Source organism: Schistocerca serialis, chromosome 11 (assembly GCF_023864345.2).
Source record: "Schistocerca serialis cubense isolate TAMUIC-IGC-003099 chromosome 11, iqSchSeri2.2, whole genome shotgun sequence".
NCBI lineage: Eukaryota > Metazoa > Arthropoda > Insecta > Orthoptera > Acrididae > Schistocerca > Schistocerca serialis.
The window spans coordinates 127,436,437-127,508,525 of record NC_064648.1 but is presented as its reverse complement, the minus strand read 5'-3'; the positions used below and the strand labels follow the sequence as shown (position 1 = coordinate 127,508,525).

The 72,089-nt window shown below is 45.1% G+C and overlaps 1 protein-coding gene across 1 annotated transcript; it reads left to right on the top strand.

Moving 5' to 3' along the window:
- The first annotated feature begins 39,302 nt into the window (after positions 1-39,302).
- Positions 39,303-68,895, top strand: LOC126427006 (poly [ADP-ribose] polymerase tankyrase-1-like). The gene is made up of 4 exons (XM_050089156.1): positions 39,303-39,393; positions 57,968-58,544; positions 63,854-64,093; positions 68,336-68,895. The coding sequence occupies exons 2-4, from the start codon at positions 57,979-57,981 to the stop codon at positions 68,820-68,822; spliced, it is 1,293 nt and encodes a 430-aa protein (XP_049945113.1). The 5' UTR covers positions 39,303-39,393; positions 57,968-57,978; the 3' UTR covers positions 68,823-68,895.
- The last annotated feature ends 3,194 nt before the right edge of the window (positions 68,896-72,089 follow it).

Here is a 72,089-nt window from a genome sequence, read left to right as displayed (position 1 = left end):
GCAGGATTTCCCGATTCACCAATTACGTCCTTTCATCGGAACAGTCTGTAGTTAGTGGAATAACAAGGCTAAAATGACTCCGAGCACTGGTCATCTGTCCCCTAGAACCTAGTGTGGTTTCACCGCCAGACACCACACTTGCTAGGTGGCAGCCTCTAAATCGACCGCGGTCCGTCAATATACGTCGGACCCGCGTGTCGCCACTGTCAGTGATTGCAGACCGAGCGCCGCCACACGGCAGGTCTAGTCTAGAGAGACTCCCTAGCACTCGACCCAGTCGTACAGCCGACTTTGCTAGCGATGGTTCACTGTCTGCATACGCTCTCATTTGCCGAGACGACAGTTTAACATAGCCTTCAGCTATGTCCTTTGCTACAACCTAGCAAGGCGCCGTATTCACTTACTATATGTCTTCTGAACAGATAATATTGTGAATCATGTACCGTCGAGAGCGACGTTCATCATTAATGGATTAAAGTTAAGTATCAAACTAATTACGTCCGCTTTCTGAATTCTAATTCCTTATCATGTTCCAGACCTCACGTCAGTATAGCCCTTCCCTCCTCACGCCAGCCTGCGTGAACTAAAACGCGTGCCTTTCGGCCTCCTCTAGTAACACGGTGTTGGCTCTTCTGCCAACACAACACCTAGAACTACTTAAACCTAACTTAACCTAAGGACATCACACGCAGCCATGCCCGAGGTAGAATTCGAACCTGCGAAAGCAGTAGCACGGTTCCAGACTGAAACTTTTAGAACTGCTCGGCCACGAATAATAAGGTAGATAAAGAAGTATTGCATAATAACCATACAGCAAAATACTGTTTCTGTGCTATCACTCGCCAAAATCTCGTTCCGATATCTCAAACCGTTTATGATACACGTGGAATGTTGTGGACATTTCACATTGGCTTTATCGCTGGCACAGGGCGGTCGTAAACCAATTTTCTCGACATGGGTGAGAGATTCAGACTTCCACCCAAGTCTAAAGAAAAAATCAATATGTTAGCTAAATTTCAGCAACATATTATATAATATGCACCAAACGCAAAATCATAGCGACCCCTGTTTATCGTAGCAAACTTTAGAAATCCGAGCAGTGTCTTACTTGTACGCAAATATCACAATAACTATGATCGTCAACGAAACGATGGGCACATCATAATGAACCTGACGTACAAAGATACAAGTGAAGCAAACATGAATTCTATTTACTGAATAGATTCGGTAAAATCGTTCGAGAAAGATTGCAGGGCACGCGCGTCGATTCTGTCATCGTTGACTGAACAATGAATGAACTCCCCCAGCGTTTTGGACAAAACCTGGACACTGCGCATCGGCCACCGTGCCCTGGCCGACCCGTACAGCGGTGCTGTGCTGTGGTCCCTCTCTCTTTACAGAGCTGCCAACTATAGACTTGACTGACAAGGGGAAGGCCTCAGGCACGGCCAACCGATTCGGCTCAAATTTGGTAGGTCGCTTGTGTACAATACAAAACGAAGGACTCTAAGATACACTACTGGCCATTAAAATTGCTACACCAAGAATAAACACAGATGATAAACGGGTATTCATTGGAGAAATATATTATACTAGAACTGACATGTGATTACATTTTCACGCAATTTGGGTGCATACATCCTGAGAAATCACTACCCAGAACAACCACGTCTGGCCGTAATAACGGCCTTGATACGCCTGGGTATTGAGTCAAACAGAGCTTGGATGGCGTGTACAGGTACAGCTGCCCACGCAGGTTCAACACGATACCACAGTTCATCAAGAGTAGTGACTGGCGTATTGTGACGAGCCAGTTGCTCGGCCACCATTGACCAGACGTTTTCAGTTAGTGAGAGATCTGGAGAATTTTCTGGCCAGGACAGCAGTCGAGTCGGCCGAAGTGGCCGAGCGGTTCTAGGCGCTACAGTCTGGAACCGCGCGACCGCTACGGTCACAGGTTCGAATCCTGCCTCGGGCATGGATGTGTGTGATCTCCTTAAGTAAGTTAGGTTTAAGTGGTTCTAAGTTCTAGGAGACTGATGACCTCAGCAAGTCCCATAGTACTCAGAGCCATTTGAACCATTAGCAGTCGGACATTTTCTGTATCCAGAAAGGCCCGTACAGGACCTGCAACATGCGATCGTGCATTATCCTGCTGAAATGTAGGGGTTTCGCAGGGATCGAATGAAGGGTAGAGCCACGGGTCGTAACACATCTGAAATGTAACGTCCGCTGTTCAAAGTGCCGTCAATACGAACAAGAGGTGACCGAGACGTGTAACCAATGGCACCCCATACCATCACGCCAGGTGATACGCCAGTATGGCGATGACGAATGCACTCTTCCAATGTGCGGTCACCGCGATGTCGCCAAACACGGATGCGACCATGGTGATGCTGTAAACAAAACCTGGATTCATCCGAAAAAATGACGTTTTGCCATTCGTGCACCCAGGTTCGTCGTCGAGTACACCATTGCAGGCGCTCCTGTCTGTGATGCAGCGTCAAGGGTAACCGCAGCCACGGTCTCCGAGCTGATAGTCTATGCTGCTGCAGACGTCGTCGATCTGTTCGTGCAGATGGTGGTTGTCTTGCAAACGTCCCCATCTGTTGACTCAGGGATCGAGACGTGGTTGCACGATCCGTTACAGCCGTGCGGATAAGATGCCTGTCATCTCGACTGCTAGTGATACAAGGCCACTGGGATCCAGCACGGCGTTCCGTATTACCGTCCCCAACCCACCGCTTCCATATTCTGCTAACAGTCGTTGGATCTCGACCAACGCGAGCAGCAATGTCGCGATACGATAAACCGCAATCGTGATAGGTTACAATCCGATCTTTATCAAAGTCTGAAACGTGACGGTACGCATTTTTTCTCCTTACACGAGGCATCACAACAACGTTTCACCAGGCAACGCCGGTCAACTGCTGTTTGTGTATGAGAAATCGGTTGGAAACTTTCCCCATGTCAGCACGTTGTAGGTGTCGCCACCGGCGCCAACTTTGTGTGAAAGCTCTGAAAAGCTTATCATTTACATATCACAGCATCTTCTTCCTGTCGGTTAAATTCCGCGTCTGTAGCACGTCATGTTCGGGGTGTAGCAATTTTAATGGCCAGTAGTGTAGGTGGTCATTCTTTATGCGGGCTATACGAGATTGGAATAATAGAGAATTGTGAAGGTGGTTCGATGAACTTCTCTTCCGATCTTTCTCGGAATTGCCAGGGTAGTGCACCTCACTAGTTACATCTACATCTACATCCATACTCCGCAAGCCATCTGACGGTGTGTTGCGGAGGGTACTTTGAGTACCTCTATCGGTTCTCCCTTCTATTCCAGTCTCGTATTCTTCGTGGAAAGAAAGGTTGTCGGTATGCCTCTGTGTGGTCTCTATTCTCTCTGATTTTATCGTCGTGGTCTCTTCGCGAGATATACGTAGGAGGGAGCAATATACTGCTTGACTCCTCGGTGAAGGAATGTTCTCGAAACTTCGACAAAAGCCCGTGCCGAGCTACTGGGCGTCTCTCCTGCAGAGTCTTCCACTGGAGTTTATCTACCATCTCCGTAACGCTTTCGCGATTACTAAATGATCCTGTAACGAAGCGCGCTGCTCTCCGTTTGATATCCTCTACCTCTTCTATCAACCCTATCTGGTACGGATCCCACACTTCTGAGCAGTATTCAAGCAGTGGGAGAACAAGTGTACTGTAACCTACTTTCTTTGTTTTCGGATTGCATTTCCTTAGGATTCTTCCAATGAATCTCAGTCTGGCATCTGCTTTACTGACGATCAACTTTATATGATCATTCCATTTTAAATCTCTCCTAATGCCTACTCTCAGATAGTTTATGGAATTAAGTGCTTCCAGTTGCTGACTTGCTATATTGTAGTTAAATGATAAAGGATCTTTCTTTCTGTGTATTCGCAGCACATTACACTTGTCTACATTGAGATTCAATTGCCATTCCCTGCACCATGCGTCAATTCGTTGCAGATCCTCCTGCATTTCAGTACAATTTTCCATTGTTACAACCTCTCGATATACTACAGCATCATCCGCAAAAAAGCCTCAGTGAACATCCGACGTTATCCACAAGGTCATTTATATATATTGTGAACAGCAACGGTCCTACGACACTCCCCTGCGGCACACCTGAAATCACTCTTACTTCGGAAGACTTCTCTCCATTGAGAATGACATTCTGTTATCTAGGAACTCTTCAATCCAATCACACAATTGGTCTGATAGTCCATATGCTATTACTTTGTTCATTAAACGACTGTGGGAACTGTATCGAACGCCTTGCGGAAGTCAAGAAACACGGCATCTACCTGGGAACCCGTGTCTATGGCCCTCTGAGTCTCGTGGACGAATAGCGCGAGCTGGGTTTCAGACGATCGTCTTTTTCGATACCCATGCTGGTTCCTACAGAGTAGATTTCTAGTATCCAGAAAAGTCATTATACTCGATCATACTACGTGTTCCAAAATTCTACAACTGATCGACGTTAGAGATATAAGTCTACAGCCCTGCACATCTGTTCGACTTCCTTTCTTGAAAACGGGGATGACCTGTGCCCTTTTCCAGTCCTCTGGAACGCTACGCTCTTCTAGAGACCTACGGTACTCCGCTGCATGAAGGGGGACAAGTTACTTCGCGTACTCTGTGTAAAATCGAACTGGTATCCCATCAGGTCCAGCGGCCTTTCCTCTTTTGAGCGATTTTAATTGTTTCTCTATCCCTCTATCGTCTATTTCGATATCTACCATTTTGTCATCTGTGCGACAATCTAGAGAAGGAACTACAGTGCACTCTTCCTTTGTGAAACAGCTTTGGAAAAAGACATTTAGTATTTCGGCCTTTAGTCTGTCATCCTCTGTTTCAGTACCATTTTGGTCACAGAGTGTCTGGACATTTCGTTTTGGTCCCCCTACCGCTTTGACGTAAGACCAAAATTTCTTAGGATTTTCTACCAAGTCAGTACATAGAACTTTATTTTCGAATTCACTATATGCCTATCGCATAGCCCTCCTCACACTGCATTTCGCTTCGCTTGATTTTTGTTTGTCTGCATGGCTTTGGCTATGTTTATGTTTACTGTGAAGTTGCCTTTGCTTCCGCAGCAGTTTCGTAACTCGGTTGCTGTACCACGGTGGCTCTTTTCCATCTCTCACGATCTTGCTTGACACATACTCATGTAATGCATATTATACGATGGTTTTGAACTTTGTCCACTGATCCTCAACACTATCTGTACTTGAGACCAAACTTTTGTGTTGAGCCGTCAGGTACTCTGCAATCTGCCTCTTGTCATGTCACTCATGCCAAACAGAAAAATCTTCCTACCTTTTTTTTAATATTTCTATTTACGGCTGAAATCATCGATGCAGTAACCGCTTTATGATCGCTGATTCCCCGTTCTACGTTTCAAATAGTGCGGGTCTGTTTGTCACGAGAAGGTCTAATATGTTATCGCCACGAGTCGGTTCTCTGTTTAACTGCTCAAGGTAGTTTTCATACAATGCTCTTAAAAAAAAAATTCACTGGATTCTTTGTCCCTGCCACTCGTTATAAACGTTTGAGTCTCCCAGGCTATATCCGGTACATTATGTTGTTTTTGCTAAAGGTGTACAAAATTTGAGCTAACCAGCATCACGCCGCTATTCCAGACACCGACGATTTTTTGATGAAGGCACGTCTTGAAAGCAGCGCCACAGCACAAATTGACTGTTTTAGAAAGAAGGAAAACATAGTGCCAGTTACCGATAAATCGAGTGAGAAGGCTCGGAGAATGAAAAAGCCGCAAAAAACTGCGTACTTTCCCGTAACTCGGGCCCCTTGTCAGATAACGGCGTCTGTACGTGTCAGTACCGTTATCTGGCCATCCATCGCGTATGTGGAGTATCAGAAGAGTGGAATTTCATCACCCGGTAACTTTTCTCACGTTACGAAGAAAGGATATACCAGGAGCAGTTAACTGAACTTTGAACAACCTGTAAACTCATCGTCCTGCGTTCTTGTGTTCACTTAATGAGACTGTATAAGCAAAATGAGGCGCAATTTTAAAAGAATGAAAATCAAACGGACAAATCTAATCGTTAGTGCCATGAAATGGCACGTTTTTGGAATTGAGAACATTACAGAAAAACGCAGAGAATTTAATAGTGAAGCCTTTGTGGCCATTATCGACCTTGAGAAGGTTTTTGACCGTGTGAGCTTTGACAGCGTACGGAAGGTTATATCTGAATGTGGATATCGTTAGCACAAACTAGTGCTACTGAAAAGTCTTTGCAAAACGACACGTTTTGTAATAAACACAGGTAGAAATCGCTTAGAAGAAATAGCTGTTAATCCACTGACTTCATTCTTCGCAAAACGAAATCTGAAGTAAATAAAGGAATTAAGATAACGAATGAGGAATACCTGAAGGTACCTTCGTTTACATACACTCCTGGAAATTGAAATAAGAACACCGTGAATTCATTGTCCCAGGAAGGGGAAACTTTATTGACACATTCCTGGGGTCAGATACATCACATGATCACACTGACAGAACCACAGGCACATAGACACAGGCAACAGATCATGCACAATGTCGGCACTAGTACAGTGTATATCCACCTTTCGCAGCAATGCAGGCTGCTACTCTCCCATGGAGACGATCGTAGAGATGCTGGATGTAGTCCTGTGGAACGGCTCGCCATGCCATTTCCACCTGGCGCCTCAGTTGGACCAGCGTTCGTGCTGGACGTGCAGACCGCGTGAGACGACGCTTCATCCAGTCCCAAACATGCTCAATGGGGGACAGATCCGGAGATCTTGCTGGCCAGGGTAGTTGACTTACACCTTCTAGAGCACGTTGGGTGGCACGGGATACATGCGGACGTGCATTGTCCTGTTGGAACAGCAAGTTCTCTTGCCGGTCTAGGAATGGTAGAACGATGGGTTCGATGACGGTTTGGATGTACCGTGCACTATTCAGTGTCCCCTCGACGATCACCAGTGGTGTACGGCCAGTGTAGGAGATCGCTCCCCACACCATGATGCCGGGTTTTGGCCCTGTGTGCCTCGGTCGTATGCAGTCCTGATTGTGGCGCTCACCTGCACGGCGCCAAACACGCATACGACCATCATTGGTATCAAGGCAGAAGCGACTCTCATCGCTGAAGACGACACGTCTCCATTCGTCCCTCCATTCACGCCTGTCGCGACACCACTGGAGGCGGGCTGCACGATGTTGGGGCGTGAGCGGAAGACGGCCTAACGGTGTGCGGGACCGTAGCCCAGCTTCATGGAGACGGTTGCGAATGGTCCTCGCCGATACCCCAGGAGCAACAGTGTCCCTAATTTGCTGGGAAGTGGCGGTGCGGTCCCCTACGGTACTGCGTAGGATCCTACGGTCTTGGCGTGCATCCGTGCGTCGCTGCGGTCCGGTCCCAGGTCGACGGGCACGTGCACCTTCCGCCGACCACTGGCGACAACATCGATGTACTGTGGAGACCTCACGCCCCACGTGTTGAGCAATTCGGCGGTACGTCCACCCGGCCTCCCGCATGCCCACTATACGCCCTCGCTCAAAGTCCGTCAACTGCACATACGGTTCACGTCCACGCTGTCGCGGCATGCTACCAGTGTTAAAGACTGCGATGGAGCTCCGTATGCCACGGCAAACTGGCTGACACTGACGGCGGCGGTGCACAAATGCTGCGCAGCTAGCGCCATTCGACGGCCAACACCGCGGTTCCTGGTGTGTCCGCTGTGCCGTGCGTGTGATCATTGCTTGTACAGCCCTCTCGCAGTGTCCGGAGCAAGTATGGTGGGTCTGACACACCGGTGTCAATGTGTTCTTTTTTACATTTCCAGGAGTGTATGACATCGTTACAATTAAAAAGAATGAAGATGACCTCCAAAGATCAGTATACCAGCTGAATGAAATATGAACAAATGCAACTTTAAAATTTCTGGTAATAAAACGAAAATAATGATATTCCGAGGAAAACATCCAGTCTGATCAAAAATTGTTATGCATACAGGATAATTCAGTTTCACAACAAGTCTCTCAAATCTCTTATTTAGGCTGTGCTATCAGTTTTTATTTTGTCTCTGACATTGAAAATAAAATACACAAATTCCAAGCTGCCTTTGGTGCCATTAGCATAGCATTGGGCCATAAACTACAGAAAGAGCCCACAGTGAAAATATATAAGGTGATGACAATTCCTGCGTTACACTACGAGAACTAAAGATGGGTTACCCAGCAAAAAAATAGCAAAATAAAATAAAATAAAAAATAAAATTTAATAAAAAATAAAATAAAAATTAAATTTAATAACAAACAAAATAAAATAAAATAAAAATAAAAATAAAATGCAAACAGCGAAGATAAGGATCCTAAGGAAGATGAAGGACTGCACAAAAAAGTATATGATTAGAGATGAAGATGAGAATTAAACGTTTCCAGCAGGAATGAAGAAATTCACAAGTGTTGTGAAAATTGGAGACAACGACTCATGGGGATGCCAGGCCACAGAATTCTCCAGAAAATGCTGGACTACAAGCCGAATGGGAAGAGAGACGTTGGAAGGCCTCGAAAAAGATGGGAATGATTTTGTTTGTGAGTCCGGAACATGCAACAGCCTAATTCTTGAAAGGAAGATGATGTCATGATGAGAAAATGAGTTAAGTGGTAGAACGGTCAGTATTAGTCCTCTGAAGTTAATATGTCTCCTACAAGTAACTAGAACAAAACAAACGCCGTCCGTGCAAGTCTTGAAGGCCGAACGTCACCGACCGGCCGCCGCGTCATCATCAGACCTTAGGCGTCATCGGTTGTATGGTCAGCACACCGCTCTCCCGGCCGTTGTCAGTTTTCGTGAGCGGCACATGGAACTAAAAGAAACGAGAAAAAGTATAACAAGGGAGGAAGTGACACAGTAGGGTTCACAATGGGTGTAAATCTATGAAAGGCGATTGTACAGGGTGATTCAAAAAGAATACCACAACTTTAGGAATTTAAAACTCTGCAACGACAAAAGGCAGAGCTAAGCACTATCTGTCGGCGAATTAAGGGAGCTATAAAGTTTCATTTAGTTGTACATTTGTTCGCTTGAGGCGCTGTTGACTAGGCGTCAGCGTCAGTTGATGCTAAGATGGCGACCGCTCAACAGAAAGGTTTTTGTGTTATTGAGTACGGCAGAAGTGAATCGACGACAGTTGTTCAGCGTGCATTTCGAACGAAGTATGGTGTTAAACCTCCTGATAGGTGGTGTATTAAACGTTGGTATAAACAGTTTACAGAGAATGGGTGTTTGTGCAAAGGGAAAAGTTCTGGACGGCCGAGAACGAGTGATGAAAATGTAGCACGCATCCAGCAAGCATTTGTTCACAGCCCAGGAAAATCGACTCGCACAGCTAGCAGAGAGCTGCAAATTCCACAATCAACTGTATGGAGAGTGCCACCACATTGGACTTATCTGTCCGTAACTACCTGAATGTCAACTACCCGAGGCGATGGATTGGCCGCCAGGCAGCCCGTGACAGAGCACTTCATCGCTGGCCTCCAAGAAGCCCTGATCTTACCCCCTGCGGTTTTTTCTTATGGGGTATGATAAGGATATGGTGTTTTGGCCACCTCTCCCAGCCACCATTGATGATTTGAAACGAGAAATAACAGCAGCTATCCAAACTGTTACGCCTAATATGCTACAGAGAGTGTGGAACGAGTTGGAGTATCGGGTTGATATTGCTCGTGTGTCTGGAGGGGGCCATATTGAACATCTTTGAACTTGTTTTTGAGTGAAAAAAACCTTTTTAAATACTCTTTGTAATGATGTATAACAGAAGGTTATGTTATATTTCTTTCATTAAATACACATTTTTAAAGTTGTGGTATTCTTTTTGAATCACCCTGTATTTCACCAACGCCATCCAGTTATCACTTTTAATGCCAGCAGCCAGCAAAACATTAAAACGATGTGACGGAGGTGGTTTTGTCGGAATCAGAGTCGGAAAATGTTTTGGAAATTTATTGTAGGTATCTGTGGGAACAAACTGTTGAGGTCATCGGTCCCTAGGATTACGCACTACCTATTCTAACTTAAACTAACGCTAAGAACAACACACACACCCATGCCCGAGGGAGGACTGGAACTTGCAACAGGAGGAACCGCGCGAACCGTGGCAAGGCACCCGAGACCGCGCGGCTGCCCAGCGCCGCAATCAGAGTCAGAGTTGGAGGCTGCTCACTAGTTTCCCTGGAATGAGACTTACGCAGTTATCATTTCTAATTAACAATGCAGTATATGAAATGTTCCGGTTACTTATTTAAACAAGAAATTTTAGTGTTATTGTAAACTATTTGTGTAATTAATGATTACAAGATGTACTGGTAAATAAAAATGGATGGCTTCCTGTAAACTGATGGTACGGTGTCATCAATTGTATTAAACGATGCAAGCACACATCTCTCACAAAATGAAGAGCAGCCATCATACAGGGTGTTTCAAAAATGACCGGTATATTTGAAACGGCAATAAAAACTAAACGAGCAGCGATAGAAATACACCGTTTGTTGCAATATGCTTGGGACAACAGTACATTTTCAGGCGGACAAACTTTCGAAATTACAGTAGTTACAATTTTCAACAACAGATGGCGCTGCAAGTGATGTGAAAGATATAGAAGACAACGGAGTCTGTGGGTGCGCCATTCTGTACGTCGTCTTTCTGCTGTAAGCGTGTGCTGTTCACACCGTGCAAGTGTGCTGTAGACAACATGGTTTATTCCTTAGAACAGAGGATTTTTCTGGTGTTGGAATTCCACCGCCTAGAACACAGTGTTGTTGCAACAAGACGAAGTTTTCAACGGAGGTTTAGTGTAACCAAAGGACCGAAAAGCGATACAATAAAGGATCTGTTTGAAAAATTTCAACGGACTGGGAACGTGATGGATGAACGTGCTGGAAAGGTAGGGCGACCGCGTACGGCAACCACAGAGGGCAACGCGCAGCTACTGCAGCAGGTGATCCGACAGCGGCCTCGGGTTTCCGTTCGCCGTGTTGCAGCTGCGGTCCAAATGACGCCAACGTCCACGTATCGTCTCATGCGCCAGAGTTTACACCTCTATCCATACAAAATTCAAACGCGGCAACCCCTCAGCGCCGCTACCATTGCTGCACGAGAGACATTCGCTAACGATATAGTGCACAGGACTGATGACGGCGATATGCATGTGGGCAGCATTTGGTTTACTGACGAAGCTTATTTTTACCTGGACGGCTTCGTCAATAAACAGAACTGGCGCATATGGGGAACCGAAAAGCCCCATGTTGCAGTCCCATCGTCCCTGCATCCTCAAAAAGTACTGGTCTGGGCCGCCATTTCTTCCAAAGGAATCATTGGCCCATTTTTCAGATCCGAAACGATTACTGCATCACGCTATCTGGACATTCTTCGTGAATTTGTGGCGGTACAAACTGCCTTAGACGACACTGCGAACACCTCGTGGTTTATGCAAGATGGTGCCCGGCCACATCGCACGGCCGACATCTTTAATTTCCTGAATGAATATTTCGATGATCATGTGAATGCTTTGGGCTATCCGAAACATACAGAAGGCGGCGTGGATTGGCCTCCCTATTCGCCAGACATGAACCCCTGTGACTTCTTTCTGTGGGGACACTTGAAAGACCAGGTGTACCGCCAGAATCCAGAAACAATTGAACAGCTGAAGCAGTACATCTCATCTGCATGTGAAGCCATTCCGCCAGACACGTTGTCAAAGGTTTCGGGTAATTTCATTCAGAGACTACGCCATATTATTGCTACGCATGGGGGATACGTGGAAAATATCGTACTATAGAGTTTCCCAGACCGCAGCGCCATCTGTTGTTGAAAATTGTAACTACTGTAATTTCGAAAGTTTGTCTGCCTGAAAATGTACTGTTGTCCCAAGCATATTGCAACAAAGGGTGTATTTCTATCGCTGCTCGTTTAGTTTTTATTGCCGTTTCAAATATACCGGTCATTTTTGAAACACCCTGTACATTGAACAGCCAAAGAAACCGTTACACCTGCCTAAAATCGTGTAGGGCCCCTGTGAGCACGCAGAAGTGCCGCATCACGCCGTGGCATGGACTTGACTGATGTCTGAAGTAGTGCTGAACTGACACCTTGAATCCTACCGGGCTGTCCATAAATCCGTAAGAGGGGGTGGAGATCTCTTCTGAACAGCACGTTGCAAGGCATCTCAGATTTGGTCAACAATGTCGGTGTTGACAGGCCCAGGCGAGGCATAAAGCTATGTGTCACGCAGTCATCAAGGGCCCACGAGTGGACCTTCGGCTCCGAAAGCCCGTATCGATGATGTTTCGTTGTATGGTTCGCATGCTGACGCTTGTTGATGGCCCAGCATCGAAATCTGCAGCAGTTTGGGTAAGGATTGCACTTCCGTCACGTTGAACAGTTCTCTTCAGTAGTCTTTGGTCTTGCTCTTGGCGGATCTTTTTCCGGCCGCAGTGATGTCAAATGGTTCAAATGGCTCTGAGCACTATGGGACTCAACTGCTGTGGTCATAAGTCCCCCAGAACTTAGAACTACTTAAACCTAACTAACCGAAGGACATCACACACATCCATGCCCGAGGCAGGATTCGAACCTGCGACCGGAGCAGCAGCGCGGCTCCGGACTGGAGCACCTAGAACCGCACGGTCACCGCCGCCGGCGCAGCGATGTCGCAGATTGGATGTTTTACCGGATTCTTGATATTCGCGGTACACTCGTAAAGTGGTTGAATGCTCAATAATGTTCGTGTCTGGGTAGTTTGGTGGACAGCGGAAGTGTTTGAACTCTGAATAGTGTTCCTGGAGCCATTCTGTAGCAATTCTGGACGTGTGGGGTGTCGCATTCCCCTGCTGGAATTGCCTAAGTCCGTCGCAAAGGGCAATGGACATGAATGGATGCTGGTGATCAGACAGGATGCTTACGCCCGTGTCACCTGTCAGACTCGTATCTAGACTTATCAGGGGTCCCATATCACTCCAACTGCACACGCTGCCCACCATTACAGTGGTGTCAGATGAGTCTATCAGTAGATTGGGTTTCAGTAGGCATGGCCTACACCTCAATAGGTATGAGAAGGGGAGGCTGGCAAAGCTTGTAGGCGACAGTGTAGTGGAGGGTGCTGGGATCACTCATGGAAAAATACCTGTAGTAGTTTGTGTTAGAGCCACACCTTGTTTTGATTGAAGTCAGCTGATAGGTATACCAGCTTAAAAGGAGTACCTCTAACTAAGGTGACGTCATGTTTCTAAGTAGAGAAGGAATTAGCATATTTCATCAAACCATAAGAGGTATTAGAGATAAAGTTAGTGAACTGCTTATAGATGTTGATTCTGAAATTATTGGAATATCAGTGCACCACTTAAATAATTTGACAATTCAGAGGCTTCGTTTACCAGGATACAGATTAGCTGGCTGTTTTCCAAGGTGTTGCTTGCAGGGTGGGGAAGTGCCCATGTACATAAAAAACAGTATTCCATTTGAGTCCATAGACATATCACGGTACTGCTCTGAACAAATATTTGAACGTTTTGCAGGGCCAGTTGAATTTGATGAAACTAGACTTCTAATTTTTGTTGTTTATAGGTCCCTTAACTCTGACTTCAGAGCATTTCTGCTCAAGCTAGAGAGGATTCTTGATTCACTTTTTAGCGAGCACCAGAAATTAGTGTTGACTTCAATATTAATTTTGTATATGGTTATGCAAGAAAAAAGATGTTGGTAGATCTCCTAAATTCTTATGATCTGATGCACACTGTGTTTTTTCCGACTAGTGTGCAGGGAAACAGTAGCACAGCCATAGACAATATTTTCATTCATTCTTCTTTACTAGATGGGCATTCTGTTAGTAAAAGAGTGAATGGCCTTTCACACCATGATGCACAAATTTTAACACTAAAAGGCTTTTGCATTCAAACAAATGTCACATATAATTACAAACTATCCAGGAAAGTTAATCCAATGGCAATAGACAGGTTTTTAAACCTTGTTAAAGAACAAGAGTGGCAGGATTTTTATAGTGCCGATAACATAGATGACAAATATAATGCTTTCCTTAACACATTTCACATGATCTTTGAGAGATGCTTTCCACTAGAACGTTGTAAGCGATGTACTAGCAGTAAAAGGCACTTTGGGTGGTTGACTAATGAAATAAGGATATCATTTAGAACAAAGCGGAAATTATGTCAAAATGTTAGAAGTAGTCACAATCATGCTAGAGCTGTCCATTACAAATAGTATTGTAAGGTGCTTAAAATGTTATTAAGAAGGCAAAGAGTATGTGGTGTGCAAATAGAATGCCTAATTCTCAGGATAAAATTAAAACCATATGGTCAGTTGTGAAGGAAGTGTCTGCTGATGACACTAGCTAGATAGTAGAGAATGTGTGCAACATTGGCTCAGGACAGTTAGTCTTATCTGGTATGGGTCCTTCACAGTTGAGCACTATTCTAGAACCAGTCCCACGAATAATTTTGCAAGCAAATCTCTTTTGTAGACTGGTTACACTTTCACAGTACTCTATCAATAAACAGAAGTCAACCACCTGCTTTATCTGCCACTGAACCTATGTAATCATTCCATTTCATATTCCTACAAAGCGTTAGACTCAAGTATTTTTATGTGTTGGCCGATTCCAAGAGTGAATCACTGATATTATAGTCATAGGGGACTAGGTTTTTCTGTTTCGTGAAGTGCAGAATTTTACATTTCTGAACATTTAGAGAAAATTGCAAATCTCTGCACCACGTTGAAAAGTTATCAAGACCTGACTGAATATTTATGCAGCTTCTCTCAGATAGTACTTCATTATAGATAACTGTATCACCTGCAAAAAGCCAAATTTTATTGCTAATATTATCTGCAAAATCAATAATATACAACATGAACAGTGAGGGTCCGAAAACATTTCCCTGGGGCACACCTGAAGTTACTTCTACATCTCACAATTTCTCTCCCTCAAAATAACATTCTGTGTCCTCCCTACCACAAAGTCCTCAAATCAAGTCACAGATTTCACTGCTCCCTATTGATCGCAGTTTTGACAATAAGCGTTAGTGTGGTACTGAGGCAGATGCTTTCTGTAAATCAAGAAACACTGTACCTACTAGAGATGGGTCGAACTCGTTCATTCCCGTGAACTACTTCATTCATTTCACTCTTTGCCGTGAAGCGTTCAAATGAAGTAGTTCATTCATGAAGTACGGAAGGCTGGCGAAGTTGCCCAGTTCACCGTTCAGCCACTCGCTTCGCCTCGCTCGTACAATAAAGCTTCGTAATACTTCATAATTTTACCAACAGATGGCCGAACTATGCAGTAACGTGCACGCAACGTTTTACGCTCTTACAGCATCTGAGTTAGCTTAAATAGAGCATGGTCGAAGGCGACAAAGGAAATATAAACAGAGAAGCCTGTCACATGCAAAGAAGGTAATACATTTAATCTTGCTCGACATTGTCTCATGAAGAGCCCAAAAAAGTCTTTATCTGCCAAATGAAACATTATTTGTTGTATTCATGGACTGAAAACTAGGGCTACCAACGAAATACAGTCCAATTTTATGTTCCTTTTAAAATTTAATCCAAAATAGAATGAGTATGTCTACCACTGTCACAAAGTCTATATACCTACGTTAAGTAATTATTCAGAAGTTTTCCTGTAGATTTTATTTTTGTTGAGAATAATAACCCTCCAGATTCAAAACGTAAACTGTCACCTGTAGTCATTGGTACGATTTCAGGTAAAGTCCCTCTTTCAGTGTTATTAACAAACCTTTTATTGTCATGTTGGCTGTGCGTGCTCACACAGCCAGCCTCTTCGTTTGTATCTTTAATATTCATTTGTCTGCAAGCGCTGCCAACGGCAGGCTACCCGTAGAGGCGAAGTTTAACTGCACAAATGGTCACGGGTAATGATGTCAGTACTGCAGGAAGCAGCTGACGCTGCCTTCCCCTCGCTCCTCACCCCCCAAAACCCCTCGAAAACCTATCGTTCCCCACAAACACCGCGCGATTCGTCGACAGGCAGCAGCGCCGAAGTAGCGGGTGAGGGAGAGGGGAAGACAGTGAGTGAACTAGAAAAAAGTGTGGAGTGTGCTATCTGTGAAGAGTTTGAAGTACCAGTTCATTGAAATTGAGTGGTTAGTTCACACTTCACTGGAGCGAAGCGTTCATTTGAACGACTCATTCGCGAGCTCCCCATCACTAGTACCTAGGTGTTCGCCTTAATCCAACGCTTGCAGGATGTCATGAGAGAAAAGTGTGAATTGGGCTTGTCAAGGTAGATGGTTTCGAAATCCATTCTGATTGGTATTGAGAAGGTCATTCTGTTCAAGATACCTAATTATGTTTGAGCTCAGAATATGTTATAAGATTCCATCAACAAATGAACGTCAAGGATTTTGCACGGTAGTTTTGTGGACTACGTGTGGCAGTACTTGCTCCGAGCGAGGTCTCCGACAGAAGTATGTCTTGAAACAAATAGTGGAACTCGTCGAGACAAGCTGGCAGAGATGGGGCACCTGCATGTGCAATGTGGAATTTGGTACGTTCAGGCGCCATTGCTGGTCGACTCTAGGTCAGTGCTGGTGGGGAAGCAAAGCACTCTGAGATTGTGGAATGCGGGGTCCTAAAATTGAAAGCGGCAGGTACCTGCAGGGACCAACGGCTTTGCCGCAGTCGTAACACCGGTTCCCGTCGGATCATCGAAGTTAGGCGCTGTCGAGCTGGGCTAGCACTTGGATGGGTGACCATCCGGTCCGCCGAGCGCTGCTGGCAAGCGGGCTGCACTCAGCCCTTGTGAGGCAAACTGAGGAGTTACTTGATTGAGAAGTAGCGGCTGCGGTCTCGGAAACTGACATACGGCCGGGAGAGCGGTGTGCTGACCACATGGCCCTTACATATCCGCGTCCAGTGACGCCTGTGTACTGAGGATGACACGGAGGCCGGTCGGTACCGTTGGGCCTTCGTGGCCTTTTCGGGCGGAGTTTAGTTTTAGGTTTCTGCAGGGGGGAGGAAGGCCTTGTGCAGCCAGCTTTGCAGCGGTCGTTAAGCAGGAAAAGAAACTCGCTAAACAGAGCTGGAATAATTAAAAGCGAGATAAACAGAATAAAAACGAAGTCTACAATTAACGGCAATAATGATGAGTCACAACAATAATATGCTAATAAACTGCTGAATAATAATGGATGTATAAGATGATACAATAATTCTTCTTCTTCTCCTGATACCTTTGTCCAACTGCGTCATAGGGTCGGCACGGTTATGGCCAGATTTGGCAGGGTTAGTTTAGGGGGCGGCCAAACGTCCTTTCTGTCGCCACCCCGTTACACGAATGATAATGAGGATGAAGAAATGAAGAGGACAACACATGGACAACACAAACACACAGGCCCCGGGCAGAGAAAATCCCCAACCCAGCAGGGAATCGAACCTGGGACCCCATGATCCAGAGGCAGCAACGCCATCCACTAGACCAGGAATTGCAGGCGAGATGGTACAATAGTTGACGAAGTACATTTAAAATAATAAAAAAAATCAGGAATTAACAATGAAGAAAAAGATAGCAGTTAAGACTTCATTGAAGTTATGGTTAACTATAATCTACAAGAACACTATAAACACATAAACTTGTGGCAGTAAGAGTTGGCATGCTCTTAGCTCCTAAATCACAGGCTTCCAAGTTCGATTGCATCGTCAACTGATCTTTTTCCATATCCAGCCATCACCATTATACGAACAACATTTGTCCATACATTGTGTAGGTCAAATCTCGAAATCGTTGTTCAAAAATTTTAGTCTTTCAGAAGTGAGATGAGACACGACTTCCCGAGTTACTCTTTCTCTCAGAAGATTTCGGATCTTACCCTGTACAACACGCATTTCACTGTTATTGGTTCAAGATTTTATAGATTCTGGCATTCTATGACTTCTGTCAATATCGTTCAATGTCATCTGCAGGCGTAGTTTCTCACAGACAAGATTCGTCACTAATTCGTCTGTGTTCTCTCTGCTATTCTGTGGAGTTGTGAATAGTATGATATTATTGCGTCTTTTATATACACTCCTGGAAATTGAAATAAGAACACCGTGAATTCATTGTCCCAGGAAGGGGAAACTTTATTGACACATTCCTGGGGTCAGATACATCACATGATCACACTGACAGACCCACAGGCACATAGACACAGGCAACAGAGCATGCACAATGTCGGCACTAGTACAGTATATATCCACCTTTCGCAGCAATGCAGGCTGCTATTCTCCGATGGAGACGATCGTAGAGATGCTGGATGTAGTCCTGTGGAACGGCTTGCCATGCCATTTCCACCTGGCGCCTCAGTTGGACCAGGGTTCGTGCTGGACGTGCAGACCGCGTGAGACGACGCTTCATCCAGTCCCAAACATGCTCAATGGGGGACACATCTGGAGATCTTGCTGGCCAGGGTAGTTGACTTACACCTTCTAGAACACGTTGGGTGGCACGGGATACATGCGGACGTGCATTGTCCTGTTGGAACACCAAGTTCCCTTGCCGGTCTAGGAATGGTACAACGATGGGTTCGATAACGGTTTGGATGTACCGTGCACTATTCAGTGTCCCCTCGACGATCACCAGTGGTGTACGGCCAGTGTAGGAGATCGCTCCCCACACCATGATGCCGGGTGTTGGCCCTGTGTGCCTCGGTTGTATGCAGTCCTGATTGTGGCGCTCACCTGCACAGCGCCAAACACGCATACGACCATCATTGGCACCAAGGCAGAAGCGACTCTCATCGCTGAAGACGACACGTCTCCATTCGTCCCTCCATTCACGCCTGTCGCGACACCACTGGAGGCGGGCTGCACGATGTTGGGGCGTGAGCGGAAGACGGCCTAACGGTGTGCGGGACCGTAGCCCAGCTTCATGGAGACGGTTGCGAATGGTCCTCGCCGATACCCCAGGAGCAACAGTGTCCCTAATTTGCTGGGAAGTGGCGGTGCGGTCCCCTACGGCACTGCGTAGGATCCTACGGTCTTGGCGTGCATCCGTGCGTCGCTGCGGTCCGGTCCCAGGTCGACGGGCACGTGCACCTTCCGCCGACCACTGGCGACAACATCGATGTACTGTGGAGACCTCACGCCCCACGTGTTGAGCAATTCGGCGGTACGTCCACCCGGCCTCCCGCATGCCCACTATACGCCCTCGCTCAAAGTCCGTCAACTGCACATACGGTTCACGTCCACGCTGTCGCGGCATGATACCAGTGTTAAAGACTGCGATGGAGCTCCGTATGCCACGGCAAACTGGCTGACACTGACGGCGGCGGTGCACAAATGCTGCGCAGCTAGCGCCATTCGACGGCCAACACCACGGTTCCTGGTGTGTCCGCTGTGCCGTGCGTGTGATCATTGCTTGTACAGCCCTCTCGCAGTGTCCGGAGCAAGTATGGTGGGTCTGACACACCGGTGTCAATGTGTTCTTTTTTCCATTTCCAGGAGTGTAGTTCAAATTCGTCAGACCTCCCAGCCAGTTTCTGTTTGAGCAATTGTGCCCTGTGCTCATTTCCTTTTAATGATTCATCTAGAGCACAGACCTCGCTCCCATTCACCTCGCGAGTGTGCTGTCCTTTGACCATCACTACCACTGTGACAGTTCCAGTTATGGTTAGGACGAGAAGCCCGAGCATCTCCTGGGCTTGTAGAGTGGCATCAACCTCAAAGCTGACACGTCGCTCAGCATTCCTGGCATCTACATCTACATCGCGAACTGGAGCATGGCGGAGGGCACCCTGTACCATTGTGTGTTGTGTATTGAACTGGGGACCTAGAAACAATGGTTTCGTCGCCGCTGTAGACCTCAGTGGTTCACAACCCCACAACAAGTTAAAGCAGCCCACTCATCCTACCGCCACCCCACATCAAACCCAGGGTTCGTGTGCGGTTCAGCCCCCAATGTACCCCTCGCCTTCCCCCCCCTCCCCCCTTCCCCCCCTCCCCCCCTCCCCCCCACTCCCCCGGGAACGTCTCATACCAGACGAGTGTAGAGTAATTCTGGTGTGCACGTATGTGGAGTCAGTGTTTGTGTGCAGCAATCGCCGACATACACTGCTGGCCACCGTAAATGCAACACCAAGAAAGACAAGAGGTGGCACAACAAGATTTGTTTTGTAGATAACATGTTGACCAAGTATCAAATGATTACGTTTACAGACGTCTGTGAGATGTGGTTCCTGCCAGAATCAGTAGCCAGAGTAGCCGCCATTGTTGGAGATCACGTCTCGGCATTGAGTCAAAGAGACGTTGGATGTGTTCCTGGGGTACAGCAGCCCAAGCAGCTTCCACACGTTGCCAAAGATCATCTGGTGTGGCAGCTGGGGATGTAATCTGGGTCACTCGTTGAGCAACCATGGACCACATGTTTTCTATCGGCGATAGATCCGGAGAGCGAGCAGGCTAGGGAAGCAATTCAATCTGGTTATTGACGAAGAACCTTTGGACAATGCGTGCCACGTGTGGTCGCGCACTATCCTGTTGAAATATAGCTGTGGCCGAGCCCTGAAGGTAAGGAAGGACAACTGGCTCCAGCACCTCGGATATGTAGCGCCGGCTATTTAAAGTACCGGCAATGCGTACTAGAGGCGTGTGAGAGTAATATCCAATACCGCCCCATACCATAATACCCGGTGCAAGACCAGTGTGGCGGTGCATAATGCAGCTGTCCAGCATCCTCTCTCCACGGTGTCTCCACACTCGAATCCGACCATCGTGCTGCTGCAGACAGAAGCGTGCCTCGTCAGTAAAGACAACGTCATTCCATTCTGCCGTCCACATCCGTCTGTCATCACACCATTGGCGACGGAGACGTCTGTGGTTCTGCGTCAATGGTAGACGAAGCAATGGACGTCTTGCGGACAGACCACTCTGCTGTAAACGGCGTCGAATGGTACGCGCAGACACTGGATGATGCGTTACAGACGCAATGTGCTGTGCTATGGCTCGGGATGTCACTGAGCGATCCGTCACTGCCATGCGCACAATTTGCCCATCAGCACGTGCAGTGGTGCACCGAGGTGAATGCGATCGACCACGTCGGTCCGTCGTACCCTCCTGCATCCAACGGTCACATATCCGCATTACAGTTGTTTGGTTTCGTCCAACACGACTAGCGATTTCTCTGTATGATAATCCACAATCTCGGTAAGCCACTATCCTTCCTCTGTCGAACTCGGATACGTGATCAAAAGATGTTCGCTGTTGTCTACTAGGCATAACTGATCGTCTTGTGAAACAACCACAAGGTAAACACACGTGCCGAACGTACACTCGTCGAAATCGCCGAGCCTTAAATGGCGCTATGAGGTGGCGCCACAGGCGCGCGTGATGTGCGTCTGCGCTGAAATTCTAATCAGTTGCATATCTCATCGCTGCAAACCCATGGTGTAAATTTCACTTGATTCGTATGCTTCCTTCAGGGTGTTGCATTTACGGTGGCCAGCAGTGTAGTGTAACTGAGACGGAATAAGAGGAACCAGCCCGCATTCGCCGAGGCAGGTGGAAAACCGCCTTAAAACCATGCACAGGCTGGTCGGCACACCGGACCTCGACACCAATCCGCCGGGTGGATTCGTGCTGGGATCGGCACGCCTTCCCGCTCGGGAAACAGCGCGTTAGACCGTGCGCCACCCTGTGCCATTACTTACCATTTCCTTTCCTATTCCAAAAAATGGTTCAAATGGCTCTGAGCACTATGGGACTCAACTGCTGTGGTCATAAGTCCCCTAGAACTTAGAACTACTTAAACCTAACTAACCTAAGGACAGCACACAACACCCAGCCACCACGAGGCAGAGAAAATCCCTGACCCCGCCGGGAATCGAACCCGGGAACCCGGGCGTGGGAAGCGAGAACGCTACCGCACGACCACGAGATGCGTGCTTTCCTATTCCACTCGCAAACAGAGCGATGGAAAAACGATGGTCTGTATGCCTCCATATGAAGCCTTTGTGGTCCTTACATGCAACGTATGTTGGCGGCAGTAGAATCGCTCGGGAGTCAGCTTCAAATGCCGTTTCTCTAAATTTTCTCAGTAGCGTTTTTCGAAAGAACGTTGCCTTCGAGTCCCCGAAGTATCTCCGTAACACTTACGTGTTGTACCGGTAATAGATCTAGCATGCCGTCTCTGAATTCCTTCAAAATCTTCCGTCAACGCAACCTGGTACGGATCCCAAATGCTCGAGCAGTACTCAAGAATGGGCCGCACCAGAATCCTATACGCGGTGTCCTTTACAGGCGATCCACTCTTTCCTAAAATTCTTCCATTAAACCTATCATGGTTCTCACATGCTTCGCAATGGTACGCCCAAGTATTCAAACGACGAGACTGCCAAGCAGGACACAAGTAATACCGTATCCGAACATTACGGGTTTGATCTTCCTACTCATCCACATCAACTTACATTTTTCCACAATTAGGGCTAGTTGCCATTCATCACAGCAACTGGAAATTTTGTCTAAGCCGCCCTGTATCTTCCTACATTCACTTAACTTCGACACTTTGTAAGTAGGCTGTTTAGGTTTTTTTATTGGTAACGCCACCTCTGTATGAAAATCACTGGCTGTGCTGTGTGCAGTCTGTGGCTAGTTTGCATTGTTGTCTGCCATTGTAGTGTTGGGCAGCTGGATGTGAACAGCGCGTAGCGCTGCGCAGTTGGAGGTGAGCCGCCAGCAGTGGTGCATGTGGGGAGAGGGATGGCGGAGTTTTGAAATTTGTAAGACTGGATGTTATGAACTCCCATATATATATTATGACTTTTGATGATATTAAGGTAAATACATTGCTTGTTCTCTATTAAAATCTTTCATTTGCTAACTATCCCTATCAGTAGTTAGTGCCTTCCATAGTTTGAATCTTTTATTTAGCTGGTAGTAATGGCGCCAGCTGTATTGCAGTAGTTCGAGTAACCAAGATTTTTGTGAGGTAAGCGATTTGTGAAACGCATAGGTTAATGTTAGTCAGGGCCATTCTTTCGTAGGGATTTTCTGAAAGTCAGATTGGTTGCGCTAAAAATACTGTGTGTCAGTTTAAGCACAGTCATGTATAATTGTTCAAAGGGGACGTTTCAACTTTGCCGTACACCACAGCATCATCAGCAAACAGCCGCAGCCTGGCCTTTGATGGTGCTGCACGATCCTCGACGGTTTTCCATTCTGAGAGCCAACTGACGTAACATATACTGAAAATGAATTTCCAATACGACACTAGGCACTCGTGCACAAATCTTGAGTATATAGAATAGTCTCACGCTTAACAACGCCTACAAATTTCAGGTAAACTTGTAAACTGAGCAAGGGCACACCAGTCCCTCTTTCGCTGCCATCTTACGCTGTATACACACATCAAAAATGTTTTGCATCACCCAGGTTCCCACAACTTCTGAAGATAGACGTTGACTGCGGATACTGTATCACAGACACAGTCCTATTGATTGTTCAGAGATGTCACTAAACCCACTCAAAGGTGTAAACAACCATGCATGAGTAGCGTCTATTAGACAGAGGGGCTCCGACAGCCGATCAGTTCCAGTCATTCCACCAGGAAGGAGGTACACGGCTCGGGTTGTCTTTAGTTCAACCATACCTAGACGATCAATATCGCCATTCGTTCGCGCCCGCGTTGTTACTTGGTGCCAGGAAGGGCTCTAAACAAGGAAAGTGGCCAGGGGTCTTGGAGTGAACCAAAGCGATGTTGTTTGGACACGGATGAGATACAGAGAGACGGGAACTGTCGATGACATGCCTCGCTCAGGCTGCCCAAGGGCTACTACTGCAGTGGATGACCGCTACCTATGGATTATGGCTCGGAGGAACCCTGACAGCAACGCCACCATGTTGAATAATGCTTTTCGTGCAGCCACAGGACGTCGTGTTACCACTCAAACTGTGCGCAATAGGCTGCACGATGCGCACAACTTCACTCCCGACGTTCATGGCGAAGTCCATCTTTGCAACCACGACACCGTGCAGCGCGGTACAGATGGGCCCAACAACATACCGAATGGATCGCTCAGGATTTGCGTCACGTTCTCTTCACCGATGAGTGTCGCATATGCCTTCAACCAGACAATCGTCGGTGACGTGTTTGGAGGCAACCTGGTCAGGCTGAACACCTTAGACACACTTTCCAGCGAGTTTGGCAAGGTGGAGGTTCCCTGCTGTTTGGGGTGGTATTATATGGGGTCGACGTCTGCCGCTGGTGGTCATGGAAGGCGCCATAATGGCTGTATGATACGTGAATGCCATCCTCCGACTGACAGTGCAACCATTTCGGCAGCATATTGGCGAGGCATTCGTCTTCATGGACGATAATTCGCATCCCATCGTGCACATCTTGTGAATGACTTCCTTCAGGATAAGGACATCACTCGACTAGAGTGGTCAGCATGAACCCTATTGAACATGCCTGGGGTAGGTTGAAAACAGCGTTTATGGACGATGTGACTCACCAACCACTCTGAGGGATCTACGCCGAGGAGTGGGACAATCTTGACCAACAGTGCCTTGATGAACTTGTGGATAGTATGCCGGGACGAATACAGGCATGCATCAATGCAAGAGGACGTGCTACTGGGTATTAGAGGTACCGGTGTGTACAGCAATCTGGACCACCACCTCTGAAGGTCTCGCTGTAAGTTGGTACAACATGCAATGTGTGGTTTTCATGAGCAATAAAAGAGGCGGAAATATTGTTTATGTTGATATCTATTCCAATTTTCTGTACAGCTTCCGGAATCCTCAGAACCGAGGTGATACAAAACTTTTTTGATATATATATATATATATATATATAATACATACTCTTTGATCAAAAAACGATGAAGAGTAGGCAAAAATTTAAGAGAATCATCCAGAAAGATAAGTGGGGAAGGGAATGGTATGCTGAGGTGCAGATGAGTGGTGAGACACATCTGAAGTTGACATGTATACTCTGATATGGAATACCACACTACGTATTTCTGCTGAAGAAGAGCGGCAACATATGTTCATACATTGTCTTGCTGAAAAATGGCATCTGGACTGTTGCGTACAAAGAGTATGGCTACGGGTCGCAAGATGTAGTTCACATAGGTCACACTGGTCACAGTGCCCGGAAGAAGCACCAGATGTGTTTTTTGGATGTACTCAATAGTTCCCCATACCATAAGGCCCTATATTTGGCACTGTATGCCTTCTTCGAATGCTGTCACTGTGACATCGCTCCCCCTGTCTTCGGCGAACCAAAAAGCGGCCATCATTAAGCGGAATCTTGATTCGTCCGAAAACACTATCTTATGCCATTCTTGTCCTGAGTGACGTCCTTCTATACACCATTGTCGTCTAGCACGTTTCTGCTCACTCGTCAAAGGTAGGCGGACAAGTGGACAGCACAAACGTCATCCATGCCATAATAAACGGCGACGGACTGTCAGCCCTGATAGTGTATGATGTGAAACTTCCTGGCAGATTAAAACTGTGTGCCCGACCGAGACTCGAACTCGGGACCTTTGCGTTTCGCGGGCAAGTGCTCTACCATCTGAGCTACCGAAGCACGACTCACGCCCGGTCCTCACAGCTGTACTTCTGCCAGTATCTCGTCTCCTACCTTCCAAACTTTACAGAAGCTCTCCTGCGAAACTTGCAGAACTAGCACTCCTGAAAGAAAGGATACTGCGGAGACATGGCTTAGCCACAGCCTGGAGGATGTTTCCAGAATGAGATTTTCACTCTGCAGCGGAGTGTGCGCTGATATGAAACTTCCTGGCAGATTAAAACTGTGTGCCCGACCGAGACTCGAACTCGGGACCTTTCCCTTTCGCGGGCAAGTGCTCAACCATCTGAGCTACCGAAGCACGACTCACGCCCAGTTCACACAGCTTTACTTCTGCCAGTATCTCGTCTCCTACCTTCCAAACCTTACAGAAGCTCTCCTGCGAAACTTGCAGAACTAGCACTCCTGAAAGAAAGGATACTGCGGAGACATGGCTTAGCCACAGCCTGGGGGATGTTTCCAGAATGAGATTTTCACTCTGCAGCGGAGTGTGCGCTGATATGAAACTTCCTGGCAGATTAAAACTGTGTGCCCGACCGAGACTCGAACTCGGGACCTTTGCCTTTCGCAGGCAAGTGCTCTACCATCTGAGCTACCGAAGCACGACTCACGCCCGGTCCTCACAGCTGTACTTCTGCCAGTATCTCGTCTCCTACCTTCCAAACTTTACAGAAGCTCTCCTGCGAAACTTGCAGAACTGTAAAGTTTGGAAGGTAGGAGACGAGATACTGGCAGAAGTAAAGCTGTGAGTACCGGGCGTGAGTCGTGCTTCGGTAGCTCAGATGGTAGAGCACTTGCCCGCGACAGGCAAAGGTCCCGAGTTCGAGTCTCGGTCGGGCACACAGTTTTAATCTGCCAGGAAGTTTCATATCAGCGCACACTCCGCTGCAGAGTGAAAATCTCATTCAGTGTATAATGTGCTCCACTGCTCCACTGTTGCGCCACAGCCGAGGAGGGCACTGATCTGCCCTGCAATGCCGTTCGAATGAGGGTTCGATGTTCTCGGGGGGTGATCTGGGGGTGGGACTTGACCTATTTCGTGCTCTACGGCCATCCGTCAACCATTCTGCACACACCCGTTGCACTGCCGAAATACTTCGTCCCGCACGAACAGCAGTTTCCCTGACGGATACATCACATTCTCTGATGCCAATAATTTTGCAACGTAACCTTACAGTACTGGTGGTGGTAAAACTCGACCTAGTAAGAAGATTACTGTCGCTTTATCATGTCCCACAGCTCCTGCAAGCTACGCTCTGTAGTAAATGGTTTCACAAATTCGTGTGGTCCACGAAATTACTGGCTCCTGCTAGTTATTGCCGGATATTAATAATTCTAGCGGAAGGTTTTTAACCAACCGTTAAAAATTTGAAAGCAACGGACAACGCATTATTTTTTATAACCACTGCAGAAGGAACCTATGCAGTGCTTAAAAGGCAACATATAGCTCTTATTTGTTTTCATGACGCAGGACTCTTAATGATGGAGGGAGGAAATAATCCGTCAAGGGTGTAGATTAATTGATATTTATTCAGTACCAATGGCATTTCAACATCTAGCCGTGTTTCTGTTGCAATATGCCTTATCACAACTGGTGTGTCTAGTTACCATGGTTCAGTTTCGCCACATGATTATGGAATGGGAGAGGGGAGCGCAGACCTGGCTTCAATGCAAAATAAGCAAACTTACAATTACACCTAAACTCATGCTTATGGTATTTAATTGCTATAGGTCACGTAGAACAACTTCAGCAAAGACGCTACAAGTGAAGTAGGTCAGGGCGGAAGAGTATTTTGCAAGTCTTTATCCACAGGGGAGCGCAGACCTGGCTTCAATGCAAAATAAGCAAACTTACAATTACACCTAAACTCATGCTTATGGTATTTAATTGCTATAGGTCACGCAGAACAAGTTCAGCAAAGACACTACAAGTGAAGTAGGTCAGGGCGGAAGAGTATTTTGCAAGTCTTTATCCACTCAATGGGCATTAAAACTGGAGCTTTTCCTAGGTGCACGAGCTTAAACCGTGTACTTTCCGTAATGCACAACATTGCAAGCAAATCAAATACTTAGGGGGGGAGCACATACTATTTCACACACGTGGCCAAGTTTTGGTAGCAAACAGAAAACCAGAAATATACCAACACACAAGATTATTATTTCCCTATTTTACACTCGCCCACAACTGTATGATTATTCATCATCTACTGCACATTTTTAGACCGAAAGTACACTTTATCAATGTGGCGGTCGCTCTAACCGATCACGTGGCGCCAAAGCAAGTTCACAAAGCAAAAATATGGAAAATAAATAAAAATCCCCTAAAATATTACTGTAAATGAAAGAGCAGATTAAAATAGATTAAATGAGTGAATTTCCGTTAAGCACAGAGCAATAATATGACCGTGCGCTTAAGGCCCATGGAGCGTGGCCTGACCAAGGCACAAACGCAAAGTTCTACTGAAATTTGAATAAATTATGAAAATAAATTCCCTTATGGGGGTTTAGTGGTAATCTCACACCTGATTTCAACATCTGGACTTCCTTACCGAGCAGATTTCAGACAACCTACACTACTGCCCATTAAAATTGCTACACCAAGAAGAAATGCAGATTATAAACGCGTATTCATTGGACAAATATATTATACTAGAACTGACATGTGATTACATTTTCACGCAATTTGGATGCATACATCCTGAGAAATCAGTACCCAAACCATCACCTCTGGCCGTAATAACGGCCTTGATACGCCTGGGCATTGAGTCAAACAGAGCTTGGATGGCGTGTACAGGTACAGCTGCCTATGCAGCTTCAACACGATACTACAGTTCATCAAGAGTAGTGACTGGCGTATTGTGACGAGCCAGTTGCTTGGCCACCATTCAAAAATGTTCAAATGTGTGTGAAATCTTATGAGACTAAGGTCATCAGTCCCTAAGCTTACACACTACTTAACCTGAATTACCCTAAGGACAAACACACACACTCATGCCCGAGGGAGGACTCGCACCTCCGCCGGGACCAGCCGCACAGTTCAAGACTGCAGCGCCCTAGACCGCTCGGCTAATCCCGGGCGGCTGGCCACCATTGATCAGACGTTTTCAATTGGTGAGAGATCTGGAGAATGTAGTGGCCAGGGCAGCAGTCGAACATTTTGTGTATCCAGAAAGGCCTGTACAGGACCTGCAACATGCGGTCGTGCATTATCCTGCTGAAATGTTTTTGCAGGGATCGAATGAAGGGTAGAGCCACGGGTCGTAACACATCTGAAATGAACGTCCACTCTTCAAAGTGCCATCAATGCAAACAAGAGGTGACGGAGACGTGTAACCAATGGCACCCCATACCATCACGCTGGGTGTTACGCCAGTAGGGCGATGACGAATACACGCTTCCAATGTGCGTTCATCGCGATGTTGCCAAACACGGACGCGACCATCGTGATGCTGTAAACAGAACCTGGATTCATCCGAAAAAATGAAGTTTTGCCATTCGTGCACCAAGGTTCGTCGTCGAGTACACCATTGCAGGCGCTCCTGTCTGTGATGCAGCGTCAAGGGTAACCGCAGCCACGGTCTCTGAGCTGATAGTCTATGCTGCTGCAAACGTTGTCGAACTGTTCCTGCAGATGATTGTTGTCTTGCAAACGTCCCCATCTGTTGACTCAGGGATCGAGACGTGGCTGCACGATCCGTTACAGCTGTGCAGATAAGATGCCTGTCATCTCGACTGCTAGTGATACGAGGCCGTTGGGATCCAGTACGGCGTTCCGTATTACCCTCCTGAACCCTCCGATTCCATATTCTGCTAACAGTCATTGGATCTCGACCAACGCGAGCAGCAATGTCGCGATACGATAAACCGCAATCGCGATAGGCTACTATCCGAACTTTATCAAATTAGGAAACGTGATGGTACGCATTTCTCCTCCTTACACGAGGCATCACAACGTTTCACCAGCAACGCCGGTCAACTGCTGTTTGTGTCTGAGAAATCGGTTGGAAACTTTCCTCGTGTCAGCACGTTGTAGGTGTCGCCACCGGCGCCAACCTTGCGTGAATGCTCTGAAAAGCTAATCATTTGCATATCAGAGCATCTTCTTCCTGTCGGTTAAATTTTGCGTCTGTAGCACGTCATCTTCGTGGTGTAGCAATTTTAATGGCCAGTAGTGTACTTACAAAGCGTTTTTAGGAATCTTCTCGAAAGTAACTATTACCGGAGATATACGCATCAAATGTGAATTACGAGGTGGGTATGGGAAACTATTGTTACGTCCTTAGTGGAAATATTGTTTCGAGTAACAATACAGTATTTTTCTGTGAAATTACTATGAATTACTTTTATTAATACTTGACAATCATCTGAGCACTCTCACTCTTGACTACTCTTCACATTTGCACTTGCTGCAACTAGGACGTGTCACGTATTCATTCTTCAGTCTTAATATTTCTGCTGCTGAGTGTGAACTAGCTTCCTATTCGGCGGATAGTCCGTATTTATAACGCTACGTATCGGAGGTTCTCTGTACAAGAAGACAGTAGAATATTCGCGACTTTCTCGAACAAATGCCAGACAGAAAAACGTATCGAGATCACTAGAATGGCCGCGACTTTTCTCGTAGGTATGTGTTAGTTATCTATGTGCCAGTCAGAAGCGTATAAAATACGATGACGTGAACGTGCGTGCTACATAGGAAAGCACAACTACTCGATAACTCGATACAGCCGAGTCGACTGACGAAAGAAGCGAATGGACAGCGTGCGGGCTGAGTGGCGCGGATGGAAATGCTGTCTGCCCGGCAAGTGCGATGGGTGGAGGGGAGAGGGGGGGAGGGTGAAGCGCGCGCTCCCTATATATATCCGCCACTGCCGTTGATTGGCCAGTGCTGACCAAGTTTAATGCGCTGGTGAATCTGTTGTCGCGCACATTACAGTTCAGTGTGTGTGCGTGTAACACAGCATAAAACGTAACCTTACGATCGTACTTGACTGTACTGGCCACAACTTGGCTCCCACTCCACGTGAAACGAAATGCAATGAGATTCGAGCAAACGCGGAAGAATACACAGCGTAATGTTTACATCAGACTTATTCTTATGACGAACATAGTCAGAAGAGTGTGGCTTAAGGGGTGGGGGGGGGGGGGGGCGTCAAACGGGCCAATTTGGAGCAGGACAGGTACGACGGGACATTTTAATTTCCACTGTCAATGGTTTTACAAATAAATTCATAAAACTTCCTGGCAGATTAAAACTGTGTGCCCGACCGAGACTCGAACTCGGGACCTTTGCGTTTCGCGGGCAAGTGCGCTACCATCTGAGCTACCGAAGCACGACTCAGGCCCGGTCCTCACAGCTTTACTTCTGCCAGTGCCTCGTCTCCTACCTTCCAAACTTTACAGAAGCTCTCCTGCGCACCTTGCACAACTAACACTCCTGAAAGAAAGGATATTGCGGAGACATGGCTTAGCCACAGCGTGGGGAATGTTTCCAGAATGAGATGTGAGCTGTGAGGACGGGGCGTGAGTCGTGCTTCTTGCCTGCGAAAGGCAGAGGTCCCCAATTCGAGTCTCAGTCTAGCACACAGTTTTAATCTACCAGGAAGTTTCATATCAGCACACACTCCGCTGCAGAGTGAAAATCTCAATCTGGTAAATTCATAAACTTTGTCAGCACGACAAGGAATAATTCAGTATTCACATTCATAGCAGTGAATGTTCAAAAAACATACCAAAATATTTTTTTACATGTGAAATTTTATCATTTTTTTACTTAGTATTGGCTGGATTTGTTGCTACAGGCTCACTTTTCTTCATAAGTAAGAGTGATTCTTCGATGAATTTTGCACAGCATACAAACCATACTTATAGGTGTAAGAAACTCTAGATTTTATTTGCTTTATGAACAAAATGAGCTATTACTTCTTAAACTACATGTCTAGAAAAATCTCAAATTTTATAGTTAATTATCTCAGTTTTTAAAACAGGTTTTCATAGATTTGGAAAATTCTAGAGTTTCATACATCTGTAAGTATGGATTGTACGCTGTGCAAAATTCATCGGAGAATCTCTCTTACTTATGAAGAAAAGTGTACCTATAGCAACAACTGCAGCCAATAGTAAGTGAAAAAACGATGAAATTTTACACGTAAAAAAAGTTATTTTGTTATGTTTTTGACTTTCCACTGCTATGAGTGTGAATCCTGAATCCTTCCTGGCCATACTGACGAAGTTTTATGAATTTATTTGTAGAAGTATAGACAGTGGAAATTAAAAGGTCCTGTGGTGCCTCTCCTGCTACAAATCAGCCCGTTTGACGACCTAGAAGCAGAATATATTCTCTTTTTTTCCCTTTAAAGTCAGTACCGCCATTAGACTTTTTTATTTGCAGTGTTACATTTACACGATTATGATTTTGGCTTTAAAGTGCCATTATCAATGTTTTAATGTTATACAGTGCCTAAGATGGCATACACTGGTACTTAAAATGCACTATTAGACACATTGTCTAAGGGTCGTATTTTAAATACGACAGTATTTACATCTACATCTACATCCATACTCCGCAAGCCACCTGACAGGTTGTGGCGGAGGGTACCTCCCTTCTATACCAGTCCCGTATTGTTCGTGGAAACAAAGATTGTCGGTATGCCTCTGTGTGAGCTCTAATCTCTCTGTTTTTATCCTTACGGTCTCTTCGCGAGATATACTTTGGAGGAAGCAATATAATGCTTGACTCCTCAATGAAGCGATGTTCTCGAAACTTCAGCAAAAGCCCATACCGAGCTACTGAGCGTCTCTCCTGCAGAGTCTTCAACTGGAGTTTATCTGTCATCTCCGTAACGCTTTCGCGATTATTAAACGATCCTGTAACGAAGCGTGCTGCTCTCCGTTGGATCTTCTCTATCTCTTCTACCCTACCTGGTACAGATCCCACACCGGTGAGCAGTATTCAAGCAGTGGGCGAACAAGTGTACTGTAACCTACCTTTTTCGGACTGCATTTCCTTAGGGTTCTTCCAGTGAATCTCAGTCTGACATCTGCTTTACCGACGATTAATTTTATATGGTCATTCCATTTGAAATCACTCCTAATGCCTACTCCCAGATAATTTATGGAACTAACTGATTCCAGTTTATGACCTGCTATCTTAGGCACTGTATAACGTTAAAACACCTGATAATGGCACTTTAAAAACGATATCATGATCGTGTAAACGTAACACTGCAAATAAAAAACAGTCTAATGGCGGTACTGACTTTAAAGAAATACACTCCTGGAAATGGAAAAAAGAACACACTGACACCGGTGTGTCAGACCCACCATACTTGCTCCGGACACTGCGAGAGGGCTGTACAAGCAATGATCGCACGCACGGCACAGCGGACACACCAGGAACCGCGGTGTTGGCCGTCGAATGGCGCTAGCTGCGCAGCATCTGTGCACCGCCGCCGTCAGTGTCAGCCAGTCTGCCGTGGCATACAGAGCTCCACCGCAGTCTTTAACACTGGTATCATGCCGCGACAGCGTGGACGTGAACCGTATGTGCAGTTGACGGACTTTGAGCGAGGGCGTATAGTGGGCATGCGGGAGGCCGGGTGGACGTACCGCCGAATTGCTCAACACGTGGGGCGTGAGGTCTCCACAGTACATCGATGTTGTCGCCAGTGGTCGGCGGAAGGTGCACGTGCCCGTCGACCTGGGACCGGACCGCAGCGACGCACGGATGCACGCCAAGACCGTAGGATCCTACGCAGTGCCGTAGGGGACCGCACCGCCACTTCCCAGCAAATTAGGGACACTGTTGCTCCTGGGGTATCGGCGAGGACCATTCGCAACCGTCTCCATGAAGCTGGGCTACGGTCCCGCACACCGTTAGGCCGTCTTCCGCTCACGCCCCAACATCGTGCAGCCCGCCTCCAGTGGTGTCGCGACAGGCGTGAATGGAGGGACGAATGGAGACGTGTCGTCTTCAGCGATGAGAGTCGCTTCTGCCTTGATACCAATGATGGTCGTATGCGTGTTTGGCGCCGTGCAGGTGAGCGCCACAATCAGGACTGCATACGACCGAGGCACACAGGGCCAAAACCCGGCATCATGGTGTGGGGAGCGATCTCCTACACTGGCCGTACACCACTGGTGATCGTCGAGGGGACACTGAATAGTGCACGGTACATCCAAACCGTCATCGAACCCATCGTTCTACCATTCCTAGACCGGCAAGGGAACTTGCTGTTCCAACAGGACAATGCACGTCCGCATGTATCCCGTGCCACCCAACGTGCTCTAGAAGGTGTAAGTCAACTACCCTGGCCAGCAAGATCTCCGGATCTTTCCCCCATTGAGCATGTTTGGGACTGGATGAAGCGTCGTCTCACGCGGTCTGCACGTCCAGCACGAACGCTGGTCCAACTGAGGCGCCAGGTGGAAATGGCATGGCAAGCCGTTCCACAGGACTACATCCAGCATCTCTACGATCGTCTCCATGGGAGAATAGCAGCCTGCATTGCTGCGAAAGGTGGATATACACTGTACTAGTGCCGACATTGTGCATGCTCTGTTGCCTGTGTCTATGTGCCTGTGGTTCTGTCAGTGTGACCATGTGATGTATCTGACCCCAGGAATGTGTCAATAAAGTTTCCCCTTCCTGGGACAATGAATTCACGGTGTTCTTATTTCAATTTCCAGGAGTGTATATTATGACAGTGGCCCCATATTATGAAAAAAAATTAGAATATATTCTGACATTTAGCATTCCTGGAAATCTAATGTCCACGCACTTACTTACTTTCCGCGTCCGGAACTAGACTTCAAACTTCCAAAAATCAGCAGCCAATATGGCCTTGTCATTTGCCTCCCATAAGTCATTCACTGTGCAGGGCTGGTCTAAATATGGACAGATAAGCGGGTGTCGAGGATCCTGGACAGAACCACACAGACAGAGTGTGTTCTCATTCTCTTTTAGGAAACCCCATTGCTGCAGGTTTGTCTTGCACTTTGGCACTTCTACCCTCATACGGTTTAGGGTTCTCCAGACTGTGTATGGTAGGTCCCCACCAGGCGCCAGTTCTTCTTTTACTTCTTTATGGGGGTTTCTCAGGTCGAGTTCCCACCTTATCAAACGATTCTCTGCAGCCGACCCTTTCAGGGCTCGTGACAGGAAACTCTTCCTCGAACAAAGCCGTCGGTCAGCAGGCTGGTGTCCATATAAAGGGTGACGCATGTCCTTTTCTTGCTTGGTTTTTTCGGCTTCGGCGGCGATATCACGTCGTATGTTGGGCGGTGCGATCCCCATGATTAAGTACGTCTTGTGCACTGGGGTTGGCCTCAAGCATCTGGTAAGAACCCGTGCCATTACATTCACCGCAACATCAACATTTCCGCGTGTGTTGATGCAGACCATACTGGTTAGTTTCCTGATGATGTTGTTTCTAGTTGAGACTTCTTCCCTTGTGGCATTACAAGACGTTTATAGGTCAGTGTGCGATCCAACGTGACACCAAGATATTTGGACGTTTTATAATGCTCCAGACGTTCACCTCTCCATATTACATTTAATTCACGATTTGCAAGTGTATTGTGCTGCGAATACATAGAAAGAAGGATCCCTTATCATATAGCTACAATATAGCAGGTCAGCAACTGGAAGCAGTAATTCCGTAAATTATCTGGGAGTACGCATTAGGAGTGATTAAAAATGGAATGATCATATAAAGTTGATCGTCGGTAATGCAGATGCCAGACTGAGATTCATTGGAAGAATCCTAAGGAAACGCAATTCGAAAACAAAGGAAGTAGGTTACAGTACGCTTGTTCGCCCACTGCTTGAATGCTGCTCAGCAGTGTGGGATCTGTACCTGACAGGGTTGATAGATAGAGAAGATCCAACGGAGGGCAGCGCGCTTCGTTACAGGATCATTTAGTAATCGCGAAAGCGTTACGGAGATGATAGATAAACTCCAGTGGAAGACTCTGCAGGAGAGACGCTCAGTAGCTCGGTACGGGCTTTTGTTGAAGTTTCACCGAGGAGTCGAGCAGTATATTGCTCCCTTCTACGTATTTCTCGCGAAGAGACGATGAGGATAAAATCAGAGAGATTAGAGCCCACACAGAGGCATACCGACAATCCTTCTTTCCACGAACAATACGAGACTGAAATAGGAGAACCGATAGAGGTACTCAAGGTACCCTCCGCCACACACCGTCAGGTGGCTTGCGGAGTATGGATGTAGATGTAGATGTAGATGCCTCCCTGTTCTTTAAATGGAATGCACAGAGCTGCGTCTTGAAAGGGTTCGGCCGTAGGTGGTTTTCCTGATAATACTGGGAGAGAGCTTCCAAGGTACTGGTTAATTTCTCCTCTACATCCATAAAATTATTACCTTGGGCTGCAACTGCAGTGTCATCGGCATACATAAATTGGCGCGTGATGTTTTTTTTTTCTTGATTGTTATTTTGCTCCTCATACAAGGTGGGCTGGCAGCGAAAAATTGTACTCCGCTCTTCAGCCACAAGCAGTACAATAACAGAGAAAATGAAGACAGAAAAGTAACAGACTGGTGCTTAGAAAACAGTAGACACAATAATTAAAAACATGAAGCCGTTCACACTCGACGAATAAACAAGGAAAACTGTCGGCACTATGCACAAACACTGATGATTTAGACGGTACATGTGAATAAAGGAGCGTGGCAGCGAAAAACACTAAATCACAAAGATGACGGCACACACACGAAAAACTGATGGCGATGATCTCCGGCGCGCGAATGTCCATTGAACGTGTGCGACTCCGGGGACCTGCCAAGAGGGGAATAAGGTGGTGGGGGAGGGAGAGTGGAGAGCAGAGATGCCAATGGCAGGGGAGATGGTAGGAGGACTGAAGGTATGGGGGTAGGGGAAGCCCGGGGGAGGAGGGGGGAGAAAGGGAGGAGGGAGGGAGGGGGAGAGAAGTGAGAGAGGGTGCCCATAGGAACAAACACAGGAAGTGGGAGGGAGTATCAAAGTTGGCAGGAGGGGCAGATGGAGGGAATGAGGGCATCATCACGGTAGGGGAGCTGGCGGAAGTCACCTTTGGAGAGGGTAAGGAGAGTGGAAAGATGGAGAGCAGGTGGGACTTGGAAATACAGGCATGGCAGTGGGCAGGGGTGGGAGAGGATGTGACAAACCAGCGGGTGAGGAGGATCGTGTTTACAGGAGATGTAGAGGATCCGTATCCGTTCGAGGAAAAGGAGGAGGTGGCAGAAGGGAATAAGGTCGTACAGGATCCGTGTGGGGGAGGGGAGACGGATGTGATAGGCGAGGCGAAGAGCGTGGTGTTCGAGGATTTGAAGGGATTTGTAAAAGGTAGGAGGGGCAGAGATCCAGGCAGGGTGGGTGTAGCAGAGGATAGGGCGGATGAGTAATTTATAGGTGTGGAGGATGGTGGAGGGGTCCAGACCCCATGTACGGCCAGAAGGGAACTTGAGGAAACGGAGGCGGGAGCGTGCCTCAGCTTGGATTGTCTGGAGATGGGGGGTCCAGGAGAGGCGACGGTCGAGGGTGACGCCAAGGTACATGAGGGTGGGGGTGAGGGCGATAGGACGGCCATAGATGGTGACATAGAAGTCGAGGAGGCGGAAGGAAGGGGTGGTTTTGCCTACAATGATCGCCTGGGTTTTGGAAGGATTGACGTTAAGCAACTACTGGTTACACCAAGCGGTGAACCGGGCAAGATGGGATTGGAGAAGGTGTTGGGAGTGGTGCGTGGTGCGCGATGTTTGGCACTGGTTGGTCATTTGTATATATATTACACTCCTGGAAATTGAAATAAGAACACCGTGAATTCATTGTCCCAGGAAGGGGAAACTTCATTGACACATTCCTGGGGTCAGATGCATCACATGATCACACTGACAGAACCACAGGCACATAGACACAGGCAACAGAGCATGCACAATGTCGGCACTAGTACAGTGTATATCCACCTTTCGCAGCAATGCAGGCTGCTATTCTCCCATGGAGACGATCGTAGAGATGCTGGATGTAGTCCTGTGGAACGGCTTGCCATGCCATTTCCACCTGGCGCCTCAGTTGGACCAGCGTTCGTGCTGGACGTGCAGACTGCGTGAGACGACGCTTCATCCAGTCCCAAACATGCTCAATGGGGGACAGATCCGGAGATCTTGCTGGCCAGGGTAGTTGACTTACACCTTCTAGAGCACGTTGGGTGGCACGGGATACATGCGGACGTGCATTGTCCTGTTGGAACAGCAAGTTCCCTTGCCGGTCTAGGAATGGTAGAACGATGGGTTCGATGACGGTTTGGATGTACCGTGCACTATTCAGTGTCCCCTCGACGATCACCAGTGGTGTACGGCCAGTGTAGGAGATCGCTCCCCACACCATGATGCCGGGTGTTGGCCCTGTGTGCCTCGGTCGTATGCAGTCCTGATTGTGGCGCTCACCTGCACGGCGCCAAACACGCATACGACCATCATTGGCACCAAGGCAGAAGCGACTCTCATCGCTGAAGACGACACGTCTCCATTCGTCCCTCCATTCACGCCTGTCGCGACACCACTGGAGGCGGGCTGCACGATGTTGGGGCGTGAGCGGAAGACGGCCTAACGGTGTGCGGGACCGTAGCCCAGCTTCACGGAGACGGTTGCGAATGGTCCTCGCCGATACCCCAGGAGCAACAGTGTCCCAAATTTGCTGGGAAGTGGCGGTGCGGTCCCCTACGGCACTGCGTAGGATCCTACGGTCTTGGCGTGCATCCGTGCGTCGCTGCGGTCCGGTCCCAGGTCGACGGGCACGTGCACCTTCCGCCGACCACTGGCGACAACATCGATGTACTGTGGAGACCTCACGCCCCACGTGTTGAGCAATTCGGCGGTACGTCCACCCGGCCTCCCGCATGCCCACTATACGCCCTCGCTCAAAGTCCGTCAACTGCACATACGGTTCACGTCCACGCTGTCGCGGCATGCTACCAGTGTTAAAGACTGCGATGGAGCTCCGTATGCCGCCCGCATCTCGTGGTCGTGCGGTAGCGTTCTCGCTTCCCACGCCCGGGTTCCCGGGTTCGATTCCCGGCGGCGTCAGGGATTTTCTCTACCTCGTGATGGCTGGGTGGTGTGTGCTGTCCTTAGGTTAGTTAGGTTTAAGTAGTTCTAAGTTCTAGGGGACTTATGACCACAGCAGTTGAGTCCCATAGTGCTCAGAGCCATTTGAGCTCCGAATGCTACGGCAAACGGCGGCGGTGCACAAATGCTGCGCAGCTAGCGCCATTCGACGGCCAACACCGCGGTTCCTGGTGTGTCCGCTGTGCCGTGCGTGTGATCATTGCTTGTACAGCCCTCTCGCAGAGTCCGGAGCAAGTATGGTGGGTCTGACACACCGGTGTCAATGTGTTCTTTTTTCCATTTCCAGGAGTGTATATAGAGCTGGGGCGAGAACGCTTCCCTGAGGTAGGCCATTCCTTTGATTTCTCCACCTGCTCTTCAATATCCACGTGGGAGTGGATAAGAAGATTACACAAGCCTACTTGAGTGGCTTACTCGAGAGCTCCAGCTCGCACACTTGACGGAAAAAGATTCGAGGCGACAAGAGCGATAAGCTGACAGGCGCCACCTGCTCGCGATCACGCGAGGTGACGTCACGCGGCCGCTGCGACCTCCTGCAGGTGCCTATAAGAGGGGCGGGGAGCCGCGCCGTGGCTGTCTGTACGCCGTGTGAGCCGCCCGCGACCCAAGTCACCACCTGACGGAACTCCGCCACGACTGCAAGGTGAGTAGGGGCGCTGCAAGGTCTGCTTCCTCTGCGTAAGCCGTCGCCACAGGGACCGTGCTGTCGAACGTAAACGTCGAGTGTGCTACGTTCAGCGTGCTGCTCAACGCTCAGGAACGATGCGACTTGTGCATGCGGTACGTGGGCCACAACGTGGTATACCAACACTGACTCAAAGGGAGGCCTCGCCGCTTGTTGGTGACGTCACGCCAGCTAGGCACGGCGAACGCCAGGTCCGTTGCAGGCAGAAACGCCTGGGCGTGCTTATCACTATAAATCTCTTATTTTTGGACAAAACGTTTGGTATTGTTTTGGATTCTGCAGTTTTATTTAGATGAAAGATTTTCTTACTATCGTAAAGCTACAAATGAAGATCTTAGTTCTGTATTACTGAATCCTGTCGAAACAAACGTAGATCAATATGAGAAGATGCTTTGCCCCATTGTAAGCTTCGGAAGTTTTACATTCAAGTAACTTTATTTACTTGATCCATTTTGCTACCGAAACTTACCCCAACCCCCTTACAATTAACTCGTTTCTTATATTTATTTATTTATTTTTGTTTGACATCGTCACTGCAAATGTAAACTAATTTACATGTGTAAATGTCCAACTGTTGCCAGTCATTACACTACAGACGTTTTCAACGAAAGGAATTTTAAACAGGAAAAAAATAGTAATTAAAACTTCCGGGCTAAGAGGCCGTGGTCCAATAGTAGAAATACTTCTCCCTGACGTTTCGTTGCCAGCTGCGGGCAACATCATCTGAGGTGAGTCTACGACTGGCTGCTAGGCCGTGGAGGTCCTGTTTATATAGAGCGCGTAGAGGGCGCCACCACTCGTCACGTGTTGTCAACAGCAAAACTATCTCTGGCTGGCGTCATTGCTCTCGATCGAAGGTAATCGATTGTCACATCTTTGGTACAGAGTCGATCGCCATATCTTATCTAGCTTCAAGCCTTCTTCTTTCCTGTTAAAATTATTGTGGTGTTTAAAAATCTCTACAGCCTCTCTATACATACGTGCATAATAATGCGATGTCTTAGCTAGCACGCTCGTCTCACTAAATTTTACTTCATGGTCACCCGTTTCAAAAACATGTTCCGCTACAGCCGATTTGTCCGTGTGTCCCAGTCGACAGTTCCTTTTATGTTCAGTTAGGCGAGTATTGATACTTCTTTTTGTGGTTCCAATGTAAACCTTCCCACAACTACACGTAATCTTATAGACACCAGGAGTAGCTAGAGGGTGTCACAGATTTTATTAGCCCTGTCCACCAATGTCTTGATAATACCTCTCTTCTGCCTGGCATGATGGTTTGAATGCTTATGAAGATAACGATCGGTATGCGTATCTTTTCTGTAGACTTTGTGACCCAGAGTCCCATCTGCTCGTTTAATTACTGAGACGTCCAAAAAATTTATCTGCCCATTACTTTCTGTCTCCATAGTGAATTGTATTTTTGAATTGATGCTATTCAAATGCTTCAAAAAACGGTTCAGTTCTTCTTCACCGTGATTCCATATGACAAAAGTGTCGTCCACATACCGATACCACTTCAAAGGCCTTTTTCTGGCTGACTGCAGTGCTTGCTGTTCAAAAAATTCCATAAAAATATTAGCAACGGCTGGACTTAGAGGGCTACCCATTGCCACTCCATTAATTTGTTCATAGAACTCATTATTATACTGAAAATAAGTCGTGGAAAGGCAATGTCAAAACAAAGCTACTATATCAGTCGGAAATATGTCAGATATGCAAGCAAGAGCTTCGTTGACAGGAACCTCAAAGTCCTGCTCAGACACACAGCCATAGGCCATTTATGAAATGGCCTCACGGTAAGTGAGGTCTCCTCGTCAGGGTGATTTAAGTAGGCAAATAAAAAAGTATCTTATCGCTACTGCATTTCATAATATGTTGTTACTTGACGCTACTGCATTTGTAGAACACGTTGTTGGTTGGTGTACGCGCGTTAAAGCGCGTGACCTTGATTCGGCCTTAGAAATTTTCAGCGTGCCGTATATTTACTTACCCCATGTTGCAGAAAAACTCACTTCCGCTCTGTGTTATTCTTATGGAGATTAAAGCGCTGATAGGCAATAATTGCAGAAAACTAACTTCCGGCTTTTAATGAGCGCTGATAAAGACGTCCGCCGCGCTTCCCCCTGCTTGGAGTCACTGTGCGCCCAGCAGGCGGAATTTTTTGAACAGCAGGCACTGCAGTCAGCCAGAAAAAGGCCTTTCAAGTGGTATCGGTATGTGGACGACACTTTTGTCGTATGGAATCACGGTGAAGAAGAACTGAACCGTTTTTTGACGCATTTGAATAGCATCAATTCAAAAATACAATTCACTATGGAGACAGAAAGTAATGGACAGATAAATTTTTTGGACGTCTCAGTAATTAAACGAGCAGATGGGACTCTGGGTCACAAAGTCTACAGAAAAGATACGCATACCGATCGTTATCTTCATAAGCATTCAAACCATCATGCCAGGCAGAAGAGAGGTATTATCAAGACATTGGTGGACAGGGCTAATAAAATCTGTGACACCCTCTAGCTACTCCTGGTGTCTATAAGATTACGTGTAGTTGTGGGAAGGTTTACATTGGAACCACAAAAAGAAGTATCAATACTCGCCTAACTGAACATAAAAGGAACTGTCGACTGGGACACACGGACAAATCGGCTGTAGCGGAACATGTTTTTGAAACGGGTGACCATGAAGTAAAATTTAGTGAGACGAGCGTGCTAGCTAAGACATCGCATTATTATGCACGTATGTATAGAGAGGCTGTAGAGATTTTTAAACACCACAATAATTTTAACAGGAAAGAAGAAGGCTTGAAGCTAGATAAGATATGGCGATCGACTCTGTACCAAAGATGTGACAATCGATTACCTTCGCTCGAGATTAATGACGACAGCCAGAGATAGTTTTACTGTTGACAACACGTGACGAGTGGTGGCGCCCTCTACGCGCTCTATATAAACAGGACCTCCACGGCCTAGCAGCCAGTCGTAGACTCACCTCAGATAATTTCGCCCGCAGCTGGCAACGAAACGTCAGGGAGAAGTATTTCTACTATTGGACCACGGCCTCTTAGCCCGGAAGTTTTAATTACTGAAGACGTCGGCTGTGAAAGCCTACACGCTATGAGGAAACAAAATAGCTTCATACATCGAAAATACTGCTGATGTTAAACTTTTTTAAACACGCACGTTAGAAAAGATAAATATTCCCCTCTTGCAACTGAAGGGAGAAACTTTATAAGATAATAAAAAATTATTTGATAAAAAAAGGATCTCTATGTTGCCTCTTCTTCTGTCCCCCACCTCCTCCCCCAACGTGGAAAATCGCAAGAGATTTCATTAACATTGAGTGCTCCTCACCCCATAATCAACCAAGATAGTAAAGAAGAGCACCAATATGTTCACAGTGTCTTGTAAAAGCAACCCAGTACAAACGTAACTTCCTCAGATTTAGAAATAAGGTAAAGGAGCACGAATTCTGTTGTTGCTGGACCATGAAGTTGTTTTTGTATGTCAATCCTTAAAACAGGTGGAAATTTAAGTTCAAGAGGGCACTATTTGTTAAGAAATGTAATGAATTGCACAATTAATTGATTGCAGAAATCTCTCAGAACAATGTGTGTTGGTCAATTACCGCCAATAGTTTCACATTTTCCTGTGTCAGAGAGGGAGACACCACTATTATGAGTACGCCTGCAACAGACCTGGCGTTCGCCGTGCCTAGCTGACGTGACGTCACGAACAAGCGCCGAGGGCTTCCTTTGAGTCGGTGTTGGCTATACGCAATCGCAACGCACTCCAGCTGCAGTTAAGGGATGTTCCTAGTTCGTAAATCACACTGTTTACTCAACGGGTGCGAGTAAAATTCCCACGTTTGCTCTATTAAAACGCACATTTCCTCCATCGTCCACGAGAAGGAAAGTACCATGTCCAATCAATAAGGATACAAGCTTCTAAAAGTTCCATTACAAACAGTGCGATACAAATTTACAATACTTCTCCAAGTAAGATAAACATTACTTCATCATTCCCACATTTTAGTAAAATCCCAGTGTCACTCTTACTTGATCACTGTTCCTACCCAGTGGCAGAATCTTTGCAACATGTGAATTAGGAAGCTTAAAAGAAAAAGGAGCAAAATATCTTTATACAAGTAGCCAAGCTGTCCTGTAGATTAAGCCAATCGAACAAAGTCACCCCTCATAAAAAGGTGAACTTACATTTACGTAACATCAAATATTATTGTATATGCTTATATTAAAGTAATAATAAAGTATCAGAACCTAATAAAAACGCGAATGGAAAAAAAATTTGGCAGGCTCAAGACGCGAACCACTGCCTCACCATAAAACTCTTCAGAGCTCAGTGACTCCACTCATTATGGTAAACCTACATCACAACAACATGCTATGATATGTCTTGCTGAAAACCTTAGATATGTTAGTAATTGAAATTTAATTATAACAAATTGCCCCAAAAACAATACGTTTTGGGTGGATCTTCAGTGAGTCGCTGCCTTCAAATAGCCTACTCTCATAATACGCAAGTTACAATAATTCTTTTGCCACGAATATGATGTTTCTCATTATTTTATAGGAACGATTCACACAGTTAACAACGGGTTTTCCAGTGATCTTCAATTTGTTGGTGCTCGTAAACAGCATATATACATATAGGCTTGAAATGAATGCCAATATGGCGCCTCACAACTCTGTACTGAAGGGAGACGGCGTGCGTGTGACGTAGGTGGCGTTGTGCCGTCTCATTGGTCAACGCTCAGACGCACGCTCAGAATATCTGACATCTTACAAGGGAACCTCCCCATCGCACCCCCTCAGATTTAGTTATAAGTTGGCACAGTGGATAGGCCTTGAAAATCTGAACACAGATCAATCGAGAAAACAGGAAGAAGTTGTGTGGAATTATGAAAAAAATAAGTCCATGTGCAAGAGAGGCAACATCAAGGGCAGAGTTGCGAAGCGCCGTGGTCCCGTGGTTAGCGTGAGGAGCTGAGAAACGAGAGGTCCTTGGTTCACGCCATCCCTCGAGTGAAAAGTTTACTTTCTTTATTTTCGCAAAGTTATGATCTGTCCGTTCGTTCACTGACGTCTCTGTTCACTGTAATAAGTTTAGTGTCTGTGTTTTGCGACTGCACCGCAAAACCGTGCGATTAGTAGACGAAAGGACGTGCCTCTCCAATGGGAACCGAAAACATTTGATCGCAAGGTCATAGATCAACCGATTCCTCCACAGGAAAACACGTCTGATATATTGTATACGACACTGGTGACGGCATGTGCGTCACGTGACAGGAATGTGTTATCGACCCTCCTAACTTGTACACTCGGCGAATGGGTAAAAAGATTTTTCTACCTTGCCCGATTTAGATTTTCTTGTGGATGTGATCATCACTCCCAAAAAAGGGATGAAAATATGAGTTTGTCACGGACGGACGGACAAATAATAATTGTCTGAAAATAAAAAATTAAACTTTTCACTAGAGGGAAAACTTGAACCTAAATCCTCTCGTTCCACAGCTGCTCGCGCTAACCACGGGACCACGGCGCTCCTGAGCTCACAGTACCCTTGATGTTGCCTATCTTGCACATGGACTACTCAGTTTGTATATTTTGCTTATTTTTTTTTTCATAGTTACACACAACTTCATCCTGTTTTCTCGATTGAATAGTATTTCAAGGCCTATCCACTGCGCCAACTTATAACTAAATCTGAGGGGGTTGCGATGGGGAGGTTCCCTTGTTAGATATTGCTCTGCACGTCCGGAAAGACTCCCCAACGTGCTGTTCCACGCTATGACGTTAGAAACTCGGCACGCTTAACGCTCAACGTTCTGATGCACGGTCCGTGTGCCGACGGCTTTAGTCTCCCAGTTTCTCCGGGTAATGGGCGGGCGCTGCTTTGCACTGTTTCCCGGTAATTCCTCTCCCAACTTCAGGCTCACAAGGGGAAGGCCTCAGACACGGTCAACCGATTCGGCTCAGATCTGGCAGGTCGCTTGTGTACAACCTAAAATAGCAATTGAGATATGGAAAGATATAAGCGAGATGAATAACATCCGCTAGGTTTCCTCGAGATTCGAACCCAGCTTCTCCGCTTCCCAGCCATTTACTTTGACTGTCGCGTTGCGATGTGGGCAGGGGTCACTGCACAAGGCCTGGCCACTATGTCTCCATCGCCATACAGGAACATATGGAAGGGGTAAATGGCCATAGGAGAATATTCATTTATATTGACAAAAAATAAATCCACCTTGTCTTTGAAAGAAAGAAAAATAAACACAAAGCTACACTTCTGTAACACGCACATACAGCGTCGATACTCCATGGACGCTGCTGCCGCTTTTTCATGGCATGTTTTCTTGTAATGTCGTGTAGCTTCTTATCTGTTCATCTCCTTGTGCGTACGTATCAAATTAATCCCCTGCGGCCGGCCGTTGTGGCCGAGCGGTTCTAGGCGCTTCAGTCTGGAACCGCCCGACCGCTAGGGTCACAGGCTCGAATCCTACCTCGGGCATGGATGTGTGTGATGTCCTTAGGTAAGTTAGGTTTAAGTAGTTCTAAGTTCTAGGGGACTGATGACCTCAGAAGTTAAGTCCCATAGTGCTCAGAACCATTTGAATGATTTTATCTCCTGAGATAAATAATCAAACTACGGCGCGGATCGTGGACGATGCTCCGCAAGAAGTTCGAAAAGCATTGACCGCATTTAGGGTTCTTCACGATAGCACAATGACGATCGTTTAAATAGTTCCAAAAACCCACGAGTTCTGTGACACCACGTCCAAATAAATAATGAATCACGTGACCTCTGATCCACGTGACGGCGTTGTGTTTCGTCCTCGGGTAATAAACAGCGTCCGGGTAGAGGCGAGGGCGGGATTCGACGTAAGAGGGCGAAATGCGTAAAAAAAAAAAGCCAAAATTTGAGGAACAAAATACCAGATCCCTTCCGCCGTCCAACAACGGAGCCGGACTATTTGCGTTGCTGCTCTCGGCGAAGAGCGTTTACCATGCGGGTGCACAAGCGGGAGCTGTAAAAGTTTATTTCATCGATTTCTGGGAAAGTATGCATTTGTGGTCCCTACACCTCAGGATGAAAAATACTCTAGTTACAATTGTCTTCCTATCCCGCCAATTTTGGGTCAGTTGCTGGACGTAACCTTTTGGGGTGGTTTTCTCAAAAACGTGAGGGCGTTGAGCCAAAATACACTACTGGCCATTAAAATTGCTACACCACGGAGATGACGTGCTACAGACGCGAAATTTAACCGACAGGAAGAAGATGCTCTGATATGCAAATGATAAGCTTTTCAGAGCTTTCACACAAGGTTGGCGCCGGTGGCGACACCTACAACGTGCTGACATGGGGAAAGTTTCCAATCGATTTCTCATACACAGTCAGCAGCTGACCGGCGTTGCCTGGTGAAACGTTGTTGTGATGCCTCGTGTAAGGAGGTGAAATGCGTACCATCACGTTTCAGACTTTGATAAAGGTCGGATTGTAACCTATGACGATTGCGGTTTATCGTATCGCGATATTGCTGCTCGCGTTAGTTGAGATCCAATGACTGTTAGCAGAATATGGAAGCGGTATGTTCAGGAGGGTAATACAGAACGCCGTGCTGGATCCCAAAGACCTTGTGTCACTAGCAGTCGAGATGACAGACATCTTATCCACACAGCTGTAACGGATCGTGCAGCCACGTCTCGATCCCTGAGTCAACAGATGGGGACGTTTGCAAAACAACAACCATCTGCACGAACAGTTCGACGACGTTTGCAGCAGCACGGTCTATCAGCTCGGAGACCGTGGCTGCGGTTACCCTTGACGCTGCATCACAGACAGGAGCGCCTGCAATGGTGTACTCGAGGACGAACCTGGGTGCACGAATGGCAAAACGTCATTTTTTCGGATGTATCCAGAATTTGTTTACAGCATCATGATGGTCGCATCCGTGTTTGGCGACATCGCAGTGAACGCACATTGGAAGCGTGTATTCGTCGTCACCATACTGGCGTATCACCCGGCGTGATGGTATGGGGTGCCATTGGTTACACGTCTCGGTCACCTCTTGTTCGCATTGACGCCACTTTGAAGAGTGGACGTTGCATTTCAGATATGTTACGACCCGTGGCTCTACCCTTCATTCGATCCCTGCGAAACCCTACATTTCACCAGGATAATGCACGATCGCACGTTGCAGGTCCTTTACGGGCCTTTCTTGATACAGAAAATGTCCGACTGCTGCAAATGGTTCAAATGGCTCTGAGCACTATAGGACTTAACTGATGTGGTCATCAGTCCCCTAGAACTTAGAACCACTTAAACCTAACTAACTTAAGGAGACCACACACATCCATGCCCGAGGCAGGATTCGAACCTGCGACCGTAGCGGTCGCGCGGTTCCCGACTGTAGCGCCTAGTACCGCTCGGCCACTTCGGCGGACTCGACTGCTGCCCCGGCCAGCACATTCTCCAGATCTCTCACGAATTGAAAACGTCTGGTCCATGTTGGCCGAACAACTGGCTTGTCACAATTCGCCAGTCACTACTCTTGATGAACTGTGGTATCGTGTTGAAGCTGCATGTTCAGCTGTACCTGTACACACCGTCGAAGCTCTGTTTGACTCAATGCCCAGACGTATCAAGGCCGTTATTACGGCCAGAGGTGGTTGTTCCGGGTACTGACTGCTCAGGTTCTATGCACCCAAATTGCGTGAAAATGTAATCACATGTCATTTCTAGTATAATGTATTTGTCCGATGAATACCCATTTATCATCTGCATTTCTTCTTGGTCTGGCAATTTTAATGGCCAGTAGGGTATCTTAGAGTCCTTGGTTTTGGACTGTACACAAGCGACCTGCCTAATTTGAGCCGAATCGGTTGGCTATGCCTGATGCCTTCGCCTTGACAGTCAAGTCTATAGTTGGCGTGGACGATCCCAAGTGTCCAGCTTTTGTCCAAAACGTTGGGGGAGTTCATTCATTTGTTCTGTCGGCGATGACAGAACCGACGCGCGTGCCGTGCAATCTTTCTCGGACGATTTTACGAAACCATTCAGTAAAAAAATTTCAGTTTTGCTTCACTTGTATCTTTATGCGTCAGCTCCATTATGATCTGCCTATCGTTTCGTTGACGATCATAGTTATTGTGATATTTGCGTACAAGTAAGACACTGCTCGGATTTCTAAAGTTTGCTACGATAAACAGGAGTCGCTATGATTTTCCGTCTGGTGCATGTTACATAATATGTTGCTGAAATTTAGCTAACATATTGAATTTTTCTTTAGACTTGGGTGTAAGTCTGTATCTGTCACCCATGTCGAGAAAATTGGTTTACGACCGCACTGCGCCAGAGATAAAGCCAGACATCCACAACATTCCTCGTGTATCATAAACGGTTTGAGATATCGGAACGAGACTTTGGCGAGTGATAGCACAGAAACAGTATTTTGCTGTATGGCTATTATGCAATTCTTCTTTATGTACCTTGTTATTCGTGGCCGAGCAGTTCTAAACGTTTCAGCCTGGAACCGTGCTACTGCTTTCGCAGGTTCGAATTCTACCTCGGGCATGGCTGCGTGTGATGTCCTTAGGTTAAGTTAGGTTTAAGTAGTTCTAGGTGTTGTGTTGGCAGAAGAGCCAACACCGCGTTACTAGAGGAGGCCGAAAGGCACGCGTTTTAGCTCACGCAGGCTGGCGTGAGGAGGGAAGGGCTATACTGACGTGAGGTCTGGAACATGACAAGGAATTAGAATTCAGAAAGCGGACGTAATTAGTTTGATACTTAACTTTAATCCATTAATGATGAACGTCGCTCTCGACGGTACATGATTCACAATATTATCTGTTCAGAAGACATATAGTAACTGAATATGGCGCCTTGCTAGGTCGTAGCAAAGGACGTAGCTGAAGGTTATGCTAAACTGTCGTCTCGGCAAATGAGAGCGTATGCAGACAGTGAACCATCGCTAGCAAAGTCGGCTGTACAACTGGGGCGAGTGCTAGGGAGTCTCTCTAGACTAGACCTGCCGTGTGGTGGCGCTCGGTCTGCAATCACTGATAGTGGCGACACGCGGGTCCGACGTATACTAACGGACCGCGGCCGATTTAGAGGCTACCACCTAGCAAGTGTGGTGTCTGGCGGTGACACCACACTAGGTTCTAGGGGACGGATGACCAGTGCTCGGAGTCATTTTAGCCTTGTTATTCCACTAACTACAGACTGTTCCGATGAAAGGACGTAATTGGTGAAACGGGAAATCCTACAGGTTTTGGAACAACGTACGTGAAGTCATTACACGTTTATTTTATACCGAGGATGTGCGTTTTCATAAGATGCTGACCTTGCTTTTCCTTAGTTCCTCACCTAATAACGCTCGCAGCGCCCGCTGCCGTCTACTCTGCAGTCATTGTACAGGGCCCACTTCGCAGCGCCGCTGCAGCGGGATAGCAGTCAAAGCAAGCTAGGTCGGTGATATCGCCGCTGGGGTAGCGGTTATCGTCCGCGTTTTACTGTCCCTGTCACTCGTACATGTCGATAAGATGGATATCGCACTAGATCAGTCGGGAACCGCTCTATCGAATGGCCACGTAAAATTCCGTTTCAAAAATTATTTTGCTCGTAACGGGAAACAAACCGACGCTCTGCGTTGACACTGGGTGACGCATGAAAGACGTGATGACGTGATGAGCAGCACTTCTTTGGTATAGCTCCAGCTACACAATACGAAATAGCTATTGGAAAACGACTTTCACCGATATCAATGTAGGGCTGGGGCCCATGAATGTACATATTTGGAAACATTCTAAAACGAAAGCATATGTGTTTTTTAACACAAACTTATGTTTTTTTAAATGGACCTCCTATATTTTTTCTTCAGCAATCCATAGTATGACAAAGCACATACAAAATGGCGTTGATTGCATCGCAATATTCCCATTACATCCCGAGACATTGAGACGCGAAGTTGACGCTTGAAACACCCGACATGCGCTGCTAGCGCACGTCCTGAGGCTCAGGCGTGAACCCCATGCTGCCCGTAATCGCGATGTGACTGACATGAGTAATCACACCTCCATACTTATCAAGAGGGACACTTACTACATATATATATATATATATATATATATATATATATATATATATATATATATATATATATATGAGGTGTTACATTTTAAACATAATGTTTAGAAAAAACTCAAATTTTATAGTCATTATCTCAATTTTTACCATAGTTTTTAATAGATTCGGAAAACTCTAGAGTTTAGCATTAAGGATTAAACAATAGTATATACTGATCTACAAATTTAATTTGATAGTATATAACTCAGCTGAAGGACAAGCAGGTTCTCTATGACGCTCAGACATATCCCTGAAGCATTATCAGGTGTTGTCCTGTTTTAATATTTCAGACGCGTTGTACATGAGCTGCAGCCTGAGTATGCCTGCTACCCTAAGGTAACGTTTTCCTGGAATGCATCTCAGCCTTAAGCAGGAGATGACTGATCTTCTGTGTAAACCAACTCCTCAATGGTTACATGCAAGACTAATGGTTAAAAGCAGAATAAATCAGATTCCGTTCATAAAATATCTTTGTCTCCTTAAATAACTGGAGAAATCAACAGAATAACTCGTTGAATAAAATCCTGCTATAGTTACTAACGACCTCTTTAGTACTGTGGTACATCTTCATTTCGAATTATTTCCTGGTCAAGTAACATTGCAGTGTTCTACGAAATCAGAAGAAGTGAGGTCTCCGTCCCTTCTGAGGCTTCCTCTGCAAAAGAAATATGCTGAAACCGAAAGGAAATTCTTTAAAACGGTATTATTACAGATTTGTGTCTATTCTCCTGTCGCATTAAGTTGACATGGCAAGGATATTGTTGCGTTGAAGCTGACCCAGATATCCCTGTGCCTCATAGAAGTATCGAAGGTGAACTGTGAACAACCACTTACCTGCATTGTTGAATTATGATTACGAAACCCGGTTGACATAATTGGCCTGTCTGAACATCACGACACACTCTTATAGACGTGTGATGTGTTGCAGGGCTCAGGTTAGCATCTAACTTTTGTAGGACATAAATGGAGATAAGAAGGAATTGCCACACTCATCAGTAATTGTCGTATCAAAAAGTTTGCTTAGAAAAGCATGTGGAAGCATATGCGGCCGACGTTGAATTTCGTAATAAATCCTTCATAATACACCGGCGGAACAAAAATCCCACTACCAAGAAGGAGTTTTGCGGGATAAACTAAAGTTGGTAGGCGTGTTTCTACATCTAAAAGATGATGTCTATTGAAATTTGGCGCCAGTCGCATGGGAGTGGCTCTAGTGGCGCCACGATGAGAATGGAAGTCTAGTTGGCTTTAAATATGCGCTGTAACGATCGTGTGAGTTAGTTATCTTTGAGATTGGAGGTGGTGAGTTGATTTTAATCAGGAATGCACGTAAGGCAATACTGACCTTACGACTTACCTTAGAAGGAATATTCAGGAAAGGAAAACCTACATTTCTAGCATTTGTGGACTTAGAGAAAGCTTTTCACAATGTTGACTGGAATACTCTCTTTCAAATTCTAAAGGTGGCAGGGGTAAAATACAGGGAGCGAAAGGCTATTTGCAATTTGTACAGAAACCAGATGGCGGATATAAGAGTCAAGGGGCATGAAAGGGAAGCAGTGGTTGGGAAGGGAGTGAGACAGGGTTTTAGCCTCTCCCCGATGTTATTCAATCTCTATATTGAGGAAGCAGTAAAGGAAACAAAAGAAAAATTCGGAGTAGGTATTAATGTCCATGGAGAAGAAATAAAAACGTTGAGGTTCGCCGATGACATTGTAATTCTGTCAGAGATAGCAAAGGACTTGGAAGAGCAGTTGAACGGAATGGACAGTGTCTTGAAAGGAGGATATAAGATGAACATCAAGAAAAGCAAAACGAGGATAATGGAATGTAGTCGAATTAAGTCGGGTGATGCTGAGGGAATTAGATTAGGAAATTAGACACTTAAAGTAGTAAAGAAGTTTTGCTATTTGGGGAGCAAAATAACTGATGATGGTCGAAGTAGCGAGGATATAAAATGTAGACTGGCAATGGCAAGGAAAGCGTTCCTGAAGAAGAGAAATTTGTTAACATCAAGTATAGATTTAAGTGTCAGGAAGTCGTTTCTGAAAGTATTTGTATGGAGTGTAGCCATGTATCGAAGTGAAACATGGATAAATAGTTTGGACAAGAAGAGAATAGAAGCTTTCGAAATGTGGTGATACAGAAGAATGCTGAAGATTGGATGGGTAGATCGCATAACTAATGAGGAGGTATTGAATAGAATTGGGGAGAAGAGGAGTTTGTGGCACAACTTGACAAGAAGAAGGGACCGGTTGGTAGGACGTGTTCTGAGGCATCAAGGGATCACAAATTTAGCATTGGAGGGCAGCGTGGAGGGTAAAAATCGTAGAGGGAGACGAAGAGATGAATACACTAAGCAGATTCAGAAGGATGCAGGTTGCAGTAAGTACTGGGAGATGAAGAAGCTTGCACAGGATAGAGTAGCACGGAGAGCTGCATCAAACCAGTCTCAGGACTGAAGACCACAACACATGCCTTTAAGGCGACAAAGTTGCCATTATCAACAGCACACTGAGTTTGAACGATGTCGTGTAGTGGTGCTACGAGAAGCTGGATGTTCCTTTCGTGATACTGCAAAAAAACTTGGCAGGAATGTAGTGACTGTACGTGAGTGTTGGCAGCAGTGGTCACGGGAAGCTACGGTCACAAGAAGACCGGACTCCAGACTGCCACGTGACACTACCGAGAGGGAAGGCAGGCGCGTCCGGTGTATGGATGTGGCGCATCGTACTCCATCTGCAGCAGCGACCTGTGCAGTAGTTGGAACCACAGTGACACAACTGTTACAAATCGGTTACTTCAACGACAATCTCCGAGGCAGATTCCCTAAAGCGGTATTCCACTGACCCCAAACCACCAGCGTTCGTAGCTTCAAACGTATCAAATGAGAGTGCACTGGAAGGCCGGGTGGAAGTCAGAGGCGTTTTCTGATGAAAGATGGTTCTGCCTCGGTCCCGTTGATGGCTATGTGTGGTCAGAAGGAGGTCAGGTGAGCGACCCAACGACCCTGTGGTTCAAATGGCTCTGAGCACTATGGGACTCAACTGCTGAGGTCATCAGTCCCCTAGAACTTAGAACTAGTTAAACCTAACTAACCTAAGGACATCACAAACATCCATGCCCGAGGCAGGATTCGAACCTGCGACCGTAGCGGTCTTGCGGTTCCAGACTGCAGCGCCTTTAACCGCACGGCCACTTCGGCCGGCAACGACCCTGTGCCTGCAGCCTAGATACACTGTACTGGAGGGTGATTTGGTATGACAGTAGGAGCACCCTCGCGGTCACCCCATGCACTCTCACCGCAAATTTGTACGCCAGATTCGAGCTGTTCAGCTGTCATTAATGAACAGCATTTCAGGGTATGTTTTCCAACAGGATAACGCTCGCCCATGTATCCCTGTTGTAGCCCTACATGCTCTACAGATGGTCGACATGTTGCATTGGCCTACTCTATCACCATATCTGTCTCCAATCGATCTCGTCCTGTGGAACATCATTGTACTAGAACTTAAGCATCATGCACCACCAGCATTAGCCATCCTTGTATTAACCAACCAAGTGCAACAGGCATGGAACTCTATCCCAAACTCACATCCGGCACCTGTACGACACAATACATGTCCGTTTGCACACTTACATTCAACATTCTGGCAGTTACACTGGTTGTTATGAAATAGGATATCACATTTGTATTGACTTCTATCACACTTACATGAACCAGTAATTATGTAACGTTAACCACGTTGCCTAGCGAAACGTACCCCAAAAATTTCATTACTCTACATTACTTGTTTCTTGGTGCAGGAATTTTTTTCTGTCATTGTAGTAAATGTAGTAATTTAGTAATTGTAGTAAATGTATACCAAGCACCTACAGATAACTTTAGTCTGTTTATAGTGGGTGTACCATAATTAATGGTGTAACCGCATATAGTTGAAAGTACATGATATTAGATGCAAGCAATCCAGCAGACAAGGGCTCTAAAATGCATACCAGAAGAGCTATGTGCATTTCTTCTTCGACACTGTGAAACAGAGCTCTTCTTCTGCAAGCTCTTTGTTTTCCATATTATGGGTGGAGATAGTATGGACCAAAACAGGCTGTAAAATGAGTATAGGTATTAAGCTATGTGCACTTGTTCAGTAGAAGAGATGTCGACATAAAAGTTTTCTGGGTATGGTACCGCATCATAGTCTATAAAACTACTGCGTTTATACAATATGACGTGGTACAATTTTTTTCCGGAAAACTTTTATGTCGACTGACTCTAGCCATGGAAGCCTACGCAATATATTAGAAGAGATGTGTTTCACTATAGCGAAGATGAACAGGTGTTTATAGTTCTTATAGTACACACTTTAGAACCTATGTTTACTCAACATTTTTATCTTGTTTTGGTCCTTACTACCATCTCCAAAATATGGAAAGCAAAGAACTTCAATATAAGAGACTTGTTTCACAGTATCGAAGATGTTCTTCTGATAGACGTTTTAGAGCCCACGTTTACCAGACTTGTTTGTATCTAGTGTTGTGTACTCTCAACTGTGGGCATTTACACCATTTGTTATGATACAAGCCACAAATCACCTTGAAGGTGTTTTGCCCTATTTAACGACAAAAAGAAATAGTGACAATTGATGATTTTGGCATACATGTTCTCAAAAATTTCTCCAGTAAAAATTCATTACAGTCAGTAACATTAGCATTAAGCTTAATTCCTACTGCAAATTTCCCAACTAGCGTAGCTGATTGCTTGAAAACAGCCAGTGATAATATCTTTGTACAAATACCTAATGAAGAAAATTATGTTACAAACCGTTAATATCTTTGTACAAAGAGCTAATGAAGAAAATTATGTTACAACTGTTAGTCAATGACCTCATACACCAGATCATGCAATTTCTTTTGTTAAATGTTAATAATAAGAAGGATATGAAACTTATTAAATCAGAGCTCAAGAGTGTAGCCAGCAAGCCACAAATTGATCATTTTGGCAAACTGCTCACAGATATGAACTGTAGTTGTGTATACAGGCTTACAGCATTAATGGAAAATACAAACAACGATTAATAATATACTTACCGTTTTTGAGAGCTGCTTTTGCCAAAACTAACCCAGATTAGACCAGAGTCTACAAATACACTGTGGATTACTCAAGGAATAAAGGTATCTTGGAAGACAAATAGGAAACTGTATCTGTCACTCAGACACAAGTCTGGTTTTGATACTGTAGCTTATAGCAAAATGCACTGCAAAATATTAAAAGTGGTGCTGTGGGTGTCAAAGCAAATGCATAACAAGAACCAGAGAATCACATCAGGCAAAATGAACAGAATATGGAATTTAGCAACAGGAGAGACAGGTAGAGAATTTGAGATGAAGAGGGACAGATAGTATTAAAAGTAAATGATACACTGGTAACAGATGTGTGCAATGTTGCAAAATTTGTATCAAGCGTTTCATAACTGTTACTGAAAAGTTGGTGATGCTGCCATGAAACATCTCGGACCATTCATTACAAATAACTTCGCCAACATATAATTCCTGTAGAAGTGATGTCAACCAATAAATATTCAAAATCAAAAAGGTCAGGTGGTTTTCATAAAATAGCAGCAAAGTTAATTAAAGAGCGTACTTCTGAGTTTGGTAACATATTAAGTTATCTGTGTAGCCAGTCATTTATCAGTGGAACATTGCCTGAATTGTTGAAAGATGGTGAAGTTAAACCATTGTTTAATAAAGGAGATAAAGAAATACTGTTATGTTTATGTCCATTTTCACTTTTCCCATTGATCAAAATTTTAGAAAAGGTAGTATACAATCAGCTTCTTAACCATCTGACAACAAATAATATATTTTCATGTCACAGTTTGAATTTCTATAAATGGTTTCGATATTGGGAAAGCTGTTTATACACACAGAAAGGATTTACGTTTTTCATTATACAATAAATTACAAGCTACTAATATATTTTGCAATCTCTTAAAAGCATTTGACTGTGTAAATTAAATGTATTATTGTTTTTATTTTATTTGATAATGCGCTTACATACCACACAGCAAATAAATAACTCCTTTTGAGTAAATTAGGATATTATGATGTAAGAGTAAATGCTGCAAATTGTTCACAATATTCTTTATGTCTGAAAAGACACAAAGGGTTTCATATACGGAAGGGACATGTATTAACGTTTCAGGCTTCATTCATCTGTGTACCAATTATAAGTAAAATCCCACAAGGTTCCATCTTAGGGCTCATAATTTTTCTTGTGTACATCAGTGGCCTTTCGTCAATGACATTATGAGATGCCAAGTTAGTTTTGTATTCAGGTGTTATAAACATTGTAATAAATAGCACAAAAACTATTCAGTTCAGAGTTTATAAAGGTTCCCCACCAGCATATGCCTAAAATATGACATGGAGCAGATAGAAGAAGTTGACGGTGTTAAATTCTTTGGATTTCAGCAAGAGAATAAGTTCAGCTAGGTGGAGCATATCACAGAATTGCTGATGTGCCTAAACAAATCTCTGTATGCATTGGAAATGTTGTAAGACATAATGGATATAAAAATGATAAATCTAGCATACTATGCACACTTTCATTCCATAATGTCATATAGGATTATTATTCAACATAATTCATCCAGTCAGCCTAACTTTCTGTGAGTTCAAAAACGTGTAATGAGAATTATTTGAGACATGAATTCAAGAAATTCTGCAGGAGACCTGTTTAGAGAATTAGGTATACTAACTACTGCTTATCCATACATTTCTTTCGTGGTGAAATTTCTCATTAAAAATATATCTCTTTTTCAATGGACAGTTCAGTTCATGGAATCAGTACTGGAAATAAGAATAAACTTCACAAAATTTTAATGTTAAAACTTGAGTCCAGAAAGGTGTCCATTATTCAGGAACACACATTTTCAATAAATTGCTAGCAGTCATGAAGCGTTTAACTACAAATGGAGTTCAGTTTATGAAGAGCGTGAAGAATTTATTGACGGGCAATTCCTTCCACTTCAGTAATGAATTTTGTTAGCAGAAACGACTGATGTGTAGATATACTGATAATAACAAACAATGTGAGTATCATGTACAATTCAGTCCAGTAATGTAGTCGTTGTTGATAAGTGTTGTAAATATTTTTCTCTGTCTAAAACTTTTCACCTGGAATCCATGGAAGATAATTTAGCATATCTATTTCTCTTTGTAAATGTTTATAGTGTATTCTTGTTTCCTGACATATTCTACATGTGGGGGGATCTACTCACTACAGATACATATTCTACGTCTGGGGGGATCTACTCACTACAGATATATTAGAACGACAACATATCGATTCTAATCTAGACAAAAGGCTGCTAAGTGATGCTATGTTTCAGAATCATCCACAATGGAAACAGTTAAGAAGGTTGAGGAGACGATGGCCACAGACCTGGGAGCCCTTCTGGACGCTGGGGACGGCGCCGTCGTGGCGCTGGTGGCAGGCGACACACGGCTGGCGGCGCACCGAGCAGTCCTGGTGGACAGGAGCCCCGTGTTTGCTGCCATGTTCCAGCACGACACGCTGGAGGCCAGCAGCGGAGAGGTGGCCATCGCAGACGTGGAGGGCCCGGTGCTGCGCCAGCTGGTCTCATACCTGTACACCCTGCAGGCGCCCCAGCTGCCCAGCATAGCCCCCCAGCTGATTGCCGCAGCAGATAAGTACGCCTTGTCGGGGCTTAAGGCAGAGTGTGAGAAACAGGTGGGCGCACAGCTGGCTTTGGAAACCGCAGCGGCCACAGCGGTTCTCGCGGTGAGGCACTCTTGTAGCAGCCTCAGGCAGGCCGCACTCACCTTCATCAAGGCACACACCCACCAGGTGATGGCCACCCAGGGATGGGCAGATGCGATGCTTCGTCAGCCTAAAGATTTGATTGAAGTGAGCCGGCTGCTCTCTGATCCACCGGCAGAAACCAGGTAAGCTGAAGGCAAACCACTCATCTTTGTTTCTCGTGTATGTGTGTATTTCCAAACCCACAATGCTTGTCACTGAGTTTCCTTAGATGTGGCTCTGCTGTAAAATACACCATTACAGACATTCGTTTCCTGGAAGCTCATTGTTCTTTAATTGCCTTCTTATAACAGGTTCATCGAACCTCTAAATTTAACTGTGTTTATTAGCAGATAAACAGGGTGTACATAAAGTCCGGGAACACATTCAATTATTATTTATTGCACAAGAACTAAACATTGTACAGATGTCCTACGTATTGTATTTTGAAGAGAAACTCCGAAGGTTTTTTTTACAAACTTTTGATATGCGAACCATGAGTGACCCGGCAGACATCAATACGGTAATCAAATTCTTACCATAGCCGTCCCAGCATGGCATCGTCGACTGTGGCAGTCGCTTCCCGTATTCTCTCCTGGAGCTCCGCTACATCACATGGTAGAGGCGGTACGTACACCAGATCTGTAATGTGTCCCCACAGAAAAAAGTCACACGGAGTGAGATCTGGTGATTGGGGAGGCCATTTCATGAAACAGCTGTCTCCTGCGAACAAAAGGCTTGCCTTCGTTGTCGTCATTGAGCTTCTGCACCTGCTCCAGTTTGAATGGTTTCATAGACAGGTGCTGTCGCAGGACTTTCCACACTGGCATTGGAGACATTTCGAGTTGACAGGATGCACGACGCACCGATTTCTTTGTACTCATTACTAATGGCCGGCCGCTGTGGCCGAGCGGTTGTAGGCGCTACAGTCTGGAACCGCGCGACCGCTACGGTCGCAGGTTCGAATCCTGCCTCGGGCATGGATGTTTGTGATGTCCTTAGGTTAGTTAGGTTTAAGTAGTTCTAAGTTCTAGGGGACTGATGACCTCAGAAGTTAAGTGCCATAGTGCTCAGAGCCATTTTTGAAACTTACGAATGAATGTCTCTCGTACACGGTCTACATTCAGTTCACTCACATTGGGATGTCCGCTTCTCTCTGCCGCACACAAGCAAGCCATCGTAACGAATTTGCTGTGCCAGTGGTAAATAGCCTTCCTTGTTGGTGGCTTCTTACTGAACTTGGTTGTAAACATCTGTTGAACAGCTGCAGCACACTTGGTTTTGTCGAACTCCAACACACAGAAAGCTCGGTCCGCCCCTGAACTCGCCATGTTTGCGTCTTGCGTTGACTATCAGCAAATTACCAAACTACGCTGTGGCGGCGTACAGGAAAAAAAGACTTTCAGGTTTTTTTTCTTTTCAAAATGACATATGTATGATATCAGACCAGTGTTTGGTTCTTGTGCAAGAAAGTTTACTGCGGGGACATGGCTTAGCCACAGCGTGGCTTTCAGGAGTGCTAGTTCTGCAATGTTCGCAGGAGAGCTTCTGTAAAATTTGGAAGGTAGGAAACGAGATATTGGTGGAAGTAAAGCTGTGAGGACGGGGCGTGAGTCGTGGTTGGGTAGCTCAGTTGGTAGAGCACTTGCCCGCGAAAGGCAAAGGTCCCGAGTTCGAGTCTTGGTCCGGCACACAGTTTTAATCTGCCAGGAAGTTTCAATAATTGAAGTATTCCCGGACTTTATGTACACCGTGTATTACCCAGAAATCGCGTAAGAGTTAAGTTTAACATAGCATCATGAACCGTTTTGACCTTTAGGTAATCCAACCTTATTTGCAGTCATTAATTGTGTTAAGCAAACGCTAGTTATTTAATTGTCTGGACAAATGCTCCATTGACTGTGTGACTACAGCATGGGGTATAGTAAATTTCATTCTCCTCCTGAAAAAAATTTAAAAAAATTAGAGACGACAATGAAAAACTTTTTGGACGCCTTTTGTATTCAAGGAACACACAAGCATACTGCAAGCAAGCATAACAACAACGCACCCAGCAACTAGGCAGGTTGAATGGCACAAGCTAGAGTCTGTGCATACGTTTCACAGAACGATATCTCGTAAACGACTCACACTAGAATCCTGCAACAAACACCACTGACATTCTAATTTACCCTACTTTTAGTCTGTCAATGTCGATAGGCATTGTTCCATTTAAAAAAGTATATGTTCACACAAAAATGCGCTTACTGAATATCATTAGAATATTTTGATTGGCTATCAGCACGAAACCTTTGACTAACGATTTATCCTGTGAAAACCGCACATCAGTAGCATTTTCAGATTCCGAATTACCTGCGGTGTAGGTTCATCCTGTATATGCAATATCCCAATAACCTGCCCAACACAAGTTTTTGTTATTTTGGAACTTACTTATAACGCACATCAAACGAAAGAGTGATTAGTTTTCCAGTCAGAGCTTGTATTTCGATGTGCAGAGAGAAAAGTGAAAGCAGCATTTGTGCTCCAGTGGGTGGCTGCCTACTCCTCACACAGACACTCTGTGACCACCTCATGGTACCACAAACCACTCCTCATGGCAGCTGTGGTTGGTCGCACACTATGCTGAGTCTACCCATCTTGGTTTCTTCCCCTTTCTGTTCAGCCATGATCCAGAGCACACACAGTATGTGGGTGCATTCCACAGAAAAGGGCTGTAGTGGTCAACACACTTTCCTGCACCCTGGGTCAACAGGTGTCAGACCCCTATCCGGTTCTCCTGGTTGCTCATGGCTCTACTACCAGGCCTCAGCCGATGATCTTCTCTACCCCATCTGTTGTTGCTGCCGTGCCATCTCAACTTGGACACTGAAGAATCGTTTACATCTAGCTTTCCTTTATTCCACACCATCTTACAGTTATATATGCCACCTACAAGTCTACTAACCAGGAACACTCATACATGTTTCAGTTAGATTTTAATATTATGCAATACATTGCGTCCTATTTGACCTACTGGAAACCTTGGCTTTGAGGTGACATTGCTAGTACTTCCTCGATTACGTCTAATTAACTTATAGCCTGCACAGTAGTCGTCTGATACCTATTGTTCAGTGTAGATTAAAACGTAAATACATGTTTGAAGCAAGAAACATATTACTATTGCTCGGTATTTTTATTGTAAAGAAATTGTTTTCTTAATACATTATACATAAATATATTTGTTTGCATTAAGCCAAAATTATTCTGCATGCATTCTCAAATTACAAACACCCACAATTTTGAAGAGTTTGTTATTACCAGGATAGTCACATCTGTCTGTGCATTTTTCAAGTCCTGTTAATGATGTACATGAGATTCTTGTCCCATTACTCATAGCCTAACACTTCACACACATTTTGACATAAGTGATAGGTGAGTATCTAAAACTCAGTTTTGGGGTTACCACGCTCTCTTACTGATTTCTCCCTCTGCCCAAAACGAAGCTCACCATCGCAACTACATCCAGTGTGCTCCTCTCCCAAAAAAACAAGTTACTGTCACACCTACATTGTCGTGCGGTAGCGTTCTCGCTTCCCACGCCCGGGTTTCCGGGTTCGATTCCCGACGGGGTCAGGGATTTTCTCTGCCTCGTGATGACTGGGTGTTGTGTGCTGTCCTTAGGTTAGTTAGGTTTAAGTAGTTCTAAGTTCTAGGGGACTGATGACCATAGATGTTAAGTCCGATAGTGCTCAGAGCCATTTGAACCATTTTGAACACCTACATTTAATGTGCCACCGTCAAAATGCAACTTACCATTACACCCACATTTAATGTGTGCCCAAAAATGCAACTTACCATCACATCCACATTTAATGCGCCACAGATGCCGTGGATTTTAATGATAATGAAAGTGAAACATATAAAAATATTTAATATAAACATAATATTTTTTTTACATTTGTGGTTAATAAAATGCTTTAAGGGGAGAGTTTCATGACCCCATGACTCAGCCCATCCTTATATCCACGCTATTTTTAGTTTTCTGGCCCCTATTGGTAAATTTCTCATTGAGTTTAGCATTCACATCTACATGTGAATGACAGGCTTCATATACAGTACTATAAATCGTAGCATTCCTCGTCACACAAACACACACAAACACACAGACACACACACACAGACACACACACACACACACACACACACACACATTGTCATGAATACAATTGTGGAATCAGGAAAGGACCATATCTTCAACAGACATTTATCGTCTGATACACAGATCACTTCGATATAGAATCACACCCTCTGTAAGCTGTGGTATGGAGAGCTCTTGAAACAGTTGTTTTTTTCCATTACTACCTGTGTTGTTACACAAATATTTTCAATCTTCAGTACATTGCACAAAAACTTCTGTCAACTAGTTTTGTTAGTACAGCTTGCTTGTCAAAACATTCCAGCCACATTTCTGGATTGCACATGGTGAGACAATAGAAGCAAGTCCAGTGTTTCATAATGTGCTACACTGAAAACACCAACAACATTAAATTACTAACCATTGGAATGGCGTGTGCTTACCCATTCACCCATACACACACGCACGCATGCACACATGCACACACACACACACACACACACACACACACACACACACACACACACACACACACATCCTTCACATACAAACACATACAGACACAAACTGACACATACAGATGCTCCCTCCAGTGTTATCATTCAGCTTCCAGACATGGTGAGCTCTACCCACTGGCAAATGTCACTGCTGATTTTAAGCATTTCATGACTTCATGGGTACTTACAGAGTGAGAATGAATGTTTTAAAATTCCTAAATTTGTGAAAAGTCTATGTATTGGATAAAATTTCAGTTTCTGCGATAAAATTTTTAATGCTAGGTAAATTTCCCACTACCATAGGCTGTTTCCATTCCTGCACTGTTTATTACTCTGATTTTTTTTCTCCAGTCAGCTAAAAACCTGCTGTCCACGTTTTGACGTCTGTGCCTTCGCAACCCCAATTTTTAATACACACTTTGAACACTGCATCATGATGATAGTATGACAATAGTGAAATTTAAATTACTGTCACATCCAACATAGTAAACTTCTAAATCCTCTGCAGTTGTTGCTGTTGAGGGAACTTGAACTGACCTGTAATATAATTCTGTGATTAAATTTAGCATAAGTCTCTGTCACTGTATGTACCTCTTGTTTGTGCTTAAATTTAAACCATCTTATGCTTGGTGTAATGAATTGCTGTTCTGGTAAACTCTAGAGAAGCACTAGTTCAGTGCTAAGTCGTTTATATTAACTGAAGCGCTACTCTCGTTGTTGGTGTGTGTTCTGGCTATTGCCTGTGTGTGGACAGTGTTTCAGCTGTACTGGCTACAATAAGCCACCGCATGGTTCCCACATGGTCACATGTGCTCACACTGTGCATCTCACTTTTTGTGTGCAGCACACCAACCGCTACACAAATGAGGTCCACCACCACCACCACCACCACCACCACCACCGCCACCCGCCAGTCCCACAGCAGTCAGATTCCTGCTGCAGCTGTGCCGGCAACAGCAACAACAACGGCAACGGCAATGGCAATGTCAACAGCAACGGCAACGGCAACGGCAACGGCAATGAGAACAACAATGGCAACAACAACGGCTCCTTCACTTGATGGCGATGCAGTCTCTCGCATACAGTGAGTTCCCTCTCCTATATATGCACTCATCGTGCAATTACGTGGTGAGGAAGCTACCAAAACGAAAAGAAAATGTAAATGCTCAATCTAGGTTCAATGGTAGTCAGAGATGTGAGATGAAAAATAAGGATATATGGTCAGATGAATAATGTTGTGAAAAATTGTATCTTAAGGGGAAGCTAAAAAGGAATTTGAAAGGGGAGCAAATAGCGAGTTATAGTGAACAGTTCAGTGATTTCATTTTCGTCTGAGCCAGCAAATTTTTATTATCTCACCAAAATGTCTAAAGTCCATTGAGGAATTTCTCACACAACAGCAGAAAACGTATTTTTCAACCAGATTAAACATTATAAAATAGATTATCCAAATACCGATTACTAGCCCCACACAGATAGTCCTCAAAATCTTTGCTTGCGAATTTTTAATTGGTGTGAATACTTGTAAGATCCATAACAAAAATTGTGGGATACATGCAGTACATAACTGAAGCACGAATAGTACACTTCCTATCAGCTATCACATAGGTCCTACTTTTTCTTTATAAATTTTACAAATATTTTCATAACTATTACAAATTCATAAGCAAAAACTCTCAGGGCTGTCTGGGTGGAGTTAGGATTTTGAATGGGGCTAGGAGAAATTATTCTATCCATTTTAGTTCAATTTAAAAAAATTTATACTAAAAATATATTTTTCTTTGAATCATTGTTGCTTACGTCTTGCTCCCATTATCAATTTCAGGTTAGAATTGCTTCTCTGGAGCCTTTATTTTTCCTAGATTCAAACATTCTGTCGTCTAACAGATCTTCAATGTAGATTTCCATTCTTCTGTATGTTAATCTAGTCAGTAGCTCAGATATGTTAAGCTCGTTGTGTGAAGGTTCTCTCAGCTATTGGCCCTTGTTCGATTCAGGAGTGTCTGGTTGATATTTTTTCTGAAAGTTTTTTGGTATATTTCTAGTCTCATAGATTCTGTAGATCTACTAGAATAGTTATTTGCTTGCAACCTTCCCTAAATGATTACAGAAATTCTGAAGGATTGTTATCTAATCGCATTCCTTGTTTGTGCACACTGCCTCCAAAGATTTATTAAACACTGAGTCTGGTACTGAATCATTATGTTTCCTGATTCGACTTCCATTTGTTCCTCTCTTAAATCATCTGACAGTTTCTCCCCTCACAGAGATTTTCATCTCTCCTCTGAGTTTAACTACGCAACTCCTTCTGAACTCTTCATGTTGACAACTTGGGGCAGTGCAGTTACTTTTGTCCTACACTTACCTGTGGACTCATTAGAGCAGATCACTGGTAGGAAAGCCAAGCGGAAACCTACCGTACTGTAACTCGGACTTAACATATTATGATACAAAATTCCTCGTTGTCTGCATTCACACTGCCTTAAAAATTTGTCACGCTAGTTCGTACAGTAGAACAATGATTTACATATTTACTTTAGACCACATTCACGCACCATTCACGCTACTAGAAGCATATACAAAGCTGTACCAACATAAATGAACAAAAAAAAAACACCTTCAAGAAATAAACAGAACATTTTAGAAAACATTCTCTTGACCTGTTTCTTGAATGTCTCTGTGCACTGCTGTCCTCTGGTGGATGAAAATTAGAATGTATACTCAACTGGAACCGCTTCAGACCATCTGTCACTGTACACGGGTGACTCATTCTCCTTATACACAGGCTCCAGACAGGAGCGATATAAGGTGCCACACCTCAATGTTTGTTCTTTATTTTATCGAATGTTGTTTGTTCTTTTCTATGTGCCAAAGCTGTCCTTCCTAAAGCCATTTCTTTTTCGATTTCTTCTAATTCTTCCTCCAGCCATTGTGCTTTAATTTTCCTTCTACTAGCTATTTATTTCACTCCAGAGTGGTTTACATTGCTGTATTCCTATCTTCTACTGAATATTTTTCTATTTTTTTATTTCCTCAATGAGTTTATATTTCTCTTTGTTTACCACAAATTCTACGGGGATCCTTTCCTGGAAGTCGTTTGAGTGACAAACTTTTGTGGTTGCCCTTTTTGGAGATGTTCAGTACTGTTCACCGATCTTCGAATGCAATATCAGATTATCTACAACCTTGTATTCCTCAATACTTCAGTATTCAACTTATTTACACACTGGTTCTTCTTGAAGCTTCTCTTCAACTTTGGTGTACATTACAGCTGAATTGTAATCTCAATCTGCATCTGTCCATGAATACCCCTCATAAATCAATAACCGATTTCAAGATCTCTTTTTGACCACGATATTATCCAGTTGGAATCTTCCAATGTCCCCAGGCCTTTACCAAGTAAACCTCCACCTCTCCTCTCAATAGCCAAAAACACTGAGGCACAGAAGCACTTATACAAATGTATCGGCATATGTGATGTAGACTTGCAGTAGCTCTACCATCCAGCACAAGTACTGGAAAGAAGTGGGAGGTCTCTTCCACAGGGGATTGGTATGGAGAAAACTGGCTGCCGATCAGACAACGGGTCTCAGAAATTGCACTTCAGTGGTGAGGTTATTTGGTAAGATGCATTTCTTAGACCATCACTGTTCCTTACTAGTTGACTGTTCATTACTATCGCAAAAGGTTTGAAGATAGAAAAACATACATATGTCTGTACATGAAGCAACATGGTTGCTTCTCCCAAAATCTTGGATTCCACATGTCAGGGATTGATTGACAAACAGTCCTAGAAAGTTTTAACCTGACTTTCACATCTGTCATCTGTGTGTTTCAAAATGAAACATCACCATTTTTAGTCGTCCATGTCAGGAAGTATGTGTGTGTGAACCAGTTAACACATTAAATGCCTGCAAAGGTGTATCAGCTCCACCAGGGCTGTCCCTAGTAAGACACTGTCAAAAGAACTTCCAAGTGTCAAGTACTGTAAAGTCCTTCAAAATCCACATCTATCTTATTATTCGATCTAAGATTAGGCGACATGACATATAAAAAATTAGAAAGCTAAGATTTCTCTTTAAGAAATGAAGTGCATCTGAGGTCATTAATTTTTCATTTGCACAGATTTATTTTTAATTGAAAAAGAAGCATTAGCATCTTCCTGTGCGTCTAATTAGAAATGAAACTGAGTTTTTGAAAGATGAACATTAAGTTGAACAGCTGTAATACCTCCCTTGGCAGACTGAGAAAACTACATTGTTTTTATTTATTTAAGGTTTTTAGAGAACTTGGCATATTGCAGATATTAGCACATGCACAGGTCATATTATGAGTAAATAGATATTTTATGCCACGGTGATTGGAATGAGATAGTCAGATACAAGTGACACAGCACATTTTCCAGTACTTACATCAGTGTGTTATGTAATCAGTATTTCCACTAAGACAATGTTTGTTTACAAGTACGTTTCTAATGGTAGTCTAACAAAATGCATGAAAGATTAATTTACTTTCATGGATTGTAACTTTTGCAGTAGCCAGAAGACATGGGACAGCAACAAGAATTTAGTCAGAAGTGTGCATGTGCTTGTGTGTGTGTGTGTGTGTGTGTGTGTGTGTGTGTGTGTGTGTGTGTGTGTGTGTGCGTGTGCGTGTGTATGAATATTAGTGTACACTATCAGGTACTTCAGAGTGGCAGTGTGCATATCCACATGTGTTCATGTACAAGTCACACAAAGAAAAGCGACACACATACACACAGTATGAGTGTGGGTGAGTAGCAGTCCACTTAAAGTGCTTCTTTCAACAAAATAATTTTCTGCAAAACTTTCGCTATTTGGCATGTGTGTGTGTGACTAAATGTGCTGATAACTGGACTGAACCTTTTTGGCTCCTTGTCCGGAAAATCTCATTAAATATTTGGAGATGGAATTCATTTTGTGTATCACCTACAGTAGTTTAAGGAAGGACTGCTGCACACAGAAACAGTATTAACTGTGTGAAGTATCTGTTTCACTTGAGGTCAACAGAACAGATTTCCAGCAAATGATTGGTGAAAATGTGACAACTCAATTTCCTGAAAGACTGGGTAAAGGAATTTTTAATGGACAGAGGATGAAGACTTTGACAAGGGGCTACAGCACTACTTCTATACCTTGATATACACAGAGTTTGACACTCATTTGTATAATAGTAGTGGGAAATATAGTAGGTTTGTTTCTGGACAGATGTACATTCAGAACTCTTCTGTTTGCTTGTTGGATAGTTTCCTTCATAAGGTGTGTTTGCTTATAGTAAACAGTAAGAATTTATCTGTTATTTGCAGGAGACTTTCTCAACAAGGGAAAAACAGAAGGCTGATCCAGGCAGCTGAGCAGGGGGCCGTAGAGGAGCTGAGGGCACTGCTCGCTGCAGGGGCGGATGCGGGGGCGAGAGGCAGGGGCGAACACAGGATGCCTGCCCTACACTGGGCAGTGCAGGGGGAACATATGGAGGCCGTGAGGTGTCTACTGGACGCTGGTGCGGAGGTGAACGACAGGGACAGCGACCAGAACACACCTCTGCACTTGGCTGCATACAATGGTGATGTGGCTCTGGTGCGGATACTGCTAGAGTCATCTGCTGATCCCAACGCGAGGGATAAGTGGGGGAGAACGCCGCTGCACGACGCAGTGTGGCGTGGCCACATGGAGGCGGCGACTATGCTGCTCGACGCAGGAGCTGATGGGAATGTTATGGATGACGATGGGTTCACCCCCCTGGACAAAGCCAGGCAGAAAAACAACCAGCAGCTGATAGATTTGTTATCATGAGGCAGGCTGATCTACAAAATTTTGTGTAATAGTACTGAAATAGTCTCTCTAAATCTGTTTCTTATGTTTTAAAATAAAGAATGAAAAAAGTTGTTGCTACAGCTACTCATTTGTACCCATCTTTAAGTAGCGTGTATAAATGCTCTAATAACACTGCAGCAATACTGAGTGAACTAATTTAAGTAACAGGAGACAACCTCTCTCTGAAGAAAAATTTCTAAGCTGCTCTTTGCAGAAGCCAACAAGAATAGATAAATACATGCTTCATACCTAACAAACACAGTACTCTACAATATTTGATTATTGAAAAGCATTTCATACTGGCATATGATGATGTCAAACTACTGTAAGCTTCATCGTTCCCAGCTTCCTTGATATGAGCTCTGCAGTTAGAGTTTTCAGCTTGCATCTCAGACTGAACTTACTTGTGCATCTGTAGCAAGATGGTGCAATGGCTTCCGTTTTTAAATACAACGTGACATTCGTAGAAACATTCACACCACAATACGTGCTTGTCTTCTGGAATCATATAATCAATTCACATTCAACTCAGGAGAAGGTACACTACTGGCCATTAAAATTGCTACACCAATAAGAAATTCAGATGATAAACGGGTATTCATTGGACAAATATATTATACTAGAACTGACATGTGATTACATTTTCACACAATTTGGGTGCATAGATCCTGAGAAATCTGTACCCAGAACAAGCACCTCTGGCCGTAATAACGGCCTTGATACACATGGGAATTGAGTCAAACACAGCTGGGATGGCGTGTACAGGTACAGCTGCCCATGCAGCTTCAACACGATACCACAGTTCATCAAGAGTAGTGACTGGCGTATTGCGACGAGCCAGTTGCTCGGCCACCATTGACCAGACGTTTTCAATTGGTGAGAGATCTCGAGAATGTGCTGGCCAGGGCAGCAGTCGAACATTTTCTGTATCCAGAAAGGCCCGTACAGGACCTGCAGCATGCGGTCGTGCATTATCCTGCAGAAATGTAGGGTTTCGCAGGGATCGAGTGAAGGGTAGAGCCACGGATTGTAACACATCTGAAATGAACGTCCACTGTTCAAAGTGCCGTCAATGCGAACAAGAGGTGACCAAGACGTGTAACCAATGGCACCCCATACCATCATGCTGGATGATATGCCAGTATGGCGATGATGAATACATGCTTCCAATGTGCGTTCACCGAGATGTCGCCAAACATGGATGCGACGATCATGATGCTGTAAACAGAACCTGGATTCATCCGAAAAAAGACACGTTTTGCCATTCGTGCATCCAGGTTCGTCGTCGAGTACACCATCGCAGGTGCTCCTGTCTGTGATGCAGCCTCAAGGGTAACAGCAGCCATGGTCTGTGAGCTGATAGTCCATGTTGCTGCAAACGTCGCCGAACTGTTCGTGCAGATGGTTGTTGTCTTGCAAACGTCCCAATCTGTTTACTCAGGGATCGAGACGTGGCTGCACGATCCATTATGGCCGTGCGGATAAGATGCCTGTCATCTCGACTGCTAGTGATACGAGGCCATTGGGATCCACCACGGCGTTGCGTATTACCCTCCTGAACCCACCGATTCCATATTCTGCTAACAGTCATTGGATCTCGACCAACGCGAGCAGCAATGTCGCGATAAGATAAACTGCAATCGCGATAGGCTACAATCCGACCTTTATCATAGTCGGAAACGTGGTGGTACGCATTTCTCCTGCTTACACGAGGCAGCACAACAACGTTTCACCAGGCAACGCCGGTCAACTGCTGTTTGTGTATGAGAAATCGGTTGGAAACTTTCCTCACGTCTGCACGTTGTAGGTGTCGCCACCGGCGCCAACCTTGTGTGAATGCTCTGAAAAGGTAATCATTTGTATATCTCAGCATCTTCTAGCTGTCGCTTAAATTTCGCGTCTGTAGCACGTCATCTTCGTGGTGTAGCAATTTTAATGGCCAGTAGTGTAAGTGCGAACTCAAATTTTATGAGTCCCACACAGCAGTAATGCTGGTCTTGTGACACACTCTCCCAACAGTCAGGTAACATTGATCTTCACTCTGATATTGCAGGATGCTGCAGCAAATGTTCTCGCTTTCCACATTTCCCTTCTGCCAGTCTTCAGTGCACTGGCCTCAGCCAGGTGTCGTATGGGCAGAGCGCCTGCAGGGTCCACCGCACAGCAACAGCAACTCTGGCTGGACAGGCGCCACTGATGACAGCGCCCTCACTGCACTATTGCCCAGTCTGCTGAACTACGGCTCTCGTGAACTCTGCAACTGATGGCGGAGTGTGACGTATTTGTGTTGGCAATTGGATCACAAAATTGAACATTTAACACGAGATCTACATTCTGTTCCATGCCAAAATAACAAAAACCAATAGTGTTTCTAACCTTTTATGAAATGACCAAGCAAATTTGCGAAAATAAATAAGTAAATAATACGCTCAATGGTCTCGTTCGTCAAATAGGTTGTTACAGCAGAATATAAGTAGCAACGACAGATTATCTTCCAAGCTGTGATATGGTGGCAATGTAATATAAACTGTTCCAAACTGAGTAAAATTAGCTGGAAATTTTACAGGTGGCTCATTGTTGACTGCTTGGTTTTTGACAACGCCAACCATACATTTTAATTAGAACATAAACCTGTACCTAAATGCAGTACTGAAGTTAGAAGGTAACGAAGGCACATTCAAAAAAGTAAAGAAAATACTATCCTTGTGGTAACGTCATTTTACTTCACATAATCAAATTGCAACACTCAAAATAATTGTGGTTGAATTTGGGGCAGAAGACTGATTGCCAACTTTGAACATGAGTAGCAACATTGGTTTCACAATGTTGATCTAACTTGACACTCATCAGAAAGAATTACACAGGTGAGGTGGTTGTATAAGTCACGAAAATACAGGTGATGAAATTGTATTGCCTTTGGCTTGTAAATCAATTAAATAACTATAGTAAATAGTGCATGCCTTACCAATGAAATAGGTCCTACTGTTGTTATTTAATTCGTTGATTCCTTTATTGATGATAATCCTACAGTGTCTCTTACTTTAGATGCGTTTTAGAAAAAGGGCATCAATGTACCTTTTTTATACTTCATATTTTGATACAGCTATGCCCAAAATCTGAAATCGCCTTGCATGTATAATATTGTCATAATGTTGACAATTATTGTGAAAATTTGAAAGGTAGGAAGTGACAATATCTCCGAAGCTACAAAGTAGTGACTGTATAGGAGTTTCATGGAAGACGCTG

Bases quoted from the DNA above. Each gene is read 5' to 3' on its own strand.
- LOC126427006 (XM_050089156.1), top strand. From the start codon at position 57,979: ATGGAAACAGTTAAGAAGGTTGAGGAGACGATGGCCACAGACCTGGGA. The intron at 58,545-63,853 runs GTAAGCTGAAGG...TTTTGTGTGCAG, and splicing joins GATCCACCGGCAGAAACCAG to CACACCAACCGCTACACAAA. The intron at 64,094-68,335 runs GTGAGTTCCCTC...TGTTATTTGCAG, and splicing joins GATGCAGTCTCTCGCATACA to GAGACTTTCTCAACAAGGGA.